We start from the raw sequence: 72089 nt of genomic DNA on the forward strand, positions 1-72089 counted from the left end.
CCTAATAATGTTAGGAATTTACTGTAAAAATTTTAGAGCCAACATTATCACTAATTTATCACAAAAATTCCTTCAAGTTTATATCTTAACAATATTAAGCATCTTAAATTAATTAGATCACTTCTAAAAATATTATAAAACTATATGAAAAAAAATATACTACCAGAGGAACCTAACAAAATTGGTTTCACAATTTTTGATTAACTACACAATTTTATATTTAATTTACAATTTTACCTTAGAAACTAAATTAGAAAATGCATTAGAAAAAGGAAAGGGCCGGCAGCGACCCTTTCAGGCCTGGCAGCCCAGCGTGGCGTGGTTGCGTGCTTGTCGCGGTGGCCTTGTATGGCCTAAGGCCGAGGGCGTCCGTGTGTGTGGCTATTTTGTAGAAAGACCCCCGAGCTTTTAGATAATAACATGACTACTATGCAACTATTCGTACCGTCAATAATCTTGCAACTATACCCTCGTATATTCTCACCTTTACCACCGAGAGGTCCTTGGGGATCCCCTCGCGCGCTAGCCAATGGCATAAGGTGGTTATGTCAGGCAACCTAGGCGTGCTACGATGGAAGTAAGGGGCCGACCATCATCTATAGCTAAACGCACAAGGATGGGTGGTGGTTAGGGACTCAAAGGCGCGCTGTCGTGGGCTGCAGCGGCGAGCTGCTATCCACGGCGGCGGCACGACTGTTCCGGTGTCCTAAGGTTCTATCGGGGTGGTGGGGATAGCAGGTAAGCACCAGTAGCTCACCGGAATTCATGCTGTGGTGACGGTTGAGGCGGAGGAGTGATGAGGTGGCCCGGCCATGTGCGAGCCGCCAGGGCGGCGGTGCTTCGAAATGGACACCCATGTGTCACCACGTCTTCGGTAAGCGCCCTAGCCAAATGGCGCGAGCACCAAATAGAGGAGGTCAAGGCGAGCTCATGGATACAAACAATTGAACTAATTAGGACCTTACCCCAATTTCACTGGCACGACGGCGCACCTGGCCGGCGGGGAGAAAAACCAGAAATTGGCCGCTAGTAGTGCTCGGTTGTGCCAAGGTGAGGGTCAAGCTGCTAGCTGGCTTTCTTGTCTAACTACTGGAACATCGAATTGAGGTGTGGTGTCCCGAACCGCACGTATAAGCTTGTGAAGCGGCGTGGCTCTGTTGGCGGCAAGTCGGACGGGGCAGCGGCCTCCAGGCTCGGACAACTTCGACCAAGGTTGTGTTAAATGAGTGGGAGCATCCACACGGTGAGGCTCAGATGGAGCGTGCCATGGGGTGCTGAGATGGGACCGCTCGATCTTAGTAGGGCGTGGAGGGCGGTAGTGGAACAGCGGTCGCACGGAAAGGCATTGACACCGTGACAAAGGGTAGCAACACGACGGACAACGGATCGAGCAGCAAGATGGGTGCCACATCAGTCTTGCGATGGCTATCGTGGCATCGTCTTGGCTCACAAATGGCCTGGCCGGCAATGCACACGCGACGGCCACGCCGCAGCAGCCCTGTGTAGCAGTCTGGGCCCACGGAGGCAGCCGAGGCCAAACTCAGCCCAACGCGCGGCCGATAGCCCGCAAGGCCATCCACGGGCATGGCCATGGCCAAGAATGGTTAGGTAGCGGCAGCGCGCACGAGGTGACTGTAGACACGTGCCACGCAACGATGAGCGGTGACGTGCACAAATTTTGAAGCACTGCAAAAGCTGCTAACAATCACGATCGAGGTTCAACTAATTCCCCTAACCTAAATTTGATACTAACACCCAACTGATGAAAGCAAACCTCACGTCCAAAGAGCGGCCAGAGAGGGACATAGGGAGGTGCCAACATGAGTTCGTCAAGCTGAACGTCGGTTCTCGAACCGAGCACCAAATCATGGTTTATTGCGCGTTCCAATGAAGTTTGGGGAATTTTTACGAGAGCAGCGTGACACCCAACACAACAACCATCTATGCCATGCTCAAGTACTCATTTTGATGCAATCAACAATACCAAAACATGCAGCTAGTGTTTAAACATTTTTGTTAGAAATTAAATGTCCAAATAACATTGTCTTACTACTTTTCCATACTTAGAAAAGTTAAGAATTTTAGTTGGGGCTAAGTAACCATTAACTCTTTTGTCATAATTTTTTTATAGGTCTAAACCTTGTTAAGTTCAACCAACAAATACTTCATGCAATAGTCCATACCTCATACTAACCCATAGAAGCAAAATATTTAAGCACCTTTTAACTATTTTGCTCAATATAATTCGCCAAAAATGACATTTTAACAAAAGTTCAAGTGTTTACCGACTTAACGAAAAGAGCTTATCTTAATGTCAAATTTGATTTTTGAGCTCCCCAAGAGCACTAGTTAACACTATTTATTTTGATTTTTCTCAACCACAAAAGTGAGTCACATAGGATTCACTTATCATTTCACGTTCGTTATAATTTTTTTAAAACCCGAAAACTTGTTTGGCTAATTCCTCTCGGACCTAAATCTCAGTGCTAACCAAGCTCGTAACACCAGGGGGGTTACATCCCTCTTTGTTGAGAGAAAACCTTTAGCTATCCAAGCACTTTAGCAAGGGGCATCTCCACCATAGACATTGCCTAAGGCACGTGTGAGCTCAGTCACCTCCTTGAGGGTCTCATTTTCCACCATTAGTGAGGCATCATAAGTGAAATCATCACTCAAAGATGAAGTAGAAGTGGAAGTGCTATAAGAGGGGTTAGTGGGAGCAACAATAATGGGCTTATAAAATGATTCATCAAGAATATCACATGTTAGTCCCACATCATAAGACACAATCACTTGCTCCTTCTTGGATTCCTCCTTCTTTACTTGCTCAAGGAGAGAGGAGTGAGCCTTTTTAAGCTTAGAGTGAGGTTTGCCAATCTTCTCATGGGCTTCCATTAGCCTCTCATGAGTGGCATTGAGCTCATCAAAGGATTGCTCAAGAAATTTGACTTTTTTGCGCAATTCTTTGCACTCCTTTCTCTTCATCTCAAAGCAAGTGTGTACTTGCTCACACATGTCCATGAGATCCTCTTTGGTGTACTCCTCATCATCATCACTCCTACAATCATCACTTTCACATTCATCATCATCACTCATATCATATTTTACCTTGGTGGGCTTTGCCATGAGGCATGTCGATAGAGTGTTGAAAATGGAAGGCTTGTTATTGATGGCGATGCTTGCTAGTGCTTTCTTGAAAGATTTCTTGTCATCATCACTAGAATCACCATCATCGGATGAGCCATCACAATCCCAAGTGACCACATAGCCTCCACCCTTCTTCTTCTTCTTTCGGAAGGTCATCTTCTTCTCCTTCTTCTCCTTTTCTTTCTTCTCCTTCTTATGCTTTTTCTTCTCATCCTCATCATTGTCACTATTGTAGGGACAATCCACTTCAATGTGATCCAGGCTCTTGCACTTGTAGCATCTTCTCACATACTCCTTGTTGTGATCTCTTCTCTTTCTTGCACCATAGCCCTTTTTCTTCATGAACTTGCCCATCTTGCGCACAAAGAGAGTCATGGCCTCATCATCAATGTCACTATCATCTTCATCATCACTTGATTCTTGCTTCTTGGACTTGCTCTTGTTCTTGGATGATGAGCTAGCCTGGAATGCTACACACTTCTTCTTCTTGTCTTCATCTTCCTTCTTCTCATCCTTGTCAACCCCTCCCTTTCCACACGGTATGTCTCTTGTGTCATGATATCACCTAGTACTTGGTTAGGGGTGATCTCCTTCAATCCTCCTCTTGTGATGAGCAATCTCAACATCTCAAATCTTGGAGGCAGGCACATCAAGAACCGATGAGAGACATCATCATCATTGATCTTCTCTCCTAAAGCCTTCAAGTCATTGATAATCCCTTGCAAATGATGGAATATCTCTGGAATGCTCTCATCATCTTTTATCTTGAAGCTTGTCAACTTGTCCTTGAGAATGTACAACTTGGCACTCTTCACCGCCGGTATGCCCTCATATGTTTCCTCCAATCTCTTCCACACCTCATTAGGTCTCTCATAATCCTTGATTTGCTCAAATACCTTGGAATCAATGGAATTGTAGATGGTGTTGAGAGCTATTGTATTGCATTGCTTGTTGGCCTTGTATTGGTTGGTGAGATTGTCAGGATCAATAATAGCATAGTCACTCTCGGTCACATCCCACACTTGATAATTGATTGAACCAAAATACATCTTCATCTTTCACTTCCAATAATTATAGCATGTGCCATCAAACTACGGTGGTTTGCCCACCACAGGTTGAACACAACTTGAGCCATAATTTAAAACCAAGGTTGTTAAGTCTTCAATCAAACGATGACCATAGCTCTGATACCACTTAAAAGGTCCTAATATGGCTAGAGGGGGGTGAATAGCCTATTTAAAAATCTACAAACCAACTAGCCGAGTAGAGGGGTGAACCAATCACAAGATGAATACCAATTCAATCACTGAGAGAATACCAATGGGCAAGAGACAAGCAATTTTTCTCCCGAGGTTCACATGCTTGTCGGCACGCTAGCCCCTGTTGTGTCGACCAACACTTGGTAGTTGGCGCTAAGAGGTGTTGCATGAACCTCATCCATATAATTGGACACTGCAAGAACCTACCCACAAGTGAGGTAACTCAATGACACAAGCAATCCACTAGAGCTACCTTGTGGCGCTTCGTCGGGGAAGGTGCAAGACTCCTCACAATCACTGAAGCCAGCCATGAACAATCAGCAACAAGTGCCAAAGCCCCTCCGCTGCTCCAAGCCATCTAGGTGGTGGCAACCACCAAGAGAAACAAGAAATCTGCAGCCACAACGATCTCCATGGGCCACTAGATGCATTTACTCAAGCAAATGCACTTGGAATCACTCTCAATCTCACTATGATGATGAATCAATGATGGAGATAAGTGGGAGGTGTTTGCCTAGGCTCACAAGGATGTCAAAATGTCAAGAGAGACACCTTGAGCCCACCAAACACTATTTATAGACATCCGCAAACGAATAGAGCCGTTTGGGTCAAGGGAGGGCACTCTGCATATTGACCGGACGCGTCCGCGCCAGCGTTCGATCAACGATCCTGCACTATGTGTCCTCACCTTTGAATTGTACACGTCGATCTCCAACGGTTAAAACACTTAGCTGCGCTGTTAAAGAGTGACCAGATGCACGGAAGGAAGAGACCTGATGCTGCGTCCTCTGAGTCCGGTCGCGACAAAATCTATGCAGAGAGATCCCTGAGCGCAAATTTCATGACCGGACGCATCAGGTCAAGTGTGACCGACGCTCCCCAGCGTTCGGTCCTTGCCCCTCTTCTCTACGCGCGCCCGCGAAGCCGACGTCATGCTACGTCAGTGCAGACCTGACGCAGCCCCTTGGCGTCCGTTCACGCCAAGTCGCCTCCTTTCAAAAGATGACCGGACGCGCCGGTGTGACACGACTAGCGTCTGGTCACTCCTTGCTCCTCTTGGCCATCAGCGCTGCCTCGCTATAAATGACCAGACGCGCCAGGGTGAGTCCGATCATCCCACGGCCAGCGTCCGGTCGCAGACTTCCTCTCCTTTTTTTTCTAAGTCCGCAACCACTTTACCCTTGCTTCCAACTTGCTAACCACAAAGTGTAGATCTTATGTGCACATATGTTAGCATTTTTCAAAGTATTTTACAAGGGTCAAAGTTAGCACACTAGGTTCCTAAATGCATATGCAAGAACAATGTAACCTAGCGGTACTCGATAACCATTTAGCCAAAGATTTCCCCTCTTTATAGTACGGCTATCGATCCTAAACGTGATCACACTCTCTATAGTGTCTTGATCACCAAAACAAAAACCTATTTGATACATTTGCCTGGATCAACCTTGTTTTGTTTTTCTCTTTCTTCTTTTCTAAGTTGAGCACTTGATCATCATCACATGTGACCAACTCATCATTTCATGTGATCATCACCATCTCTTGAGTGCCACCATGCTTCACACTTGGATTGCACCAACCTAGCTCATATCATAACTTATGACAAAGGTTAGTGCATAGGTTTTATCAATTATCCAAAATCCAACTAGGGCTTTCACCTTCTTCCCCAGACACCTCCTCCCCCACGCACCGGATCTGGTTATGGAGGCGAGGATCCGTTGGTGGTTCGACCAGATATACGTGGTGGGGGCACGGACATGGCGGCAGCGCAGACGCGGCGGCAGCGGGCTCGGTGGGCCACTGGGCTTGCCAGGCTTTTTTTTTAATTCGCAAAATTATTTACGGAGGCAGACGTTTTATTGTGCCCGTCTCGGTTAATCGATTAACCGAGGCAGTTGCCTTATGCCGTCTGCCTCGGTTAACCTATTAACCGGACCGGTTGCGTGACCTTTGGACGGAGGCGGACGGCTTGCCCGTCTCGGTTAAGCTCTTTTGTCTGCCTCGGGTAAAATTAGTGTAGTAGTGTGTGACACCCTAACTCTCATTTGTACGACTCTAATATTGTTATTATACCTAAATCTGAATTATAGACCTTGAATTAAATAAATAGCCGAAAAAATCAGGACTTCTGAACTAAAACACGTATACGATGGACGTGTCCATTCGCATCCTGTGCGTGCGGATCCATATATTCAGGAAGAGCGTCGTTAGCTAACTTGGCATTGCGCAGGGCAGCCATGATGGATGCACCTACCGAGCGATCCCAGTCATATGGGCTGCAGCGTTCGGCGACATGGCGAAGCTCATCTCCACTCTACCCCTCGAGACGAGATGCCCACCGTTCCCGCTACTTCATCTCAGCGGCTTCTGGCTCCCCGAGATGATCCTGCCCGGCGCGGCCTCCGTGAACGCGCGCTTCGAGCATCGCAAGCTTCCCTAAGTCTGGCACGACATAGCTCAAGGCGGCGCTCGCCTTCACCACGCTCAACAGAGCAGAGAACCTTTTTTCGTGAACACGTCAGTTGACACGTTTTTCATTAAGTTGAGAAGTCATTTACAACGGTAACCGCAATGGTAACGCGAGCACTACACTTGACAAGTCGAGGAAAAAACTGAACTGAAACAAAGCAGAGAACCCAAGCCACCATCCGACCTCCCGGCCACCCGCTCGATCCACCTTGAAAGCCTCCATGACTGTGTTAGCTTCTTCAAGCTGCCCTTCACGCTCGCCGAGAGCACCGGCGGAGCACGGGAGGACGTGTTCGTGGCGCCACGAAAAGTACTACGCTATCCGAAGTCTACTGATTGATGCAAATAAGTAGTCAAACAGAAAGTACTCGGGAAGATCTACCCATCGGTGGTCTCTGTTCATATATCTGAGGAATGGATCAAATATTTTAAGGGACACACTAGATAACTGTCGACAGATTTGTTGGCTTCAAATCTGTCAACTATTACACAAATCACATGATAACACGTGTACAAGGAAAAACTGACAGATGCAAAAAGCAAGAATCAGTCAGATTTATAAAACAGGTCAATAACAAATATATTAGATCCACAACCCGTTAAGAAAGCAGCGCGCGTTGACGGCAGACATACACGCACATGAAAGCTATTAGCAGCAACGGCTGCACAAAACAAACAAGGCAGCACCGCCTGAACACACACCTGTGCGCGCTGACGCACACACATACACACACAAGCACATGAAAACAGACAGCGACAAAAAAAAAACAAAAAAATGGTCAGCACAAACACTACCAGAAACTGAAGATTTTGTGAGGGACAGTTTTTCGTGAGAGTGGAAAACACACTCATAAAAATAATCGTTTTCATGAGGGTGATATAAATCCCGCCATGAAAACTTATTTTCATGAGAGTACTCCACACACCGTCATGATAATCAACTGTTTTCGTGAGAGTATTTAAACACTTCCATGAAAATGACTATCTCGCCACGAAATTGTTTATTTTCATGAGAGTCAAATTTCACCGCCACAAAATATGGGTTGCTGGTTTTCAGTAGAAAAATAACTGCTTAAATACTAGAAATTGAAGAACATGAACAAAAATTTTCTCCTTTTAATCTGCAGCGAAATTTTTTAACTAGTCTTTCTCCCTCATGCTAACTCAAAATATGGTAATTCTTTTTTCCAAATGTTTCTAAAATCATGCTCTACCAATTCATGGCGTTCTAGTTGCTTTTTTGTTGTTGTTTATTGGTTATTTTATTTCTCAAGCAAATGTAGAATGATCGTAAAAATTAAGTACTAAAATTTGAATTTTTTCAAATGACCTCGGATGGAGAAATGATCAAAGTAAAAGTTATAGATCTAAAAAAGTTATATAACTTTGTTGTTTAAAACTTTTCGATTTGAAATCATTTACTGCTTCAAAAAACTGTTTGAAATTTAATTTCTAAATTGTTAAAGAACTCTGATTTCTCTTTTTAATTTCTAGCTAAAACTTGTATCTAGTCTTAACTTCAAATTTGATTATTCTTTTTCCTAAAATTTTCTAAAATCATGCTCTATGGATTTATTGTGTTCTTATACCTATTATTTTTGTCTTTCATGTGACTTTGTTCTAGCAATTCAAAATTTGAATTTCAAAAAATAACAACTTCAAACAACATTTTGAAGCCGTAAATGATTTTAGCTGAAAAAGTCATGAACACAAAAGTTGTACAACTGATCAAGATCTACAACTTTTATTTTGGTCATTTGTTCATCCGACAAAGTGATAATAACATTATTCATAAATTTTACATCTCTCTTATAGTTTATCAAACTATATGAGTCATAGTTATATAAATATCTTAGTTAGTCATACATCTTAGTCATAGTTATTCATGGTAGGATGCTGAAACCTCGTAGTTAGTCATGGTAGGATACTGAAACCTACATGTTTCTATTTACATTGAGAATCGACAGGATATCTTACATGTATACATGTATATAGAGTGCTAGTGCCAGAGGTATGTAAACAGACTTACGGAGTGGTAGTGTATGATCTGAACTTGTTTTCTTCAACATGTTTTTATGTTGTCTTTACAGAACCTGTATACAGAGTGCTAGTGCCCGGTTATTCATAACATGCTCTGGCTAAGCACTTGGCCCTTATCATGTAATTTCAGCAATGCCATTTCTTTCAGTGTTTGTGTGAGTAGCACTATTGTTTCTGTTTCTTTTATTATTTGGATTGGAATATTTTCCTCTTTATTGAAGTAGTTCCTCCTGTGTAACTAAAATTTGTTTTTTTGCAGGCGCAACTGTCTGAAATTCAGAAATTCAATATTCAAGCTGACAAGTTAACTTAGGTTGGCCTTTATGTGTGGCATAGATTTCAGCATGTCGTCACTCTCCGGCGCCATCTCTTGAACAACTATGAGGTCCCACCATCCACAGCCGTGGTGAGTCTCCATGTCTGTTCAACTGCTGGTGTGGTTGTCTGTTCTCTCTAGGTCTCGATCTATTTTTGCAAAAACAAGACAACAGTATGTATGTGCTGCTCCAATGTTTCCATGGCTAATAATTTATTTATTAGTTTAAATCCTTGTATGATCTGAAGCTACTAGCATGCGTGTTCAGATAGCTTTTTGTTTTGTCCAACAATAGCCTGTTCAGATAGCTTTCAATTTGACAATTTTCAGAGTTGATTGATCAGAATGATCCCTGAACTTGGTAATTAGTTTATACTATTGCTGCAATAGAGCCAAGCTAACCTCTGATTCACTAGCTTGCATAATGCAGAATTAACACTTTGTCATTTGTGCCTAATCATTGGCTAGAGAATATATAAATGGGGTCCTTTTCCCTTCTTTTTATTTTGGAAATTGGGTTTAATTCCGAGAATTTGGGTTCCATAGTGTTGTTCTCATCATTCCAGGTTCATTTTTGGATGTCTGAATGCTGTGAGCATGAATTTCAGATCTGATGCATGCTACTAGTACTATAGGTTGCATGCTGTCTTTTTTTTTTTTTGGAATTTCTCTTGCCAAAAATTTCTACCTGTGATGTATATTGGTCCTCATTTATTGCTCTGAAATTGTTGTTGTTGAAATTGCACTATTTTAATTAAGTGATAAGGTCAAATGCCATTTTATGGTCCTCAGATGGGTACTCAAATGGTCTTCTTTCTATGTGTATGCTGTATATGCCTGATTGGAACTCAGATGGTCTTGTTTCTAGTGAACAGATACTTACGGCTGATTAGTGAGTCATGGTATATTCCCACTAATTTTCATCTATGACTGTGACTATGTGCAGATTTCTGTTAGAGAATCTTCACCGAGCTGCACTGTGTTTCTACTTAACAAGAAGGTCCGTTCTCTCTGCAACATACTCTTTCAGAAAATTGTTTTTTTTTTACAGATTTGATTTGATTTTTTCTATGCCTATTAGTACCTTTAAGGCTGGACGAAAAACTCGAAGCTCGTTAGCTCGCTCGGCTCGTGGCTGGCTCGACTCGGCTCGGCTCGGCTCGTTATGATAACGAGCCGAGCCGAGCCAAGATTTTAGCTCGTTAGCTATAACGAGCCAACTCGAGCCAGCTCGCGAGCCGCTCGCGAGCTAAATGAGCCAAGCTTCCAGAAAAAAAAAAGTATCAAAACTTGTATTAGTTTTTGTATTACTTCATGTCTTACACTTTATAATTGACTGGTAACTGGTCTAGACCCTATAAATTGACTGATAACTGGTCTAGATGCATTTCTTTTGTATTATTATTATTCTTAAACTTTAGATAAATGCAAATATTATATTTTGTGTATTTTTTATACCTGGCTCGTGAGCTTAACGAGCCAGCTCGAACTTTTAACGAGCCGAGCCGAGCTGGCTTTCTGGCTCGTTAGGATAACGAGCCGAGCCGAGCTAGCTCGTTATCTTAACGAGCCAGAACGAGCCGAGCCCAAACGAGCCGAGCTGGCTCGTTATCCAGCCTTAAGTACCTTCATATCAGTATGTTCTTTAGCTGGCATTAGCATGATAATTTGAACCTATTTTGTTTCAAGATAACTTTCAACATGTTGTAATTTAAATTACCTTGCAACCATGTTCTTAGCCTATTAACTTCGTTCATTTTGGCTCCGAGAAGGGTAGCGCTTTGAACACATATGCTGTAATGAAGTTTGGATCCAAATGGGATACAACAGAGATTTGAGAGGCAGTGAAGATGACAGCATAAATTGCAGCCATGAAGAGGATGACAACATAAGTATCTATATGTGCTATATATATGTATGTACTACGAGAACTTATGTTGAATGGCTAGGACTATGAGCCAATACTGTCTTTTAGTGCAATGGTTGGACACTTGGATGAAGCTAGAATATATTGGGATTGGAATCAGATGCATATATCCATGTATTGGAATTTATTGTATTTGTGTTCTGGATTGACATTTGAATCACATGTGTGCATTTTGAATTTGGATTGAGATACTCACGTTGGGTAATTTTCATGGTGGCTTATACTCTCACGAAGTAACTTGTTTTTGTGGTGGTGCTCTCACGAAATACTATATTCTCTGTGTTTGTGATACTCTCACGAAATCAATTTCATGAGGGTGACTCTCACAAAATTTATTTCATGACAGTGACTCTCACGAAATACCAAACTCTCATGAAATCAGTTCATGAAGGTGACCTCATGAAATACCACAAAAAGCCGTCATGAAAACACCGATGCAAACCTGGCGACAACCTTATTTTCATGAGGGTGGCCGCCACAGACTTCTCGTCATGAAAATAATTCATGGCGGTGAACTCTCACGAAAATGTGATTTTCGTGTGTCTATTATCGTGAGAGTTGATGCGTGATGGTGTACCCTCACGCATTATTTTCGTGAGAGTAAAACCATATTTCGTAACGTGTTTTGCACTCTCACAAAATCTCTGGATTCCGGTAGTGAAACAACAAAGTAACTTTGAAAAAATAAAACCAGTCAAAAACAAAAAAAAAACAAAAAACGGTCAACACAAACAACAAAATTAACTTTGAAAAAATAAAACCAATGAAAAACAAAAAAAAAAGTTCAAAACAAACAACAAAAGCACCTTTGAAGAAAAACCATTGAAAAACAAAAAATGGGTCAACAAAAGCAACTTGAAAAACAAAAAAAAAATAAAAAAAGGAAACAAAAAAAAACCCATACAGAGAAAAAGACACACAGAAAGAGAGAGAGAGAGAGAGTGCAGCTAGCAAACAAAGCAAAGCTACAAAAAACTAAACACAAAAAAAAAGAGCAACAAGCTCATACAAAAAAAAATCCCATAAAAGAGACATGAAAAGAAAAGGAAAACCAAAAAGAGCTCCAAATGGCCCAGGCTTGACAAAAGCAAAAAAGCAAACTTGCATCTAAAGAAAGCTCCCTACTCAGTTTTATTCCTAAACAAACAGATCTTCACATCTGGAGAGAGCACGAACAGGAGCATGAAGACTGCAGGGGAAAAACAAAAAGGAGCACGAGAAGGACATTTATAGGATGGCTAGGGTTCGTGAGAGAAAGATACGGGACTTCAACCAAGTTAAGTGCATTAAGGATGAAAGGGAGCATCTCTTGGTAAAGGGGGATGAGATCCGACATCGATGGCAAGAGTATTTTGACAAATTGTTCAATTGTGAGAATATGGACACAACCTTTCAGTTAGATGACTCTTTTGATGACACCAATAGGCGCTTTGTGCGGAGAATCCAAGAATCTGAGGTCAGAGAGGCGTTGAAAAGGATGAAAGGAGGTAAGGCGATGGGACCGGATGGTATCCCAATCGAGGTGTGGAGATGCCTCGGGGACATAGCTTAGTATGGTTAACCAAGCTGTTCAACCATATTTTTCGATTGAACAAGATGCCTAATGAGTTGAGGAAAAGTATATTGGTACCGATCTACAAGAATAAAGGGGATATTCAAAGTTGTACAAATTACCGGGGAATTAAGTTGATGAGCCATACTACGAAGCTATGGAAGAGAGTTATCGAGCATCGCTTAAGAGCAATAACGCGGGTCTCTATGAACCAATTTGGTTTTATGCCCGGAAGGTCAACCATGGAAGCCATTTTCTTAATAAGACAAGTTATGGAGCGGTATAGGGAGAAGAAGGACCTACACATGGTTTTTATTGACTTGGAGAAGGCTTATGATAAAATACCAAGGAATGTTATGTGGTGGGCTTTGGACAAACATAAAGTCCCAACGAAGTACGTTGGGCTCAATAAGGACATGTACAACAATGTTGTGACTAGAGTTCGAACAAGTGATGGAGACACGGATGATTTCCCGATTAGGATAGGACTACATCAAGGGTCAGCTTTGAGCCCTTATTTGTTTGCTTTAGTGATGGATGAGGTCACAAGGGACATACAAGGGGACATCCCTTGGCAATGATTTCAAGTCGTCCGATTAATCGTGATTAATCGTCCTAATCGGTCCTGGGTGCTCGATTAGGGACCTCGACCCGATTAGCTCGATTAGGGGCCTGGTCGTCCGACTAATCGTCGCCTAATCACGATTAGTCGTCCGATTAGGGGTGGGACGACTAGTTTTGGCTGTTTTTTTTTGCTACCGCGCGCGGGCCACTGGGCGAGCGCGCCAGAGCGCGAAAACGCAGCTGCGTGAGCGCGTGCGCGCGAGGTCACGGGCGCGCGGGTCACGGGCGCGCGCGAGCGTGGGAGGGATAAGGGGTTTTGGCTGGTAGCGACAAAAATTTCACGGGAAATTAACAGCCGCTGCCGGCCCTATGCTCGCGACTTGCGAGTCGCGCCCGCCCTCTGCTCCGCCGGTGGCCGGCGCCCCTGCAGCCTGCTCCTGCCGGCGGCCCTCTGCTCCGGCGGTCCTGCCCGCCCTCTGCTCCCGCGGTGGCCAGCCGCCCAGCCCTCTACTCCCGTGGTGGCCAGCCGCCCAGCCCTCTGCATCCTGCTCCCGCCGGCGGCCATCTGCGCCAGTCCGCTCGCCCTCTGCTCCGCGGTGGCTGGCCATCTGCGGCTCTGCGCCCGCCCGCCCTCTGTTCCTGCAGGTGCCTGGTCGCTCAGCCCTCTGCTCAGGTGTCTGCTCCCGCCGCCTGCCATCTCCTCTCGCCGCCCTCTGCTCCAGCAGGTGGCCGGCCCTCTGCTGATCTATTCCCGCCGCAGCTGCCTCCCTGCCGTTCAGGTCCTTCCCTCATCCCCTGCTCCTCTGCCCTCTCATCTCTACTCCTCTGATTTGGATGCTTCATGTTCTCTCAGGGGTCAGGGGCTCAGAGTTAGAGCTGCATTCCTCTGATTTGAAGGCCTGAAGGTGCCGGCCCTCTGCTCGTTGGTGATGAGCTGCTCTGACGACTGTATGTCCATTTTCCCTCCCCATCTACTCTCCTGACCTACATGGCTGCATCCTCTCTGGCTCTGCTAGTAATGCTGCTAACTATCAGCCTTGTGCTTGTACAGCTGTGGAGCGACGACGTGCAAACGTGGAAGTGATAATGCCGATGCCTGACCTTGACGGAGGTGTTCTACATTCATCATCTGGGTCAGGTGCAACTGCCACGGCTTCCTCAGCTAGTCCAGATGTTGCAACACTAGTTGAGAGGGCTATTGCAAAGCTACCTCCAGAGCTTGCTGCCCAAGCTGTTGACACCAAGAGGAAGGCAAAATCACAAGATCCAGGATGGAAGTATGGGTGGTGGCCAGATGCTTCGAAGAAGGATTTTGTGCAGTGCATATTTTGCAAAAAGATTGTCCCCTCTGGAATAAAAAGATTCAAGCAGCACCTTGCCGAGGGGTATGGAGATGCAGTTGGATGTCCTAGTGCTCCAGAAGTAGTTAAGAAGGAGATGGTTGATTACCTGAAAAAGAACTCAAGAACTATTCTAGCTTTGAATCCTACATTAGGTGAAGATGAAGAGCAACAAGATGATGCTACTGCTGCAGAAGAACCAGCAGCTGTACCAGAACCAAGCTCTGGAACAAAAGTCAAGCAAAAGAAGAGGATTGCTCAGGCTGCCATCTCTTCTTTCACTGTCACTGCTGCACCAAAACCAGCCACTCAAAAAAATGTCCAGATCAGTGAGCTCAATGCTTTGCAAGTCACTGGAAGAAGTAGTTGAAGAGAGGCACAGATCCAAGCATAGTCAACCTACACTTGAGCATTGCACAAAGAAAAGTAAGGAGGCCAAAGTAGTTGTTGATGATCATGTTGCAGATTTCTTCTATGAGAATCGCATTCCATTGAAAGTCATTAATTCTAGAAGCTGGGAAGTTTTGATTGAGTCAATTGGACAATACGGCCCTGGGTACCGCTCACCATCATATCATGATATAAGGGTACCACTGCTTGAAAAGGCTGTGAACAGGACATCAGAGTTGAGGAAGAAGCATGAGGAGGCTTGGAAGGAATATGGCTGCACCATAATGTCCGATGGGTGGACTGACACAAGCCATCGCCATCTCATCAATTTCCTTGCTAACAGTCCAGCAGGGACTTTCTTTCTAGGGTCTGTTGATGCTTCAAGTGAGATAGCAAATGGACCATTGTTGGCTGATTTGTTGGAGAAGCAAATAGATAAGGTTGGGAAGGAACATGTGGTACAGATTGTCACTGACAATGGAGCCAACTTCAAGGCTGCAGGGAGGCTTTTAATGGAGAGGATCCCACATCTATTTTGGACACCATGTGCTGCCCATTGCTTGGATTTGTTATTAGAGGACATTGGGAAGATCAAGGAATTCAACACTTGCATCAACATGGCAAAGAAGGTGTGTAGGTTCATGTACAAGCATGGGAGGATTCTAGATCTCATGCGAGATAAGATTAGAGGAGATCTTGTGAGGCCAGCTATAACTCGCTTTGCCACTTCATTTCTCACATTGGCAAGCATGCATAAGAACAAGACTGGATTGAGGAATTTAGTGGTTAGTGAGGAATGGCAAGCTACCAATTTCTCTAGCACTATAGAAGGCCGGCAAGTTGAGAACATTATCCTTTCAATGCCATTTTGGAATAAAGTGGAATTATGCATAAGAGCTACACAGCCACTTCTTGTTGCTCTTAGGATTGCAGATGGAGATGAGACACCTGCGGCTCCTGAGATTATGGCAGCCATGGATCATGCAAAGGCTGCAATCAAGGATTCTTTGAAAGACAAACCAAATTTACTCAAAGAGGTACTAGAATATTTTGACAAGAGATGGGAAAACCAAATGGAGCAGCAGTTGTATGGAGCAGCCCTATACTTGAATCCAAGCAAGTACTTTGCCATAAGGGAAAAAGATAGGAGACAAGCCACAAAGCTGAGAATTATGTTTAATCAAGTTATGTGGAAGATGGTGAGTGATGATGAGGACCAAAACAAGATAAGCAAGCAAGCAGATGACTATGAGAGGTCTGAAGGCCAATCCTTCTCAAAGCCAGGAGCAATAAGAGACAGAGATAGAAAAAATCCTAGTAAGTTCTCTAATCTGAAATTTTGTATAATTATTTCCTTACCTTTTCTAAAAGATATCAGCAATGAACTAATAATGGATTTCTATACTTTGGAATGGAATTTGCAGTTCTTTGGTGGGGTGCATATGGTGGCCTGACATATGAACTTCAATGTTTAGCAAAAAGGATTGTTAGCCTTTGTTGTTCTGCATCTGGATGCGAGCGTAATTGGAGTGAATTTTCTACTGTAAGTGCTATGCTACAGCTATTGTTGTGCTAAGTAATTGAGTATGGTATCTAATTCTGCAATCTTTTGTGTAGATCCATACAAAAAAGAGAAACCGGTTAGAGCACAAAAGGTTAAATAAGTTGGTATATGTCAACTACAACCGCAAGATGGAAAACAGATTTAAAAACATTAGAGAGCTGGGTTCCAAAGGAAAGCGATCAAATCCACTCTTGCTTGATGAATTTCATTGGGAAAATGAATGGGTCAATGACAATTGTGAACCAGTTCATGAAGGTGCTGCCAATGCTATTACTTGGGCTAATGTGGATGATGCTATTGGTGCAACTCAGGGTCTAGAGGGCCGTAACTTGCCTAGGGCTGCTGCTGCTCGTACTGCTATTCCTGCCCCTATGAGGCGTACTTATGCTAGGAAGCGTCCAAGGAACACAGTGGCTCAAGATCTTGATGAAATAGATGATGAAGAACAAGATCAGCAAGTAGAATCTGATTCAGCAACACCTATGGATGAGGATGAAGAATCTGCACCACCAACAGCAACTACAGATGGACATGGAGGCTTCCATTTCAATGATGATTTGCTTTATTAGATGGCTACTAGTTGCCTACTTTTGTTGGACTATTGTGTGTTGATGTTTGCGACTTTGTGTTGAACACTTTTGCTTATCTGTACTAAACTAATTTGCTTATCTGTACTAAACTAATTTGGTTATGTAATATGCTGCCCGTGTGGCTGCCATGGTCTGCTAAATGCTAGATATTTGCTACTGCAGCAGTGCTGCTATTGATATGTGTCAATAACTCAAGATCAAGACTACATTAGTGTTGCTAATTATGGTGTTCTTTGGTATTGCAGGCTTCCAGCAACAAGTCAGCAAAGGAATGGAGTTTGGGACAGTTGGACAGTGAAGAAAAGGCAAGAAAACAACTCCCACAAGTAAGTCACTTGCTAAACACTAATGTAGTCTTGATGCTTGCTATATTGTGTACACTATATAGTACATATAGGTATATATATAGTATGTATATGTCCTGATGCATAGGACGATTATATGGACGACCAGGGTCGACTAGGCTCGACTAATCGGCCTGGTCAACGACTAATCACGATTAGTCGCCTGGTCGGTCCTATAGCGACTAGGTTCGACTAGACGACCTGAAAACATTGTCCCTTGGTGTATGCTTTTCGCGGACGATGTAGTGCTAGTTGATAAAAGCCGGACAGGAGTGAATCAGAAACTGAAGTTATGGCGAGAGACTTTGGAGTCCAAAGGTTTTAGACTTAGTAGAACTAAAACTGAGTATATGAGATGTGACTTCGGCACTACTACTCGGGAGGAGGAAGATGTTAGTTTGAAATGTCAAGTAATGCCTAGGAAGGATACCTTTCGATATTTAGGATCAATGCTACAGAGGGACGGGGATATTGATGAAGATGTTAGCCATAGAATCAAAGCAGGGTGGATGAAGTGGCGGCAAGCGTCTGGTGTCCTATGTGACAAAAGGGTACCACAGAAGCTAAAAGGCAAGTTTTATAGGACGACGATTAGACCTGCTATGTTGTATGGTGCAGAATGTTGGCCTACGAAAAGACGACATATTCAACAGCTAAGTGTCGCGAAAATGCGTATGTTGCGTTGGATTTGCGGTCATACAAGAAGGGATCGAGTTCGGAACGATGATATACGTGAGATTAGGGGTAGCGCCAATTGAAGAAAAGCTTGTCCAACACCGGTTGAGATGGTTTGGACATGTGCAACGGAGACCTCCAGATGCACCGGTGCATAGTGGAATCCTAAGTCAGGATAGTAACGTGAAGAGAGGCAGAGGAAGACCGAAGTTGACTTGGGTGGAGGCAATAAAAGGAGACTTGAAAGGATGGAATATACCCAAAGACTTAGCCTTAGATAGGAGTGCTTGGAAGACAGCTATTCACGTGCATGAACCTTGATTGCTTCTGTTGGGTTTCAACTCTAGCCTACCCCAACTTGTTTGGGACTTAAAGGCTTTGTTGTTGTTGTTGTTGTTGAACCAGATGAAATCAGTGAAAAAGGTTAGTACCAAACCTAGATCTTTATACAGAAGCATCACTGCCCACTTCTCTCTAGCCCGCGCCCCCCAAACCCCCAAATGCTTTTCCAGTTTCAGATGAGATGAATCAACACTATAAGCAAGACCCTCGAAGCACGAAAGAAGACCTAAGATATCAAGCAAAGTCCAAGCACAAAGATAGGAATCAAGCCGGACGCAAGATCGCAAAGAAATGAGCTTCACAGAGGTGACCAAACGCGGTCCTTATAGCGACCGGACGCGTCCGATCAAGATGCCCGGTAACGGTAGGCGTCAGCAGCAGCGACCGAACGTTGAGGATTCAAGTGGCTAGACGCGACGATGACACTGTCCACTGTCGCGACAATAGCTCAGCACTGACCGGACGCTGGAGGGTAATCGACCGGACGCAGGAACTGCAACGCCTAATCGAGTCCAGAGAGGTTCTAGAGCAGCACCAGCGCGACCGGACACGTCCGATCGACAGTGACCAGACTCAGCGCCGAGTCCGATCAACGTGCTAGCTTCAACGATCGGGACGACCGGACGCGTCCGGTCAGGACGACAGCAGCGTCTAGTCAGTAGCAGAAAGGTGGGTTTTATCCCCAACGGCTACTTCGTCAGTGGGGCTTATAAATTGAACCCCCAACCGGCCATTTGAGTTGAATGAAGCTGAGAAAACATACCAAGGGTGTTAATACAACATTTTAGTGATCTCCACTTGCATAGTGCTTAGTGATTCATTAGGTGATTAGCGTAGATGCTTTGCGAAGTGTTTAGGTTGATTAGATCACCGCTTATGCGCTTGCTCTAGGTTTAGGCCTAGTGTTTAGTAAAATTTGCACACCTCTTACCACTTGGTGCTTGCGCGCACCATTGTTGTACATCGAATGGGCTTGTAATCTTGCGAGATCACACCAACCGCTTTTGTGGTGTGGCCACCACCGTGTACCGAAGAGAACAAGGCCCGCGACGGTTCGGCCGAAAGCTTGATAGTGAAGACGGCGGGGAGCGGTCCAGGAGAGGCTAGGCGGAAGGCACACCGGAGACCCACTTGCGTGTGGGAAAGACCCAGGGCTATCCACGGAGTTACCCGACCGGGAGCTTGGCCCTTGCGAGGGATTCCTTGCGTGGGGCTCCAACGAGGACTAGGGAAAAGCTTGCGCGCTTCTCGATACCTCGGTAAAAATACCGAAGTCGTCAACGAAAGTTTGCATATCTCTACCTTATTCTTTAGCCGTACAAGTGCACACATTAAAAAAATACTCTCTATCCAGTGCTAATCATAGCCGTGGAAAAACAAATGCTAAAGTTCAGTGTACAAATGTGTTTACAGCCAACTCACCTACTACTAGTAGTAGTTATACATATCTCTACAAACTAGCTAGACAGGGTAAATTATACAACAAAAAAAGGCAGCAGCAGATCGCAGGAAGGTAGATCTAAGCAGCCAAAATTGCTAGTCTGCGCTGACTAATGGTGGTGAACTACATCAGAGAACAAAACATCTTTGGTGTTGCCACACTATCTAATCAGCTATCAATATCATGAGGACCATAGTTGGCAGAGAAATGAATATCCAAATGCCCGGCAACCCAGCAAATAAATTCTAAAAAAAGTTTAAAAATATAATGAGGATCAATATAATAGTACCAATAAGCAGCTATATCTAATCATCTATCAATATAAAAAAACTGAAAACAATCTCTGCAATAGTTGCTTTCTACTAGTTGCTTTGGTAACTTAGATGTATTCTATTTGGATTTGGACAGTGTATGAAGCTAAAAAACTCAAAACAATCTCTGCAAATAGTTGCTCATGAACTGAACAAGTGAACTGAGCAATTTCTGCAAAACCATCTCATGGCTAACAAGCAAACAAGAAACCACAAAAACACACATTCACATGACTGAAGGAGCCTCAATTTCAGACCACCTACAATTAGCTATTCAGCTGCACTAGGCAATTCGAACCATCAATAAAAACTGAAACTCTTCAATCCTGCCTGCCAGCCTAATAATCCAATGCAGAGATAAAAAAAAATTCAGTGTCAGTTCTTGGAAACCTAGTTCAGACAACCAGATCCACAGAAAAGAAGAACAAACTGAAACAACAAACAACCTGAAACCAATGAGCAAGCACCATTGCTCTGAGGGCTTTGTTCTGCAGTAGGGTACAACAGAAAAGGAACAACAACTAAAAAAACTACTACATGTGCTTTGTCGCCAGATTCAACAGCAGCAGCAGCAACAACTAAAAACATGCTCCTCAGTGTCAGATTCAACAGCAGCAGCAGCATGCCACTTTGGTCAGACAAAAAAGGTCGCAGTCTCATGTGCTTTGTCGCCAAATGAACTACTCATCCAACCCACAAACCAATGAAATCCTAGACAATCAAACCCTAATTACCGGGAACAACTACTACATGAACCACATCTGGTTTTTGTTACATGGGATGCCTAACAGAAATCAACATCACAATTACAGCAGCGAACAAAAGAAACAAAAATAGCAACAAGGCAAAACAGAGCGTACGTGGGTGAGGCTGGGGCGCCCAATTTCCTGAGCACAGGGAAAACCACCGCGCGAAGCTCGGGTGACCAGTGGCGGAGGAGGTCGGCGGCGGCCCACGACCCGCGCGCCCGCGGCCGAGGAGGTCGTCGGCGCCCGGCAACAGCCGCGAGAAAAAGCGCTCCACCCCACACCGCCTGCGCGAGCCGCGGCGGACGAGACCCTAGGCGGCCCACCGCCCGCACAGCCGCAGCGGCAACAGCGTCAGGAGCGCGCTCCACCACACCGCCCGCGTGAGCCGCGGCGGGGAACGACAGGAGATTGGGGAAAAACCGAAAAAGGAAACGAAGCAGCAGAGGATAAGAACAGGCGCGGATTTCAAAAAAAAATGTTATCGGGTTTCGAGTGCCAGTTTTAGAATCCGCTAGGGAAGTCTGCAACCCAAAACGCCGCACCAATCTTGAAGCAGAACAAACGGCCTACAATTCGACAGATTCACAGCCAGAAAAACAGGCCACAGATAAATAGCAAAACACATATTTTAATCTTTGTTTCAAGTATCCAGTGAACCTTAAAAAAATTTATTCCATATAAAAATCTGTATTTGTGACTTATGTATTCCTGGGTGTTACACTCAACTTACATCTAGGCATTGAACATGTTGAATTTGTTATATCACATGATCATACGTGTAGTATTGTTTTATATCTCATAGAGTGCTTAAAATTAAGTTAGACATGATGTTTCAGTCAAAATGTATGAACTTATTTACAATAACAACTTATGAAATTGATTATCATAGAGTATTAATATAATTTAAAGTGGGTTGTCGGTGTTGTTATTGCTATGTGGTTTGTTAAGTAAACATATATTCCATGCTTCATAAGTTATATTAAACTAAGTATTTAATGTATACATGTTTACTTGGTATACATGGTGAAAAATAGCATTATTGTGATTTGATTTTATGGTTGTAGAAGTTCATAATTTAGAAATATATGTGTCACGTACTTTATGGATATTGCTTGGTTTTTTTATAACATATATTAGTATTTACATATAGTTTGAGATATAATTTTGTATATTATTTGGTTGAGGTAGATACAAATATAAAGGTATTACTTTATATTATCTTTGTAAAGACATATATGGGTAGGTTGAGTGCAAAGGAGGTTACTTTGCATTATCTTTCATAATGACAAATGTAGGTCATCTATAAAAGTATTATTGGTGTATTTTAAGTTATCTTTCAGATATGGGTAATTTAGATACAAGGTTAAATGGTTAATTTGAATTATATTTCATAACAGTAAAGCTCGGTAACTTATATGTAATGTTAGAGAGTTATTTTGAATTGTGACATGGTAATTTAGATTCAAATTTAGGGGATTATTTTAAATTATTTTTTATAATGATATATGTGGGCAATTTATATGGTTATTTGAATTATTTTTCGTAATGACAGAGATGGATAATTTAGATGTAAAATTAAGGGGTTAATTTATGTATTTTCATAATGTTAGAGGTGAGTAACTTTTTTACAAATTACAATAGGTTGAATGGTTATTATCGGTGATGACGATTAGAGTCACCAAATGTTTTTGATTATTTTGAGGATGTTTACATTTATGTTTTTTTCCTAAGGCGTTAGGTGATAATTAACCTGGTGCCCCTATTATCTATTGAGATGTCTAGTAGTAATAGTAAGAGCGAGAGTTTCTAGAATTTATCTTTTTTATCATATCTGATCAAAATTAACAACAGCAAGATGAGCAGCCTGGAGGCTTAGGACGGTGGTGCCCCAACACCAGTCACCTAATCTCCATTATTATAGATCTTGAAAGGATTTTGGAAAAACTTGTAAAACACTAAAAGTGATCCAGGAAAATGGCGGACCATTCATATCCTGTGCGCGCGCATGCATATGTTCGCGCAGGCCCAGCGTCGCTAGCTAACTTAGCATTATTTCACTACTGGAAAACTGTACTTTGCCGAGTGGCTGAGACTTTGCCGAGTGCTTTTTATCGGGACACTCGGCAAAGAAAAATTTTGCCGAGTGCCGCACTCGGCAAAATCAAGCACTCGGCAAAGGTGGCTTTGCCGAGCGCCATGCACTCGGCAAAGCCTGGCTCTCGGCAAATCTAGGCTTTGCCGAGTGCCGCGGCACTCGGCAAAAGTCCCCCTCGGCAAAAGGTGGCCGTCCCGTGACGGTGGGCATCTGCCGTCAGACTTTGCCGAGTGCCTAACGGATGGCACTCGGCAAATTTTTTTTTTATTATTTTTAAAAACTTATTTTGCCGAGTGTAAACCTTAGGCACTCGGCAAAAATTTTTTTTAATTTTTTAAAACTTATTTTGCCGAGTGCCAGCGTCAGGCACTCGGCAAAAAAAAAAATTTATTTTCGAAAATCAGCTTTGCCGAGTGCCTTCTGGGCCGGCAGTGCCCCCCCATGGCACTCGGCAAAATTTTTTTTTTTTGATTTTGGGCCCAAATTTTTTTCTGTGGCCTTGTGACAGTATTTAAAACTCTATTTTAAAATTTGGGGCAATTTTGACTTTTTTTGATATATTTCATAAGTTTATTTCGTTTCGTCTAATTGTTTGGGATATTTCAAATTTAAACTGCAGGTACATGGAATAATGGACTTTGGTCATCCAAAAATTGATACTCATGATATTTAGGGTATGTTTAGGCCGTATCCAGAAAGTCACATGAAATCTCGAGTATCTCGTTGACGTAACATGTCGAGGTACTTGCCGGAAATGTGATTTTAAATTATATAAAATGCAAACGAAGTCCGAAAATCATGAAACTTGTCGAGGCGTCGTGTTATCACATGTGGAGGCTGTGGTAAAAAATTTTAAAGGTTTCGAGCAAATTGTGACGTCGGATGCCAAAAACCCAGACATCTCCACATGACATGTGGAGATGTCTGGGTTTTTGGCATCCGACGTCACAATTTGCTCGAAACCTTTAAAATTTTTTACCACAGCCTCCACATGTGATAACACGACGCCTCGACAAGTTTCATGATTTTCGGACTTCGTTTGCATTTTATATAATTTAAAATCACATTTCCGGCAAGTACCTCGACATGTTATGTCAACGAGATACTCGAGATTTCATGTGACTTTCTGGATACGGCCTAAACATACCCTAAATATCATGAGTATCAATTTTTGGATGACCAAAGTCCATTATTCCATGTACCTGCAGTTTAAATTTGAAATATCCCAAACAATTAGACGAAACGAAATAAACTTATGAAATATATCAAAAAAAGTCAAAATTGCCCCAAATTTTAAAATAGAGTTTTAAATACTGTCACAAGGCCACAGAAAAAAATTTGGGCCCAAAATCAAAAAAAAAAAAATTTTGCCGAGTGCCATGGGGGGCACTCGGCAAAGTGGGCTTTGCCGAGTGCCGGCCCAGAAGGCACTCGGCAAAGCTGATTTTCGAAAATAAAATTTTTTTTTGCCGAGTGCCTGACGCTGGCACTCGGCAAAATAAGTTTTAAAAATTAAAAAAAATTTTGCCGAGTGCTCAAGGGGCTTACACTCGGCAAATTTTTTTTTAAATAAAAACGCCGGCCCAAAATCCCCCCACCCCTAGTACCCTAGCCGCCTGCTCTGTCCCGACGCCCGCCGCGCCTCCCCTGCCGGCCAGCGCCGCCCGCGCCGCTCCGCCGCGCCGGCGCGCCCACGCCGGCGAGCCCCCGCCCCCGCGCGCCCCCCGCCCCCGCGCAGCCCCCAGCCCGGCCGCGCGGCTCCCCAGCGCGCCCACGTCGGCGAGACCGCGCCCCCGAGCACCCCGTCCCCCTCCTCCTCTCCCCATCCTGCCCCCCCCCCCCGTCTTTCCCCCTCCCCCTCTCACCCCCCCCCCCTTCCACTCTTCTCCCCTCGCTCCCCCGTCCTTCTCTCCCCTCCCCCTCTCCACCCCCCTCCACCTCTCTCTTCTGCCCCCTCTCGCCCCTCGCCCCGGCCCAACCCCCCCATCCCCCTCCAGTCTCCTCCCTTGCCTCTCTTCTCCCCTTCTCTCCCCCTCCTCTCTCCCCCTCCCTCTCCCCTCCCCATCCCCCTCCCCCCCCCCTCCTCCCTCTCTCTTTCCCCTTCTCTCCCCTCCTTCTCTCCCCTTCCCGCACCCTAACCATCGCTCAGTCCCCCCCCCCTCCCCCCCCCCTCCCTTCCATCTCCTCCTCCTCTCTCCTTGCCTCCCAGTCCTTCCTCCGACGTCTTTTCTTCCCCCCCAGCGATCCGCTGCTCTGTCCCGCCGCCCGCCGCGCCTCCCCTGCCGGCCAGCGCCGCCCGCGCCGCTCCGCCGCGCCGGCGCGCCCACGCCGGCGAGCCCCCGCCCCCGCGCGCCCCCGCCCCGAGCAGCCCCCAGCCGGCCGCGCGGATCCCCAGCGCGCCACGTCGGCGGAGACCGCGCCCCCGAGCACCCCGACGCCCGCTCCGCCGCGCCACCGGCTAGCCCCCGCCACCGCGTGCCCCCTCCCCGAGCACCCCCCCAGCCCGGCCACGCGGCTCCCCGGCGCGCCCACGACGGCGCGACCCCGCCCCCGAGCACCCCCAGCCCCGCCGCGCGGCTCCCCGGCGCGCCCCCGCCCCCGAGGACCCCCCAAGCGCGCCGCCCGGCCGCGCGGCTCCCCGGCGCGCCCACGCCGGCGAGCCCCCGCCAGAGCACGCCCCCGCCCCCGCACCACCCCCAGCCCAGCCGAGGCGGCTCCCCGGCGCGCCCACGCCGGCGAGCCCCTGCCACCGCGCGCCCCACCCCGAGTACCCCCCAGCCCGGCCGCGCCGCCGCCGTCAGCGCTGCCCGCCGCCGCCGTCCGCGCGTGCTGCCACCGCCGGCGCGCGCGGCTGTCCTCCCCCTGCACGCGTCGGCCCCGTGCGCCCCTGCTCTTGCCGCCGGCTTGGAAGAAGGAGGAGGAAGCAGCAGTAAGGAGAAGAAGGAAGAAGAAGGAAGAAAAAAGAAGAGAAAGAAAGAAAAGGAAAAGGAAGAAAGGAGAAGGAAAAAAGAGAAGAAAAAGGAAGAAGGAGGAGGAGAGGAAGGAGGAGGAGAAGGGGAGAGGGGGAGGAAGCCGAGGTAGAGGGGAGGAGGAGGTGCCTCGGCCGTCTTCTCCGTGTGCCCGTCCCGTCGACGCCCCTACCGTCACCGAACCGCCTACGAGCGTGGGCAAGGTATATCCACCCTTTCTCCGTTTGTCGGCCTTCGTGCCGTTGTGATGTCGGCCTTCGTGCCGCTGTTCTTATCGGCCTTCGTGCCGTTTGTGATTGTCGGCCTTCGTGCCGTTGTTTTTTTGCAGGTTTTGGAAACCTCCCCGTGCAAGGGAGGTGCTGCCGAAATTTTGAACTTATAGTGTCGTGTTTCTTCTTTCGTAGAGCAGGACCTATCGGAGGTGACCCGGAGGTCCCCGATCGTTTTTGTCGGCGTCGCGGGTCTGCCTACACTACGTCGCCTCGCCACTGCGTCGACTCGCCACTGCCTCGCTAGCCTGACTTCACCGACACCCTAGGTATAAATCATCTCTTTTTCCGCTTGTCTGTCGTCGTAGATCGGTGTAGCCTAGTTAGGCGTCTCCCGTCCGAAAGAGATATCTTTGGAGGTATGCAGATCTTTGCATATCTGCGAGCATTTCTGTTTCGGATTGTCCACGTTTTTTGGACAGCCCGCGGATGCGTAGATGGGTTAGTTTTCATGGTCCGCTCCGGTCCGAGACGGTGTTTCGGCATCACCCCCTGTTGTTCTCCGGATACACACTCTCCCTTGCAGGACGTGTATCGGGAGAACAGCAGGGAGGTGCTGCCGAAATTCCGTCTCAGATAGGAGCGGAGCATGGAAACTAACCTCATCTACGGATCCACGGGTGGGATTAGGACCTATCCTCACCTATTAGAGAGTAGGGACACCGCGTAGATGCAATTGATGGTGACTCATATGTGCTGATACGTCTGTTAAAGGATGGAGGACCGTGAGTGGATGTACACGCTCCGGAGAGACGAGCACGATTACGACTTGCTGTTTATAGTCAAGGTCGAAGAATTCTTACAGCATGCATTTGGTGAGAGTGCCGGAGGCCATTCTCTAGTGGTTTGTCCGTGCAGCGGTTGTGACAACAGAAGAAGGAAAGATAGGTTAACCATGGGTAAACATATTGTGAAGTTTGGATTTACTCCGGGCTACCACCGGTGGATCCACCATGGTGAAGCCGATCGTATCAGGGAGGAGGTGGTGAGACCACGGCTCGAGGCTTTCGATGATGATGCCGGGGTAGCAGACATGCTGGATGACACGCACCAAGCTCAGTTCGCTGAAGGACGTGACAAGGAGGAGATGGAGGCTGCCGCAGATGCCTTCTACCTGATGTTGGACTCGGCACAGAGACCCCTTCATGATCATACTAATGTTTCTCAGTTGGACGCCATTGGTCGCGTAATGGGGTTGAAGGCCGAGTTAAACCTAAGTCGAGAAGGCTTCGACAAGATGGTGGCCGTGTGGAGCGATATGCTACCGAAGACACACATTATGCCAAAGAACTTGTATGAGTCAGAGAAGCTTCTTCTTGCACTTAAGATGCCGTATGACAAGATACATGTGTGTCCGAAGGGGTGCGTCCTATTTAGGAAAGAACACGCGGATGCAAAGTACTGCCCGAAGTGTAAATCCTCCAGGTACGTGGAGGTAGACTCAGGCGATGGCCAGAGGAGGCAGCTTAAGATCCCCATGAGAGTCCTACGACACCTTCCGTTCCTGCCGAGGCTCCAACGGCTATTCATGACCGAGGAATCCGCGAAACAGATGACATGGCACAAAAACGGCACACGATACAATCCTGAGAAGATGGTACATCCATCCGAAATTTTCAATTTTTAGTCTAACACATGCAATCTCTTCTCTTTTGTGCAGCCTCCGTCGGCGGGTTCAAACAATCCCGCTAGCGTGTCACCGACGGCTGATCACATCAACCCTTCGCTGCAGTCCGGTCCTTCACCGCTGTCCAGGGGGCCACACCTGCAGTTTCCGTCGCCGCAGTAGAGATGTTGAACTTTGTGATGTCGAACTTGTAATAATAAACTTGTGATGTTGAACTTTGGTGAATTTGTGATGGATTTATTAAATATGCGTGTGCTTGTGATATATAATGCATGTTGGTGATATAGATGTGATGATTGATGTATATATATATATATATATATATATATATATATATATATTGTCTGTTACAATGGAATGTAAAAAAAAATTACAATTCTCGGGGTCTTTGCCGAGTGCCATGGACAAGGCACTCGGCAAAGTTTTTTCCAAAAAAATTCCAGAAATTCTTTGCCGAGTGCCCGGGCAGGGGCACTCGGCAAAGTATTTTTTAAAAAAAATCCAGAAATTCTTTGCCGAGTGCCTGGGCTGGGGCACTCGGCAAAGTAATTTTTTAAATAAATAAAAAAAAAACTTTGCCGAGTGCCCGGGCAGGGGCACTCGGCAAAGTATTTTTTTAAAAAAAATCCAGAAATTCTTTGCCGAGTGCCTGGGCTGGGGCACTCGGCAAAGTATTTTTTTAAAAAAATAATTAAAAAACTTTGCCGAGTGCCTAGACTTGGGCACTCGGCAAAGTAATTTTTAAAAAAAATAATTTTTTTTTTGCCGAGTGCTGGGTCAGCCCCTCGGCAAAACAACCGTTAACGGTCAATGTGGAACGGCCGAAAATATTTTGCCGAGTGCCGCCCCAAGCACTCGGTAAAATTGTTTTTTATTTTGCCGAGTGCCCCGATAAAAAGCACTCGGCAAAGACCCTTTGCCGAGAAAAAATTTGCTGAGCGGACTTTGCCGAGTGCTACACTCGGCAAAGCCTTTGCCGAGTGCAAAGGGCTCTTTGCCGAGTGTAAAAACACTCGGCAAAGCCGCGGCCTCCAGTAGTGTTTGCCCGGGGCACGCACAATGGATGCGCCTACCGAGGGACGCCGGTCATGGGCTGCAGCGTTCGGCGACATGGCGAAGCTCATCCCCACTCTACCCCTCGAGACGAGATGCCCACCGGTCCCGCTCCATCAGCTCAGCGGCTTCTGGCTCCCGGAGATGATCCTGTCCGGCGTGGCCGCCGTGCACACGTGCTTCGAGCCGAGGCCCGACGACATCTTCCTCGCGAGCTTCCCCAAGTCCGGCACGACGTGGCTCAAGGCGCTCGCCTTCGCCACGCTCAACAGGGCGGAGCACCCGCCGTCGGACCCCGGCCACCCGCTCCGCCTTCGAAACCCCCATGACTGCGTCAGCTTCTTCGAGCTGCCCTCCGCGCTTTCCGAGAGCACCGGCGGAGCACGGGAGGATGTGTTCGAGGCGCTCCCTTCGCCATGGGTGCTCGCCACCCACCTGCCTCCTGCCGGAGCACGTCGTGGCGGACAGCTGCAGCTGCCGCGTCGTGTACGTCTGCCGGGACCCCAAGGACGCGCTCGTCTCCGGGTGGCTCTTCACGAAGAAGCACACGGCCGCCACCGCCAAGGGAGCCGGTGGCGAAGACGACGACGTTCCGCCGACGTACCCGCTCCAAGACGCGTTCGAGATGTTCTGTGCAGGCCGCAGTGGCTCCACGTCCTCGGGTACTGGGAGGAGAGCAGGAGGCGGCTGGACAAGGTGCTCTTCCTCCAGTACGAGGAGATGCTCCAGGACCTCACGACCAACATGAAGAGACTGCCCGAGTTCATGGGCTGCCCGATTACCGTGGAGGAGGAAACGGCGGCGTTGAGCTCTGCAGCCTGGACAGTCTCAAACGGTCGAAGGGGAACCGGAGCGGCACGACGATCCTTGGCATCGAGAATGCGTCCTTCTTCTGGAAAGGCGCGGCCGGGGATTGGCGCAACCACCTGACACCGGAGATGGCGGTGCGCCTGGATGAGATCGTCGACGGTGTGCTGCAAGGCTCGGGGCTCACGTTTGGTGGCGCCGCCAACGACTCCGTCTCCGTGTGAAGCCGACCACTGCTCGTGCGCGACGTACGTGCAGGTGTGCACCAATGCTTGTGCTAATAATTGGCGTGTCGATCACTGGTATAAGATATTAGTTAGTTGGATGATCTTCAACCGTGAATCCACGTGGCCTCGACGAATGTCGTGTTTACGGCCTACCGACAGTTACTTTGATGAATGAGTACCGGCTTATTCGCCCTTGGGACCACCAGTCCGCCATCGACAGATCGACCAGCTCAGGCTTCTCCACGTCGTCATCTCTCCCTTGCTCCCTCCGTCACCTCTTCCTCGCTCCCTCCGTCGCCTCGCCCTTTATCCGCGCTAGCGCCGCCGCCTCCGCCACCCTCAACCGCTGGGAACGTGGCCCCCTTCCTTCCTGATGCAGTCGCAGGGCCTGCCGGCGCTTGCATGCCTGGATGCAGTGATTGTCCTTGGCGGCTGCGTGCAAGGATCGAGTATGCAGACGTGGCCATGGCGTCCTCTCCAGTACTTGCCTGCAACCTGTTCGATGGAATGCACATGAGCAGTATATCGCTGGAACACCAGGTCGGGTCATCGTGTGGTATGTTTTGGGGCAAATAGTTTCATTTTTCAGTTCAAAATTGTTGTTCCATCGAGTCTGAGTGCATTCATGTGCTTAGTCCGAAATAAATACGATCTTAACTGTCACCAAGGAACAAAGGAAAGTGACATTTCAGGTTGTTCTTTTTAACTGTCATGCTATTTTGTTGAGGCTCCGCTATACAGATTCATGTCTTATAGTGATTTGCAACATTGGTCTACTATGAGACAGAGATTAGGTAGTAAAGGTGAATTAGCAATTTTAGCTGTCTTACACCGCTACTGCTGCCACCTTTTTATGCAAGTATTGCTTGACACAATTTCTGACGCAGGTTGTCTTCCTTCATCTTACTTATTTATACTTTCAGATTCCAAGAAAATCATCTGACCATGGATGCCGTGGGTGGCGTGCGCAGAGCCGGCGGTTCAGGGCCAGCTACTCACGGCCAATCTCCCCGTTGTCGTCCCTTCCGCCACCTGGTCTCTGCATCCAGCGTCGTACAATCAGGGTACAACCTCTCCCTCCCTCCTCTCTCTTTCTTTAGTTTCACCATACTGAGGTTCTTATCTAGAGTTCCACACCTCATTGTTTTTTTCCCAACCGAGAAACCTTCCCATTCCCATTACTTTCATAATGGAAATACAGAGTTTGGAGGGAAAACAGACAGATAACAGGAAGAAGCAAGAAAGTGCGCAACTACTCTGGCTCAGAGCCAACGACAACCATCACAAAGCGAACCTAAGACCACCAACGGTCAGTATAATATCACCCTTACAAGTTTGTAAAACACATCCAGGAATCTGGCTGCTTCAACACCAGACCAAAACAAGTCCCAGATGTTAGTTGATCTCCACCAATAGGCCCAACGGCCTATTGGGCCCTTATTTCTGCTCCCTGATCGGGGGAGCCCAACCCTAATCCGGTTGGTTGGCCCCTGTCGCACAGCACACATAAAAGGAAGGTGGGGGTGAGGGCTCGGACGACGAGGTTCACTAGAGCCGCCTCACCCACCTAAAGAAAACCCTAATCCGATCTAAAGGCCGTGCTGCCAGCGACGGGATGTGCCCCCAACAACCTCCGTCGTTCCCCTGCAGGTCCACACCGGACCGCTGTCCCACCACCGCCATCGCCCCACTGTATCGCCTCCTCACCACCACGCCAAGCACTGGCGTCCACGAGGCTACATCCAGGGCGGCATCGGCGTCCACGCTACCGCTGCGGTGAAGCTCTGCAAGGTCGAGGAGCCTAACTATGGATCTACGGGTTACACAGAGAGGTTGAAAGGTCCTTGTTTGGTTTTGGTAATTAAGTGACAACTTAGGTGGACTAATTGTGTTTATGTGAGATACACAGGTAATTAGTCCATAGGTACATGTGTGTGAGCAACATATGCCATGAAGGTGGAAATGGCTTGGAGATGTTGCAAAGCTCACACATGTGGTGATGAAGGAGCTTATTGCACATGAGACATGACATTGAGTCATGTGATCAAGGTGGAGAAGATCAAGATAAGACTTGGCTTGATGGACCGGTTGCAAGCGTGAAGGGCAAGTCGGAGGCTTTGGAGCGATGGACCGCGTGGCGGTGAAGCTTGAGCAAGACTTGGCGTCGATGGACGATGGCAACGGTGAAGGGCAAGTGAAGTCAAGATCGATGAACCAATATGATCACGTGATGATATGAAGTGGATCATATCATTGTTGATCATGTTGGTGCATGTGTTGCATCGACGTTGGAGGAGATGGAATGGAATGCGCAAGGCAAAGGTATAACCTAGGGCATTTCATTTCACCGGTCATAGGTGTGTAGAGAAGTTTATGACCGGGTTTAGGATAGATGGTCGTACTATCAAGAGGAGCAAACTTGTTTGCATATCGGTCATCTAGTGCCACTTGAGTGATCTAACTTTGCATCGTCGCTAGGATCGAGTGGCGTGGCAAGTTGAGTGGCTAACATCCTTTGGGAAATGATTGGAAAAATGCTAACACACATACACATGATGGTGTACACTTGGTGGTGTTGGCACATTTACAAAGGAAGTGGTGTTTGCAGGGTTGAGATGGGTTTGGGTCCCTCTCTCTCTCCCGTCGAGCTTGCGAGGCGGGATTCGGCGCTTTCGGGAAAATGGAATGCCTATTTTCTATTGCGCTGGATGCAAATTCTTGTGGTTGGTACATTGGAGCAAGGGTGAAGAAGTTAGAAGTGAAAACGAGTTGATCGCGAAGACGCTGGCGTCGGTCAACTGACCGGACGCTGGGTCTGAAAGCACCGGACGCTGGTAGGGTGCGTCCGGTCAGGCTGACGTACGGTGATGTAGAAGCTGGAGTATGACCGGACGCTGGGCTACGTCCGATCACGTGCGATCGGACGCGTCCGGTCGAAGAAATATACCTCGAGGAGCTTACTGGAAACGACCAGACGCTGAGGCTTTTGCGTCCGGTCTGTTGAAGCTGCTGCGTCCGGTCAAGTCAAGTGACCATTGGGATTGGGACACGTGGCCGTCTGCGGGCGACCGGACGCTGAGGTCCAGCGTCCGGTCAACACGACCGGAGCGTCCGGTCGGCCCGATTTTTGCCCAGTGAAGGGGTAACAGCTAGTTTAGCCCTTGGGGCTATAAATAGAAGTGGCCTTCGGCCATGGCTAGTGTTGAGCACCTCAGGGGACTTAGTGTCCATGCTTGTGAGTGCTTGGGAGCCCTCTATCACACATATACTTGATAGTGATCATTCGATTGTGTGAGTGAGCGATTCTAGTGCGATTGTATCGTGAGGTTGCATTGAGTGGCACTAGGTGATCGAGTTGCAAGCCGGTGGTGCTTGTTACTCTTGGAGGTTGCCACCTCCTAGACAGCTTGGTGGTGGTCTCCATCGAAGCCCGCAAGAAGCTTGTGCGGCGCTCCTGAGAAGTGCTTGTGAGGGGTACTTGTGCTCACCCCGCGGGAGCCACGAAGAGCAACTCTAGTAAAGCGTGTCATTGAGCTACCCTCACTCAAGGGGTAGGTTCTTGCGGCGCCTGACATGCGGGCTTAGCGGGTGATGCTAATTAGCCGCCGAACCACCAAGTGAGCGGTCGACACAATGGGGACTAGCGTGTTGGTAAACACGTGAACCTCGGAAGAAAAATCATCGTGTCAACCTTGTTCTTCCCGTTGGTTTGTTTCCCATTACACAAGCTTTCATTTACTTTCACATATATTAAGCTTGTGTAGTTGCTCTTGTAATTAGATAGCTTGTGTAGCTTGCTAATTACCTTCTTGCTTGTGTAGCATAGAAGTAGCTCCCTTGCGTGGCTAATTTGGTTGTAGTAACCTTGTTAGTCACATTGCTTAGTTTGTGTAGCTAAGTATTTGCGCTCTCTAATTAGGCATTGGTTGCCTTGTTATTGAGCATTGCTAGTGAGCTTAGTTAGCTTTGTGCTTTTGCTTACTAGCATGTGTAGGAGCTCCCCATTGCTTAAAGTACTAGTGGCATAGGTTCGTGTGACCTTGCTCCTAGAATTGATTAAGAGAGCTCTAGCTAGCCTGGCACCTTTGTTGCATAATTGTTATCTTTGCAAGGTGCTAGTGAACATATTTATAGTGGGGTATAGTCTTGGCTAGACCGATAGTTTTAATTCCGCATTTGTATCGGTTAGCCGACGCGATTAAGTTTTAGAAAAGATTATTCACCCCCCCCCTCTAGTTGCCATCTCAACCTTACAGAGGTACACTCATCGATCCTAACAATGGTACCAGAGACAGGTTCACTCTATGTATCCCTAACCCTAACCGGGTAAAAGCAAAAGAAAGAGAGACCGGCTCACGGTCTACCGGTCATCACCGCCACCGCGCGTGGGGGAAAGGAGCCGCACCGTTCGACGGCGCACGGCAAAAGTAAAGAACCGAATAGATCCAGTTTGGATCTAAGGAATGAAGAAGGATGGGTTCAGTTTTGGCCAAACCCTAAGACCTAACCCTAATTTTAACCCCAATCCCAAATCGGGTTAATCCCAAAAGAAAAAGGGGAAGGGGGAAGAAGGGGAAAGAATCCGGGTTCAACTGAACCTAACCCTAACTCGCATGGAGAAAGGAAAAGGGGAAAGCCATTCGGATGAACTCCAAAAGAGAAAAGAAATCAAAGAAAAGAAAGAAAATCCAAAGAAGAGAAAAAGAACAGGGTCGGCACACGAACCCTAACCCTAGAAAGAATCCCCATCACTAATCGGTTCAATCCGAGAAGAAAGAAAAGGAACCCTAGCATCTCGATCTCGAATCAAACAAAAGAAAACACGGTTCGGGTTCAACCGAACCCTAACTCTAGATCTCCTTTTCGGGTGAACAAGCGAAAAGAGAAGAAAGAAGATACAAATCAAATCCGAAAGGGAAAAAGAAAAGGAAAAGAATGGAAAGAGACCTCGCCATGAACCGAGCAAATCTGTTTCACTGGCGAGGGAGAAGACCGAGCCGGGAAAAAATTTTCGCCGGGCTCGGCCAAGGGGTCACCACGGCTAGGCCGCTCGACGGCGGCGCACTCACCCGCTGGGGAGCGCGCATGCCGGTGAGGGGGCCGGTGGCGGTGCCATGGATGCCCGCCTCGCTCCACCACTCGCTCTTGTCGCTGGCTCGGTTGTGCTCGGCTGAGAAGAGAGAGCGAGGAAGAGAGAGGAGAGAGCGGCGCTGAGAGAGAAAGAAGAGAGAGAAGCAGAGAGTGCGAATGGCCTAGGGTTTCCGGTCGGAGGACGTGGCCGCGGTTTTGTTCGCGTGAAATCGACGCGCAATCGTCGATCTTCATCGGACGGCCGAGATTGCACGGGCCAGCGATCAGCCCACGGGGGCGCGCGCGGCCGCGCAGCTTTGGCAGCCCAGGCCCAGGTTGCGGCCTGGGAGCTATAGTACTCGTGTCAAAGGAGTTGGGCCGGGCACAGTGCTCGCGTCAAAGCAGTTGGGCCGGGCTGTTTTGGCGGCGGGGCCGAAAGAACAGTGAAACTTTTGAGTCATATTTTTTTCGTTTTTTCATTTTCCAGTAAAGGTTTCATTTCTGGGAAAATGGATAAAAGGCTTAAAGAAAATATGAAAAGGTATTTTATCCTGTGGGTAAAATTCAAGAAATTGAGTATACGTTTTCCGCTGCGAAAGAAAAGTACATTCTCCAGTGATTTTGAATTGACATGATATTTAACTGGAGAAAAGAAAAGTTTTTCCATAAAATGTTTATTTCCTAGAAATTGATTAATGGATTAAAGGAAATAGAAAAAGAAATTTTCCCTGTGGGTAAAATTCAAGAAAAGGTGAGTTTTTCCATAGCCAAAGAAAAGTTGTTTATACTCCAGTTATTTTGAACCAATGTGGTATTTAATTGGAGAAAAAGATATTTTTCCGCTGCTAGAGAAGTTGTTGATTCTCCAGTTATTTTGAACCAATGTGGTATTTAATTGGAGAAAAAGAGATTTGACATCATTATGATGTTGTTATTTTCTGACCAACGTTGTTAATAACAATATCGTAACTTTAATGTTTTATGCATTAATTCTATTTCTGCCCAACGGTGATGTAGAATTAGTGTGTAAGAACAATTGTGAACGTTAATGATTTATGCATTAATTCTATTTCTGCCCAACGGTGATGTAGAATTAGTGTATAAGAATAGTTGTATGTTTTGATTTTGACCAACGTTGGAATCAAGGCATGCAAATGGTGTTATTTTTATGTTAAGAAAAGTTTTGACCTGGTTTTTATCTTGTCTAAGGTGGACTGGGTAGTCACCTCACCGTGTTCCACTGAGATTGTGGCACCGGTGAGGGAGACAAAAAGAGAATGATGCCACTTGGGCAACTAAAGAAAGGGATTTTGAATCCCAAAATATATCCTATGGCTTTTGAGCATAGAAAGTGGGTCACTGCCAACAAGAAAGTTTGGCTATGATAAAGAACATGATTGAGCTTGCAATTATGGGCTCAATCTCAGAGTGTGACACGGTCACCGAGTACCTCGATAGAATAAAGAGTCAGTTCACTGGCTCTTCAAAGACATGTGTCATCCAGCTGATAAAGCAGCTGGTGACAGATAGTCACTCTGATTATGGTGGCATAAGAGAGCTCACAATGCATCGTCGAAATCATGGCACTATCGTTCAGGCCATATTTCGAGGGGGAGAATAGAAAGACTAGTTAAGAATGATATTCTTCCTCCATTAGAGCTCTCAGATTAAGAACAATGCAGAGAATGCATAAAATGAAAGTATGTAAAGAAAGATGACAAACGAAGCACAAGAATTTTACAGATTATCCACACTGACATCTGTGGTCGGTTTTCCTGTAAAGAGTGTGGATGGTTGTGATTCGTTCATAACATTCATAGATAATTACTCCCATTATGGCTATATTTATCCAATCAAAGAAAGAAAAGATGTATTGGATAAATTCAAGATATTAAAGATTAAGATAGTCAGGTCTGACCGTGGGGGAGTACTACGGTCGGCATACCCTAAAAGAATGGCATAGTAGCCCAGTATTCTACACTGGGCAAACCTCAGCAGAATAGAGTAGCTAAAAGAATCAATCGTACCCTGATAGATATGGTGGACAGTATGATAAGTTACTCCACCTTATAGTTGAGCCATTGGATGGAGACATTGAAAACGACCATTCATATTCTCTATAAAGTATCAAGAAAGTTGGTGCCCAAAACACCGTATGAGTTGTGGACAGAAAGAGTACCCTCACTAAACACTTGAGTGTGTGGGGGAGCCCTGCTGAGGCTAAAGTATTTAACACAAACATTGGGAAGTTAGATCCCAAAACAGTAAGGTGCCATTTCATTGGCAACACAAAAAAAAAGTCAAAAGGTTTTTGTTTTCCACTGTCCAGAGAGACATACAAAGTTTGTGGAAACGAGACAAGCTATTTTCCTAGAGGATGAAAAGATGAGGGGCAGCATGGTAGCTCGAGAAATTGACCTTGAAGTGAAGCGGATGTATGCGCCCACTCTAATGATTCATGAGCCAATTTTCTCACTACCTACTGTCGCTGCGCCGACAGTGCTAAGTACTGTGGTGCCAGCACCTGTTGTTATCCCACCTGTGGCAACAATGAATGACGATGAGGAACCTGTTCTTCAGGATTCTATAGAACCTATTGCCACACATGAGGGGGAGCAACAACAGCCTCAAATAAAAGATGTGCCAAAAGGTGAAGGCCCCAGTAGGTCTCAAAGAGTTAGAAAATCAGCTATTTCTGCTGATTATGAAGTGTATAACACTAAGGAATTTTTAAATGGAGGATGATCCCACCTCATTTGAAGAAGTCATGAGAAGTGATCATTCATCAAAGTGGCTTGAGGCCATGGAAGATGAAATAAAATCGATGAATGTCAATAAAGTTTGGGATTTGGAAATAATTTCTAAATGGGTCTATAGAACAAAACTTGGCTCTCAAGGGAATATAGAGAAATATAAAGCGCGACTTGTGGTAAAAGACTATATGCAAAGAGAAATGATTGATTACAATGAGACCTTTTCTCCAGTCTCATGTAAAGTTTCCTTCAGAATCATAATGGCATTAGTGGCACATTACGATTGAGAATTACATCAGATGGATGTAAAGACGACATTTCTCAACGGAGACTTGGAGGAAAATTTTTACATGGCACAACCGAAAGGTTTTATCATGGAAGGAAAAGAACGAATGGGATGCCGCCTAAAGAAATCCATTTATGAATTAAAACAAGCTTCAAGACAGTGGTACTTGAAGTTTGATCAGACAATAAAGAATTTTGGGTTTTAAAAGAGAATGTAGAGGACAATTGTGTCTATGCAAAGTTTAAGAATAGGAAGTTTATCTTCCTTGTCCTGTATGTAGATGATATCTTACTTGCTAGTAGTGATGTCAGTCTACTACTAGAGACAAAGAAATTTGATATGAAAGATCTTGGCGAAGCCTCGTTCGTTCTAGGGATCGAGATTCACCAAGATAGAAGGAAAAGGGTATAAGGACTGTCACAAAAGGCATACATGGAAAAGATCTTAAAGAAATTCAGTATGCATAAATGTAGTCCCTCACCTGCTCCTATAGTCAAGGGAGACATATATAGGGATTTTAAATGCCCCAGGAACCAATATGAGCTCAATCGATAAAGTGAAAGTGGTTCCATATGCTTCAGCTGTCGGAAGCTTGCAACATGCTCAAGTATGTACGCGCCTTGACTTGGCATTTGTTATCGGGTTTTACTTGGCAGATTCTAGAGCAATTCTGGAATAGAACACTAAAATTAGTAAAGAAAGTCTTGCATTATTTGCAAGGAACGAAAGGCCTCATGATGACATATAGAAGATCTGATTCACTCCACATGGTGGGATATTCAGATTCTGATTATGCGAGAGTGAATGCATATCCAGACGTGGATTTTCTATCATCTCGCAAAGGAGAGCTATTTCATGGAAAAGCTCAAAGCAAACTGTCACTACATCGTCCACAATGTATGACAGTTTGTAGCGTGTTATGAGGCAACAGGCAGGTGAACTAACTAACGAAGTTTATACCCGGTTTGAAGGTGGTTGACGACATCTATAGACCACTAAAGTAATACTGCGATTATAATCTGGCAGTACAAGATGCTCACAACATAAGTCAAGTGGTGCTACCAAACACATTGACATAGAGTATTATGTTGTGAAAGATAAAGTCCGGGATCAAGTCATAAGTCTTGAGCATATAAGTACAGAAAGGATGCTCGCGGATCCGCTTACAAAAGGCTTACCACCCAACATGTTTAGAGGATATGGTGTTCAGAGAACATGTAGCTAGCATGGGTTTAAGGGAAAGCCTATAAAATTTTTGGACAAAAGAAGGCCCAAAGATAAGTATCTATTTCAGAACAGAGTAGTGAGTTGTAGCTGTTAAGTCTATCGGCAATGGACCGTGACGATGAGACATGCTCTATGAGCTAATCTGTAATGGAATGAACAAAAGCAAATGATATGAAAGTGAAAGATGGAATGAGATCAAGGGGGAGAATATTAGTTGATCTCCACCAATAGGCCCAACGGCCTATTGGGCCCTTATCTCTGCTCCCTGATCAGGGGAGCCCAACCCTAATCCGGTTGGTGGGCCCCTGTCGCACAGCACACATAAAAGGAAGGTGGGGGTGAGGGCTCGGTCGACGAGGTTCACTGGAGCCACCTCACCCACCTAAAGAAAACCCTAATCCGATCTAAAGGCCGTGCTGCCAGCGATGGGATGTGCCCCCAACAACCTCCGTCGTTCCCCTGCAGGTCTACACCGGACCGCTGTCCCACCACCGCCGTCGCCCCACTGTATCGCCTCCTCACCACCACGCCCAGCACTGGCGTCCACGAGGCTGCATCCAGGGCGGCATCGACGTCCACGCTGCCGCTGCGGTGAAGCTCCGCAAGGTCGAGGAGCCTAACTACGGATCTACGGGTTACACAGAGAGAGGTACACTCATCGATCCTAACACCAGAGACCAAAAGTGAAGGAGCCGGCGTCCAACACCACGAAGCAGCATTCCATCCTGAAGAAGCCTTCTAAGCTGGAGTATCATCTTGCCCATCCTGATCTCCACCGAGGATGCGTCCTGCATCATCTGGCGCTTCAAGATCCTGTTTGCCAAGCGCAGCATCGTGTTGATACCTTCGATCAGTTGCTCTCTGTTCGGCTCAGCAAAGAGACCTGCCTAGTATTTCATAAGCGCACACATATGACAGATAATATCTAGAGGACTCTTGATAATGATTTTGTCAAAACATGCTTTATTACGTGACTTCCAAATTGCCCAACAAATAGCTGAAACTCCTAGAACATGATACTCTTTACCAAGAGGTAACCATCTGTCACACCATCTCCAGCTTTGCTCTAGGTTCCCAGGAACAGTATCAGCTCCAAAACACTTAGCCACAATTGCCCATACTGATTTTGCAACATGGCAATGGAAAAAAAAGATGCGAAACACTTTCAGGTTCATCATAAAAGTAGCATGTCGGATCTCCTTGCCATTTTCTTTTAAGAAGATTGTCTTTTGTCAGTATAGCATCATTCATAAGTAACCACATAAAAATCTTAATTTTAGCAGGGATCTTTCCCTTCCACAGTGTCTTATGATAAATCCCAGCATCACTCCTAGTTAAGGCATTATACATTGATTTCACAGAAAATTTATTGTTCTTTTCTAAAGACCACAAAACCATGTCAGAGCCATTACCAAAGTTAAAGGTTGAGATATCAGACAAAATTTTCTCCCGTTGCAATCTAAGATCTTCAGGTAACCATCTATGAAAAGTGATTATAGAGACCTCATTCCTAACCTGATCAACCATAACATCTTTAAGATCACACAGGGCAAAAAGTACAGGAGCAATCTCACACAAAGGTTGCTGGTACAACCATGCATCTTTCCAGAAACGAGTATAACAGCCATTCTTAATGCTAACGTCCCTGCCTAGCAAATAAACCTCCTTGACTTTGAGTAAATCACTCCAGATATGAGAGTCATTCAGTTTATGTGAAACATTATGGATTGAGTTATTCCTTAAATATTTATATCTGACTATCCTTTGCCACAACCCATCTTCTTTTTCCAACTTCCACCACCACTTACAGAGTAAGCTAACATTCATTTTCCTCAAATTTTTGATTCCCAAACCACCTTTTTTCTTGTTCTTGCATATTTTTTCCCACTTCAACAAATGATGTTTTCTTTTCGTCCCCCTCCTTGCCAAAAAAAGGATCTCCTGATCTTGTCCATTTTGTTCACTATGGTTTTAGGCAACAGGTAAACTGACATGTGGTATATAGGAGAATTGTTGAGACTAGAACTGATCAGTGTGGACCTACCCGCGATGGACATACAGCTACCTTTCCCAACATTTCAAGCTTTTATCAACAAGTGGTAACCAATCCCTTACATGTAAATGACTTGGACTAACCGGTACTCCCAGGTACTTAATAGGGAAGAGTCCAACTTGGCAGTTGAATAATTCAGCATAGGTCTGTCCTAGATTCTCTTCATCATTGATTGTAATAACTTCACTTTTGTTAAAATTTATTTTGAGATCAGCTATCATTTCATACAAATATAGCAAAAACTTCATGTTATTTGCCCCTTCCATATCATGTTTTAGGAAAATTATTGTATCATACCTCATTGTTGTTGCTGCTGGAGCGCTGCTCCCATCCTGGTTTGGGATTTTCCCTTTTGTTGCTGACAGATCCAACGAGATTGGAATGAATATCATATGCAAGGTAAATTTCCTACAGAAAGAATACCATATGCAAGGTAAATCATGCTTCCACAATGCTTCAATTTTATTCACATCCATCCATTTATTGCTAAAATTTCTGTTTAACAATTTATAAGATGGAAGATATACTGTGATCTCTATTCTATCTATTGATTCCTTATGCCCGTTTGTAGGATAGACACCTTTCCTTGGATACACATTGATGATAGCATCTACAAATCACATTGATGGTGCATCAGTTTGCTACAGACATATGTTCCAGAGTGTAAATCATAGTTGCAGCATTTTTTTAATGGATGCCAGCCTTTAAACATATGTTTATACTGTCAACTTCAAAATGTTACAGACATAGGCACGCTGGCTTCTATGATAGCGGTTATCCACAAAACTGAGGTGCTCAGTTATTACAGTTAGGTAGTTAACAGAAGATGCATCTATCACACCCTCAAAGGTGATCTTTTGTTGGTGCATATGCTCTCTGAAGAAACCAAAAGGGGCACCCTTAGTGCTCGGATTGCTTGCAATTTGCTTCACCTTGAGAAATCGGTATCAGACAATCCACCCTCTATTTAGGTATCCTTTACAGATCATCTTGATAACACGTATACAGGCTTTTTATCAACAACAAATAATATGAGATGCTAACATCAGTCTCTGCCGCTTCAGCAACAGGTGGGCGCGCTCCGCTGCGCCGGTTCTTGTGGGATGCAGTGAAGAATTGGGATTACAAATGGTAAAATGCCATACCTTATATTATATAAGAACAGGCGATTAGAAATGCTAAAACTGTGGCGGATTGGATGGCGCCGATGTTGTGTGCTGATTCATTTGGGATTTCTTTATCAGCACGCAAATGGGATTTCTGATTAATTTGCATATCCCATTTGTGTGCTGATAAAAAATCTATGCTCATTTTCTTTAGGTGATTTCTGATTCATTTATGTGTATAAACAACGTTAACAGTCTTCGTAAATGTTGTTCGGGCACATGTGTACAATTGCAGTTCTTGCTGTCTTCGTGGAGGATATATATTTATATCCTAACATCCCCAAATGAAAATGCTTCCCCTGTCTCAGTTTTTTTCCTTTTCAAATTTCTTCTGATTCCATTAGATTCTGTAAGGCTGGGTTCAATTATTCTCTTTGGCAGATCTTTGTTTACATGTACACATGTGCCTGCCGGCCATTAGCCACTGTCTTTTAGATCTTGTGATGTGCATTTATGGGTTATCGGTGAAAGGAATTTCTGTTCCTTTAAATTTGTTGATGAGATAGGTCGTGGGTCAATTCCTGTTTGCACAAATGAATTGGTCTACTGATTTCGGATACAGATGTCTGCAAAATTCTAATCAACTTTTGGACGTGCAAATATTCTTATGCATGATATTAGATGCTTTTACTGTGGATGATCTAGATATGTGTGACTGCCTCTATCAAAATGTCTCTTCTGCCTCCAGGTATGTTTTGTACCTACCGTTCAGAAAATAATACCAGATCTTGGAAGTTCATACAGATCTCTTAGGTTTAGTGATCTATTTTTTAGTGCAATTTACTTATATTGATAAATGTGCCTTAGATATTCTACCTCTGTGGGTACTAGCCCTACTAAAATAAGTGATTGCTTCTGTAGGTATTATTTTTGTTGATTCTTCTAAAGTAATCATGTCCTTACCCACATGGTAGCATGTAAATTACAGTACGCTGCAAAAAGATAATGGTAGCCTCTCTAGCTACAAGTTAGACGCTTGCTTCAGTTTGTATCTATATATGAAATATCTGATTTCAGTTTTAGTATTTGGTTATACATTATCCTTTTCTAAATTTCAGTTTGCTTCTTCAGTACCTGTAAGTAAGGACATAGCGAGCAGAGTGCTGTTTGTGGCCAGGCTGAAAAGGTAGATGACCATCACTTCCTTCCTACTGTAGATAAATATCTTATTTTCAAATCCCTTCCTATTCTTGCATTGGAGTGTATATGACCAGAACGTAATGAAATCATGGCCATAATGACATAATGATATGAAAGTGCTTCACCAGATTTTTTTTGCCGATTGGTTAGGCATGACTAAAAGTTTTGCCAATGCTGCAGTATTTGTCATGTTTGGCTGCAACCTCTCTGCAGCATGATTTGGTTGAGTTAATTTACATGGCTAATGTATTTAGTAATCATTTAGTTCCCCTTTAAAAATATCATGTGAACGTCTTAAAAATCAACCATCAGGTTTATGTAAAACAAAGTGTGCCTGGAGCCAAAGCTGCATTCTTCACAGGCTGTAACATTAGTACCATATATATCTGTGTCCATAATCTCAGATTTTTTTTACATATATATTAGGTTGCTGCCGTTGGGTATATCTAACATTTGCTCAATTGTATAATTAGATTTTCAGCTAACAGATTACAATGTTGCAGCAGTATTTTCTTTCCTGAAATCTCCTTCGTAGTATTAACAATTCTATTGATTCAAATCTGTTTGTTGGCCAAAGTGCCTCCTTTTGTTGTACCAAGAACATGTGCGTCACTCCATAAAAAGAATGTCCAAGTCAATTGAACTTGAGTTCTGACTCCTGAGCTTCATCTTACTCTTGCAGAAAACCATCAGGTGCTGATAAGTTCATGTTATCTATTCTGGGAGATGGCAGAAGAAGCTGGGTCCTAATTTTGTATTGTTTCGTTTAATGTCTGCAGGCGCACCAATTTAGATATTCTATATGTTTACTGCCGTTTAACCTCTTGCGTTGCATACCCCTAAAATAGAACTTTTGTGTTACAAATGACGAGTGAAATGGTTTGATGTTTTTCACACCAAAGATCGGTTTCCTTTCTCCGTCGTGTAAATATGTTTGCTCGGTTGCTCCTTCATGGGTTAATTTTGGTGTTTTTATTAGGTTTTAAACTTCCATATTGCTAATTTTCCTCCACGCCTTATTTTCTTTAGGATCGGTTACTCCTTCAACTGGAATCTATTTTCTTTGTAGTACTCTTTGAAAACATTTCTACCTGGTCTGAAAACTTCATCCACGCCGTGTCTTTGTTTTGACATAACAACACAATTTCTATTGTTGCACATTATTATTTTTTGTGTATTTATGTTTTCAAGGTCTCGACTACTCATTGGTAACATAAGGCAAATGATCAAATAGTTCAGTTGTGGCTTTAGAATGCAATCTGTAACTGGTAGTCTATACTTTATCTAAAAAAACCAGCAGTCTATTACTGTTTGTCCACAAGCAGCAAAAGCCGGCGCAGCGTAGCGCGCTCACTGTGCTAGCATATTCACTCCCGTGAATCCTGAACATTTCTATCTTTTTTTTTTTCCTCCCGAGTGATGAATCCTGAACAATTAATTAATGGATTTTGTGTGCGTCGTCAATTCCCCTGTTGCAGCGTGTGAAGTGGAATATATGTTATTGCACTTGCTTGTTTTAATTTAATCTCTTATTGCACGCTTCCGATCAGTCAAGCATCGACTTCAAGTGACCGCTAAGACCAGTCTCACTGCGAGTTTCATGTTCCTGATCTAAGACTCGGTGATGGAACACAGTATGCACAAGTTTTATCTCCATAAAACTCATCTTATCCCATAAAGCTTTTATCATCTCTCTTCATTTATACTACTCTCTCCGTTCCAAATTATAATTCGTTTGACTTTTTTTTTTGACCTCCACTCGTCTTATCCAAAATATTTGTGCAAACATAGTCAAATTTAAGTCATTCTTGAAGAATTTTTTTTTAATAAAGCAAGCCACAGCGAAAGAAGTGATATTTTACATAAAATTTTGAATAAGACGAGTGGTCAAATTTGAGATCAAAAAAGTCAAATGAATTATAATTTGGAACGGATTTAGTATGTCATATCAACTTATTTAATATCCATAAAATTTTCATAAAACATCCACCGAGACTGGTTTAATCAATGCTACTGCCCAAGCTCCCAACTGCCGGCACGCCCTGTAGCCACTCCACCCGATTTAGAAAAAAAAAAACATTCCGTTATAAATTAACTTATAATAGTATGTCTATAGAGGTCTTTGGTGATTCATGCACTTTGATCATCACACAAATAATAAAATCCAAGCAATTCAGGTGATTGGGCTCCTTTGCTCAGGATGGACAGATGGTGTATGTCAAATCATATTTTTATTTAAAGGAACGGGAGGTATGATTAAATAAGATTAAAGAGTCTTACAATTCTTGAGTAAAAAAAATTAAGAAACAAAGAAAAGACAGATTTCAAAATAGCAAATATGTACAGGAACAAAGCTTATGTAGTTGTCAAAATAAAATAAAATAAAATAAAAAGCAAATTTAGTTTATTGGCCTTGCGCAACAAGGCCAATTTGACAACCAAATAAATTTATTTTGTTACTAAGATTTGTGATAAAATTTTCACTCTCACACCACAGTTTTAGTTACTTTAGTTTATATTGGATCTACAGTGTACTTGTACAATAGTTACAATGATAATTTTAGTGTAAGCACCAGGTAGAATTGGTGTAATTAAAGATGATGTGCATGGATACTACACAAAAGATAGTCTCTTGCTTCAGCAAAAAAAATTGAAAAATAACTATTCCATTAACTGCAAGTACACAAAGTTATAGGGCCTTGAATAACCACACGGTTTGAAATTCTTAGATTTTGAAATTCAATTTTCATAATTTCCAAATAACCTTGAATGTTGTCTTGGTCAATACAAATTTGTAGTGATGCTCATCATGATCTATAACTTTGTGGTTGATAAGTTTTGACTCGAACTCATTTAGAATTTCAAATATTTGTTTTAAGTTCTCATATTTTGATATTCAAATTTTTGTTTTCAATTAATGTTGAACGGAAACTTACTTGTACCAAAATTGCGCTAGACAAATTTAAACCTTTTTATTGAATTTTTTTTGTTTATAAGATTATTTAGCGGTCAATATTCAATAGAAAATTATGAAATGTTAATATGAAAAATAATATCCTATAGTCACTTGTAAGTGAGTTCGTAGCAGCGACAGAGATGTGCTATGCGAGATTAGAGATAGTATTTTAAAATGCTAGAAAGTGCTCCTTTTGTTTTCAAATGTACAAAATTTTATGAACAAAAATCATGTAAACAAAAAAAATTATGTCAAACACATATCATTTTTTTTTGTAAAAAACATGTTGTGGTGTTATTTACACACAACTCATATAAAAAGCATTATGTAACACAAATTAATACAAAAAAATATAACATAAATTCAGAAAAAAATAGCAAATACTGAGAACCTGTATGCGAATACAAATTATATATCTACATAAAATTATCTGCAAAAGTCATAAATTTCTACACATAATGTATGGACAAAATTTATACGCATAAATTAGTGTATACACAATTGCGTATAACAATTTTCCACAACAAATTTATACACACAAAAGACAAAACTGTAAGCCGTGGAAATAAAAAAAAATCTGGCACATGCTCACTGCGGCTTGCTTAGAAGGAAGTGAGAGAGGTCCGATGGAGCGGATCAGCCTACGGATATTTTTCAACTATATTCAACATCGAATCCATTTAGAGGGGTTCAGATCTGTTCGTATCCAAATCTGGATATTCAACATCCGATATCGTATTCGTATCCGAATACTCAAATCGCATATTTATGATGTCGATATCCAATCGTATCATATCTGGTATGGTTGACACTATCCGTATTCGAATCCGAATCCGGACAAAAATATGAAAACAAATATAATATTAGTGATATCCATCCGTATCCGATCTGTTTTCATCCCAAGTCGTATGGACCGAGGGATCGAGATGCCCTCTAGCCACCATACAATGGCCTCCGTTGTAAAGGCTTTGGGGAATTTGGCCCAGGCCAAAACGCCAGTCTGGCTTCGGCCTAGACTTATACAGTATAAAGGGACAAAACAAAAGTTTTCGATTTGGGAAAAGCAAACGGCAGCGTGGACCGCACGACGTGGGCTGGCCCACCCTCTACCTCTCCCTCTCCAACGCCACCACGCCCAGCGCCTGCGCCCACGCCCCGCCAGAGAGGAGGAAGACGGCAGCGGCGTTAGGGTTGGGGTTCCGACGGGTTCGGGAAACTCATCTCCGGCGGCTCTAGAAGGGGCTTGTAGCACCCGATTTTAAGGACAAAACCAGATATACACCATATGTGAGCCCAGGAAGTCAAATCTCACATATAGCTACAAATAAAGGTAATATCAATAGACAATGCTTAATATATAACATAGTTAGTATAAAGGATATAACCTTAGACAACAAACAGCGAAAAGACAACTCCGATCTTTCGGTGAAGACTTTAATTCCACAGAGACAACTGACTGGTTGATCACAAGCCTAATTCCTCTAAACTCTAGCAATCTGGTACCCATCCTGTCGGTGCAGAAAGTGACCAACTAGTGAATATTTGTAGTTTTGCTGTACGTTGTGATCGGAGGTGGCCTAGCACTCAATGACACAGGATTTATACTAGTTTAGGCAACGTGCCCTACGTCCAGTCAGGGTCGGTCGATGACTTTATTTCTGAGCCCAGGTGCTCGAAGTCTACAGTGGGGTTACAAACAAGAGGGAGAAAGATAGGGTGTACAGGAGGTCCGGTCAGCTCCGATCGGAAGGTCCAAGAGTGACAGGAACTTCGCTATGAGCTAAGTGTTCAAACGAGTGCTTTGAGGTCCGAACCTGGTGGTTCTGTGGTTGTGAACTATCGATCTAAGGAACTCTGGCCTACTGGAGTCGGTCTCTCCTTTGTTGGAGGAAGCGCACCCCCTTTTATAGATGAAGGGGATGGCTTTACAAGTGAGAGGGTGAGGGTACATATGCTGCCGAGCCTTGTTGCCCACGCCTACCGAGCCTTGTTGCCCACACCGGCGGGTACAAGATAGTGGTAGGCGCCTACAATACTGTTGCTGTCGCTGTAGAATGTTAGATGCACATCGGAGGTCGCGCTGCCTTTTTCAGGGACAGTGGACGTTGGTACCTGCAGATACTGTTTGATGCCTAGAGGCATGTGAGGAGTCTCGCTATGTTCACCCGATACGGTAAATCCTGGTGCCCATACCGCTATCGATATCCAGAGACACGCGGGGGGTCTTACCGTATGGGAGTTTTAGCGGCCCCTACAATACTATAGAGGGAGATGTCGGCGCCTATAATACTGTTTGTGTCAGGGTGGCTGCAGAGTACTGTTTCGTGCAGGGTATGGTCCCTGGTACAATGGTTTTGACTTGTGAGCCTTGCCTTGCCTTTCTCCGCACATCTTCTGGTTCCTACTGAACGGGGCGTCCCCGGTCGGATGGCTCTAGTCGGCTCTGAGTGCGCCGGTCAGAGAAGAGTGGTGAGCAGGGTTCCTATGAGCCCCGGTCGGAGGGACGCGGGCTCGGGGCAGGCCTTCCGATCGGAGGCCATCCGGAGACAGCTGGAGCCCGAATCGAGTGCTCCGGTCGGATAGGTGGGCCAAAGTAGTCGACGAGCAGGCGTTGCTCTTCTTGGACCTGGCCTTCTGATCGGTTGCTGGACCACCCCTTTGGCCCATTGTTTTTAGACTCTTGGGCCGAGCCTTGGCGCAGAAGCCAGTCCCCGAGGGACCCCGGATTTATAAACCCGACACATCCGATATTTTTTCAAAGATTTAAAAAGTAAAGCAAGCGTAAGTACATGTCGTACTCAACAAATATAACATGAGGTTCATGAGGCTCAAAAGGCTGACACTAGTTTAACTGTAATTAGCTTTTAATGAGTCATCTTTTAGCAATTGGGTGGCAACAAGTTTACTCATAAGCCCATATAAACACATGATCAAGTAAACATGAATAATAAATAGCATAAACAGTAATCATTAATGAGCATCTTTATCATCAGTATCACTAGTGTTTATCATCTATTCTGTAAGGATCCAAGTCCGCTCGTGATCGTGAGCACGACTGATATACTAGTTTTACACTCTACAGAGGTTGTACACTTTCACTGTGAGTCGTGATTTACCCTTTCACCCGAGGCGGTCAACCCCTTGACCCACTACTAAGGAAGGTCGACAGGGTACACTATGAAGCCTTTCAAAGGTTTGTCTAACAAGTTAGGACCATTAGATTCACTCGGCAAACAGATATAGGAACCTCCTATTGAATGGCATAATGACACACAACCTATACACATAAGAGTAGAGGTTGTCCTATACCCAATTCGTCAAGCCATTCTTATGCCAATAAAGGTAACCTCTAACAAGCTAGAAAAGGTCCTCATACTGAGCTAAAGCCAGAGTCATGTAGCCCTCACAGTTGTACTATAAGTCTTGGATGTTCGCTTACAGATAAGTCCTTAGGGAGAGGAATCTAGAGCACCATAAAAATAGCCCAATGTTCTAGCCCCCTTGTTCTATGTTGCTAAAAAGCATCTTTTAGTGTTTATTGCATATACCATTAGTTAAGTTACAAGATCATGGTTGTAGTTGAGCACTAGCATCATACTACCCAATGCAATAACCCAAAGGTGACAAGGAATCCAAGATATCAATTAGCTAGGAAAATTACTATGGTTGACAAGGTAGACACATGCAACATGAATAAAATGATTAAAGGTGTATAGGACAATAAGGAAGATGCCATGCTATACTTGCCTTAAAACTCTGATCCTTCTTCAATTCCAAAACTTTAAAGGAACTCCTTCTTGATCAACACGTAAAGCTCACCTACTGGATAAGATCATACAGCACCACACAAGCATCTGAACAAACATGCATAGCATTCAAACATAACTATATTAGAACAATACACCAATTAGTGAAAAAGAATTTGAAATCAAATCTACGTGTTGCTACGATCACACAGACGCGAAAAGCACGCTAATCGGAGCTACGGTGAAAAAGATACATCTACCGATAGATTTGCATCAAAAAGAAACTATAGGCTTTATTTATTTTATCTATATAAAACATGTATAAGATATAACAGAACTAACCAAATCATAAGAACGTAAGTACAAAAATAATCACCGAAGCGATCAAATTCCTGTACTTAAGCTCCCATAATCCCGGTAGTCCGGAAATCACGAAGGATTTCAACCAACTCTCGACATACAAACCAAGATCGTAGTGATTCAACACAACACATCATCCACTACAACATTTCATAATAAGCATTCGGATTACATCCATCAGAGTTTAAATAGAATATTACAAACCAAGTTTGAGTGTGCGGAAGCAACATAGTTTAGTACAAAACATCATAGTTTTCAATTACATTGCCAAGTCTGAGTCATGTCCCACGAAAGCATTATCAGGTACGAGAACTAGTAGAGACCGTGCCCAACGGTCTAGTCTTCATCCCTAGCTGGGAGAAGGCAGTACTTGCAGCAACCAAAGTAGAACTGGTCATCTGCAACAGGTGGGAGATAAACCCTGAGTACGAGAAGGTACTCAGCTAGACTTACCCGTCAAAACCAGAAATAAAAGACACCAAGGGTCATGCAAGGCTTATGAGGTGGGCTAGCTGGACACAGTTGCATAAAAGAGCTTATGAACATAGTAACCAATTTAAACTTAGCATCAAGTTATCATCATTTACCTGTCCACTAGATTTGCACCTGTACTAGAGCACTCACTTATTAGGAGCAAACAATATTAACCATAGCAGGTATAATAAGGCTATCATCATCATATCATCATTTCCGAACCATTATGTTATTTAGTGTATCTACATTGGAGATAAGCCCGTCAAGTTCTCACTAACCAGGAGAGACGGCGACTCGAATCGAATTACAACTTAGCTGAGGGGGTATTCCTAACTCTCACCCTGGCATACTTAGCAAGGGTAGCCGTGGGTTACCTTTGGTACAACTCAGGAACCAAATTCGTGGGTTCGATCAGCGCTAGCACTCTCAGGGATTACCCTTCTGCCAGGACGATTAGGACTTTTAAATCACCTACCCTTGGACTCACGCCTACGGCTCCCTTCCGAGGCGCACTTTATACTTATCGACTCTCAGCCTGAGGTGAGCTACTCGGCTTCGTGGTCAGTCTCCAGACCTAGCCAACTAAGAGAGAGGCATGCGTTCAACATGAATAGGAAAGGCTCCAAGATTCAGTCCTTAATCGACACAGACGGAGTCACTACAAACCGGCAAGCCTCTGCCCGGTCTCCATTTCAAATTAAGACTGGTTCTTTTCCACGATAGCAAATATAGCCAACCGTGCCATACGTATCTTCCTATATCTCGCAGGTGACAGGAAATCACCTGACTTCTACCGCGTTTAAGCAGGGCTAAGCACTACATGAGCCTGAGCTACATAGGATTCAGGGTAACAATATCTGGACTAGGATTGGGTAACCAATGCAGCAAGTGTTTGCATCCAATACCTAAACTTAATGCAACAATATATGTAATAATAATACTGTAACTGCATTTCGGAAATTAGGAGGCTTAATATGCTCTGGGGCTTGCCTTTCACAAAGTTGCAAGGACGGTGATCTGGGCACTCAACGGCGACCTCGTCTGGCACTTCTCTTGAAGGCTGCACCTCCTGAACCTCCGGTGTCGGCTGCTGCTGCTCGCTCGGTTTCTCGAATTCCAGCAGTGTTACTCCCTCCGGTACACCTATTGCAAGCCGATGCACAACTTAAATATCATGGATGCATAAGGAATGACATGATGCTCATGATGAATGAATCACAGTAAATGTTTAACGAAAACATCACTGGACACCCGTTTACCGAGTAAAATAGCTCTATTCATATCACTTTAAGCATGTATCTAACTTAACTTAAAGAACAAGATCAACTTACCTAACTTGCATAATCTAAGATAAAGATGCTCATCTTTAGTTAAAGGCCTAACACCTAGGAACATTACCACAAACTTAGAAATAGTAAAGGTATACATAATTTAACATTTAAAGTTTCATATGCATACAAGTAGTCCCTTAATTCAATCACAACCAGAGTTCTACAATTCCAAATAACTTGTATGAGGACATTCTGGAAAGCTTATGAAATTTTCTACAAATCAATGGTAAAAAGCAAAGCATAATTCTTATGTTAACCAAATCAATTTCCAGTAAACCTAGAATCTATCCAGAAATGACAGGGTTACTAGCTTAATCATTTAATGATGATGCAAAAGCATAATTTGACCAAGCTAAGTTAACCAACTTGTTGCACATACCAGAGAAACACTAGAAAGTATAGTGCCAACTTCTAAATAAATTATTTAATATCCTTTTCAAATTTATTTAGTTAATTAAGTGATTAAAGCAATATATAGTAACACTATTCATAAAAATCTACAAAAATTACAGTAGCTATCTCATGCTTCACATAGACTACCATAAAAATTTCAAAGCCATTAAGCAAGCAGAACTTGCTGTATCCAAAACAACAAGTGGCATGTCCATTTTTAGCATAATTAGGAAACCCTAATGAAAAGTGTCAAATAACAGATTTCTCATTTTTACTAGCATCATTCTAGCATAAGAACCTTACTCACCAAATTTTACCTATACTGGATCTATAGAAAAATTATGAAAATTCACACAAGATCCATCCATTGATAAAAAGAAATTCTATAACTCAAAAACTATACATGCACTAGCTCTGAAATTTTAACCAGACCTTCTACTAAGTAATAATAGATTACCCACAAAATTTCATAATTTTTGGACCACAGAAACTCAAGATAAAATTCAAACAATTTTGCATGCATCTAAAAACACATTTCAAAGCCCTATTTCATTCATCCAAAATTTCTAAAACATGTGCTCATATAATATTTTTATTAAATACTAGGCATTACTAGGAACTCAACAAAATTGGAACCATAGCATTTGGAGCTACCAATTAGGAGATACACATTTTTGAATCATGCACACAATTCTGTGAAAAACAAAATAAACAAAACCAAAAACAAGAAAATCAACTTCGCAACTGGGCCGGCCCGGACAGATCCGGTGGCCCACAACTAGCGCAAACGCATCCCAGCACTCGGCGCGACCTAGGCTGGCTACATCCTCAGCAGCGGCGACTGACAAAGGGGACCCGCGCGTTAGTGAGAGAAACAGGGGAGGAGGAACGGACGGTGGCGTAGTTCGTCGCTGGTGGCTTCTCCGACGAAGGCAACGGTGCCAGCGTGTTTGCCTCACCGAAGCACACCTAGGGGAACCATTTATTGCAGCTAATGACTCAGCTAGAGGGGGTGGTGACGAGCATGGCGGCGCACGGCCGCGGCATGGCCGGCTCCAACGAGATGACGGCGCTACGTCTCGAATGTGAGACCCTACGAGCTTCAGCAGTGCTCCTATGACCTAGCGCGAGACAGAGGAGGGATGGCAAGGGTGCAAGGATAGCTAGCCATGTGGAGCGTCATCTCCGGCGAGAACAGCCACGGCGGTGGTGGAAGAAAACAACGCAGTCGTCCTTACCAAGACTTGATTGGACTGACGGTGAGGTGGAGAAGGTAGAGAAGACCACGGTGAGGCTACTAACGGACTGGGCAACTCTTTTTCATGGTGGCGAGCATGCACGACGATGGCGACGTGCGGTCGGCAATGGCGGACGGCTTGAGCTCGCTTGCAGCACGTGGTGGAGGCGAAGAAATGAGAACTGGAGCGGGCGAGTGCGTCGGGCAGGCGTGCGGGGTGCTCAAGACGCGGCCGGCAGTGCCAGGATGCCCGTGGCGTGTGGCCTGCGCGAGCAGAAGGCCAGCGATGGGTGGCGCCACGCAGCCAGTGAACTCTGAACCGGTCAGCCATGACGTTACTGAACGTTTTCTGAAAAATCGCGATTCAGTGATCACCGACGATGACTGACAGAGCAGGTTTGATGGTGATTAGCTCCTAATCCATGACGATCTAGACTATGCCATAGTTAACAAAGTTGATCATCTATATGTGAACTACAACTCTTGTTATTGGAGCTCGAGCTGGTTTGGCTCTGTTAGGGAGATACAAGGTGAAAAAGTTGGGTACACGAAACTGCAAAACACTTAAGGACTTAGAAAATTTCTAAGTATGAAATTAGCATGAAATTCTGACTTGTGGGCCATGTTTGAGCTTGTTCTACCCATTTTCATGAAATGATCATAAAACAACTTTTGTTCCTTAATAAATTAGCTACAACTTTGGTAAAGAGTGCACAGCCATGCAAAGTTTCTAAGCTAGTCTTTTGAAACAGTCAAACAGTGACACTCCAAGGGTTATTAAAAGTCAAACCTTCACTTGAGGGCATTTTGGTCATTTTGATCTACATGAACAATGTCCCAACAAGTAACCTAAGTGTAGTTAAGGTGTAATAGACCATAATCAACCACTTTACAAAATTGTTATACCAACTTCTAATGATCACATGTGATAAAGCAACTAAAACAAGCAATTCACTCATATGTTGCAATGCAATGTTTCACACGTTGCATGACTTTGTTGTTATTCTATACTTGTCACATTACTACCATGTTGCCATGTTTCAAGGTATGAGAAATTCATGTTGCATTCATATGTTGCACTACCGCCATTCATAAGCAATAAAGTACGAAACAAACAGAATATGCGAATGTTGCATAGGTATGTTTCAATGATAATGGCATGATGACATAGATGATGCATATGTTTATGAAATGACATGCAATTTAGTGGAAGCCAAACACCTAGGGTGTTACAGCCCTCCCCCCTTAGAAAAATCTCGTCTCGAGATTTGGAAAGCGTACCATTTAGTATAGAAAGTTGGATGATTTTCTTTTAAATAATCTTCCCGCTCCCATGTTGCATCCTGTTCACTATGATTACTCCAAACTACCTTGTATAACTTAACCACTCATGTACGAGTCACTCTTTCTTGAGTATCCAGAACTTGCATGGGCTTTTCCTCATAAGAAAGATCAGATTTCAAGTTGACTTTCCTTGTTGCTATTCTTTCCTCGGGAATACGAAGACACTTCTTCAGCTGGGACACATGGAATACTAGGAATATAGCTCCCATCTCACGTGGTAGATCAAGCTTATATGCTACTCTTCCACTTTTCTCGATAATGCGGTAAGGTCCAACATATCGAGGCTCAAGCTTCCTTTTGATTCCAAAACGCTTGACTCCTTTCATAGGGGATACCTTCAGATAAACATGATCACCTACTTCGAACTCAATAGGTTTTCTTCTCTTGTCAGCATAGCTCTTTTGTCTAGCCTGAGCGGCAGTCATATTCTTCTGTATAGTTCGGACTTGCTCTTCGGCTTCTTTTACAAAATCAATCCCATAGAATCTTCTTTCTCCGGGTTCCACCCAGTTCAACGGAGTTCTACACTTGCGGCCATAAAGAGCTTCAAAAGGAGCCATTTTGATACTCTCTTGATAACTGTTGTTATAAGAGAATTCAGCGAGAGGTAACCAGTCCTCTCAAGAGCCTTTGCAAGAGATAAGACAAGCTCTAAGCATGTCCTCAAGAATTTGATTAACACGCTCAGTCTGTCCTGATGTTTGTGGATGATAGGCAGAACTACGGATTAAATGAGTGCTAAGATTCTGATGTAAGCACTCCCAAAAGCAAGCCATGAATTGCGGTCCTCTATCAGAAATAATGGATTTGGGTACACCATGGAGACGTACCACTTGTTGAAAGTAAATCTCAGCATAATTGTGTGGGTGATAGGTAGACTTGACCAGAATAAAGTGAGCGGATTTAGTTAGACGATCTACGATAACCCAGATAGAATCACAACCCTTTTTGGTAGTGGGTAGTCCAACAATGAAATCCATGCTAATTTCTTCCCACTTCCAGCCAGAAATAGAGTGGCTGCAATAATCTGGGCCTTATGTGAATAGCCTTGACTCTGCAACAGTTATCACACCTTGCCACGTAAGTTGCGATTTCTTTCTTCATCTTGGTCCACCAATAATACAGCTTGAGATCTTGATACATTTTACTGCTACCAGGATGGATGGACAATTTAGAAGAATGGGCTTCAGCCATAATTTGATTTCTAAGTTCTTTGTCTTTGGGTACCACAAGCCTATCATTAAACCAGAGAATTCCCTTGTCATCGACCCTAAAGTGCTTGGTTTCTTTCTCCTTCATCTTTTGCTTGATGTGAAACACACCCACATCAGTCTTCTGGAGTTCGATAATTCAACTTCTAAGAGAGCAATCCATAGTGATATTGTGGAGTACCATAGGATGAAGGAGGTGTGCCAGATGAAAGTCTTCACTAACTAAGGAATTGCAATGGGCCTTTCTACTTAAGGCATCAGCAACCACATTTGCCTTACCAGGATGGTAGTGCACTTGAAGGTTGTAGTCTTTGATTAATTCTAACCATCGTCGTTGACGCATGTTCAACTCGGGTTGAGTAAAGATATACTTGAGGCTTTTATGGTCAGTATAGATGTTGCACACATTACCCAGCAAGTAATGTCTCCAAATCTTCAGGGCATGAGCAACCGTGGCTAGCTCTAAGTCATGGGTAGGATAGTTGACTTCATGCTTTCGAAGCTGGCGTGAAGCATAAGCAATTACTCGGCCCTCCTGCATAAGAACACACCCCAAACCGGTGCCACATGCGTCACAGTAGACATCAAAAGGCTTCTCGATGTCAGGTTGTGCCAATACAGGAGTAGAGGTTAGTAAGGTCTGCAAAGTGTGGAAAGCCTCTTCACACTTCAGAGTCCACACAAACTTCTCATCCTTTTGAAGTAGTCGAGTCATGGGCTTGGCGATTTTAGAGAAATCTGGGATAAAGCGATGATAATAGCCCGCCAATCCTAGGAAACTTCAAACTTCTATGACCGTAGTAGGTGCCTTCCACTCAAGGACTTCTTGCACCTTAGTAGGGTCAACCGAAATTCCATCTCTAGATAACACATGACCTAGAAAAGGTATCTTGTTTAACCAGAATTCGCACTTGCTGAACTTAGCATAAAGCTGGTTGTCACGTAACCGAGTTAAAACAATTCTCAGATGTTCAGTATGCTCTTCTTCATTCTGAGAATATACAAGGATATCATCAATAAACACGACGACAAACTTGTCCAATTCCGGCATGAATACAGAATTCATCAGGTACATAAAGTGTGCCGGAGCATTTGTCAACCCAAAGGACATGACAAGGTATTCGAGCAAGCCATAACGAGTAGAGAAAGTTGTCTTAGGTATATCTTCAGGATGGATTTTGATCTGATGGTAGCCAGACCTCAAATCGATCTTGGAGAATACCTTAGCTTTGGAGAGCTGATCAAACAGAATATTGATGCGAGGAAGAGGGTATTTGTTCTTGATAGTCACAGCATTTAGGGGGCGATAATCCACGCACATGCACAAAGATTCGTCCTTCTTCTTCACAAATATAGCCGGACAACCCCAAGGAGAAGAACTAGGCCGAATCAAACCTTTCTTCAATAGCTCATTCAACTGACTCTTCAGCTCAGCCAACTCATTGAGCGGCATTCTATAGGGCCTTCGAGAAATAGGAGCCATACCTGGAATGAGTTCTATCTTGAATTCTACATCACGGTCCGGAGGTAATCCAGGCAAGTCATCAGGGAAGACATCTGGAAACTCACAGACAACCGGTAGATCCTCAATGGCTTTAGCTAGGGTGGCATTGACTGTATTGTGGATAGAGATATCATGAGGTAACTGCACTAGAAAACCCTTCTTATCCACAGGATCCCTCAATATTACCATACGGGTTGATGTGTCGATCAACACTCCATTCCCACTCATCCACTTCATTCCTAGAATTACATCGATTCCTACCCCTGGTAGAACTACAAGATCCGTAAGGAACTCTCGATCCCCAATCTCAATCTTTACATCTTTAACTACTTGGTTAGTCAGGATATTATTTCCAGCAGCACTAATACAATAACCACACTTAACAATTGTAATCACATTCATATTATGCTCAGATGCAAAAGTAGAACTCACAAAGGAGTGTGAAGCACCCAAATCAAAGAGCACTACTGCAGGGTGATCATTAACAAGGAACTTACCAGTGGTGACCACTTCTCCAGTAGGAATTTCCTCCACAGTCGTGTAGTGAACACGCCCCTGATGGACGTTTCCTTGAGCATTCTTGGGAGGATAGGGACACTTATTTGCCCAATGACCCGACTGGTTACAGTTCTAGCATGGCCTATTGGCTGGTGGGGCATTGGAGCTGCCCTGCCTAGAGGTATTCTTTGGCAAGGAAATTGTGTACCCTTTGCAGAAACCGGTTTTAGCTTGATTCTTTTTCTGAGGTGGGCGGTACCGGACATTAGCATTGGGTGGACAATATGGGGTCTTGGATACCATTGGAGCCTTAGACTGAGAAGCACTAGCCTCAAAATTTCTTTTACGGTTCTTGGAAGCAGCATATATCTTGTCATTATTCTCCTGAGTCAGGGTGTCACTAATAAACTCATTGAAGGTGACACACTTGCAGTTGCCCATAGACTTCATCAGTTTAGGGGAAAGTCCCCTCTTGAAGCTAGCTATTCTCTTGGCGTTAGTATCGATGAACTCGGGAGCATACCTCGCCAGTTGTTGAATGCCTGGAGGTATTCATTAAGACTCTTGTTGTCTTGGGTTAGCTTCATAAACTCGGTATGCTTAATGGCCATGAGACCAGGAGGGATAAAGTGTCCCCTGAAAGCTGTCTGGAACTGGTCCCAAACTATCTCAACGTTAGCAGGGAAGGTGGTCCTGTGATGGGTCCACCAGATGCCTGCAGGGCCTTGGAGCTGGTGTCCTGCATACGAAGCCTTCATGCCTTCTGTCAAACGGAGCAATCCAAACCTTTTCTCTATCGTGCTCAACCATTCATCTGCTTGTAATGGTTCCTCTACCTCACGAAAGATAGGAGGCTTTGTGTCCATGAAGTCCTTAAAGTTGCTGTACTGGTTCGGCTCGGGTCCCTGGTGGACATGCCAATCCTCATGGTTAGCCATATGGCGCATAGCCTCAGCTAGCATGCGCTGACTTTCCATGACTGTCTGCATTAGCTCAGCTGGTGTGGGCGGTGGAGGAGGTGGTTGTTCCTCATCTCCCATGCTACGACCGTGACGAAGGTTATAAGTCATCTGCAAAAGGTATAGCCAATGAGCACTGACGATGTGGAAACTTTTATAGATGAATTGTATAATTATGCCAAACTGATTCCATTAGAGAGAATGCATTTATAATCAATAGAGGCACAATCATTCATCACAATCACACAACTCATCAAGCGTGTCAATTGACACATAAATGCGATGAATTTAACCAACAATCGAGATCCATAGACCGCAAAGACGAAATTCATCAAAAGCTCACATACATGGGGCATAACATGTTCGATAGGTTACATCGAAGCCATAGAGATTCCAAACTTACATCAAGGGTAACATAGGGTTTGATATTACATCCCAACAATTAACTTGATACAAAGCTACTCGTTCATGCATGAGGATCAACAAAAGACTAGTTCTGGCGTATTGGCTAAGTAGTAAGCTAAACTACGCATCGTCCTCGGAGTCAGTGTCGAAGATCTCTCCTCCATCTTCATCACTAGCAGGCTCTAACTCCTCATCTTCCTCCTCATTAGGTGGAACATCCTCAGGTCCATTGACCTCAATGCCATCATCACCTTCAGCCATGATGACACCAGAGCCCATCTCATCCTCATCATCAGGTGGCAGGAGAGGGTGAAGTTGATTGTGTAACAGGTGAACCTCCTCATGGAGATGGTCATTGTACTCTTCGGCAACTGCCACTTGCTGCTCTAGCTCCACCTATCGTGCTCTCAACACATTCTCTTCGTGCCAGGCTTCATTCCATTGGTTCATCACGTGAATCAACATACGTTCACAGTTGCGGTGAGCAACTGTCAACCTCTGAACCTCAAGGGTCTCTTGGTCCCGTTCCTGTGTTACTTGCTCCAAACGGTGATGAGCCGCATTCCTCTTAGCAGTCACCCGAGCTAGCTTTGTCCTCAGCCTTTCCGCCTCAGTAGGCTCAGGACGGGGCTCACGAGGAGCTAACCAGTGACGAGGCACCCTGCCTCCAGCAGACTTGCGAGCAGTGAGTTTCATGCGCGCCATCTATAGCAAAAAGTTGCAACGTAAGGGGAGAATCATTTAAGGGATACGAAATTTAATTAGTTGGGACAATCATATTTTAAGGGAGGGAGTAATGCAAGAAATGCCATGTATGCTTGAACATGATGCATGCACGATCTGTATGTCCTCATAAACCTAGAAAAATTTAAAGGCTAGTGAAATATACAGTGGCATACATACGTTCTCTCGTATACGGTAGCTAGTCGATCTACAACGATACGTTGTTAGTGTACCTGCAGAAAATTTCATTTTAGCCTAGTAATTTTCCAAAATGCATAAATGCAAGCAGTAAACTAAATACTTTCATACATACATCCCCCGATGCATATACTCTAGTATCATAGCTACCCGTCAGAGATACCCACATTTAAGTACTCTCATAGATACATGATTGAACATGTAAGTATGCGAGCAACCACAACTACTCTCCCCTAGACCGACGGTTGGACGGTCATGCTCTCACAACTCCCACTTACCAGAGCGTAGAGGTATTTTGATCCATACATTACCACCCAAGCGGATGGCATCCATACAATAGCACGCCGTATGGACGATGAAACAGAAACAAGCAAGAACCCCCAAGTTAGTACTTTAATAAGCCACCTAAGAGTCCTTATTTGGGCATAAAGGATATGACCACTGGCAATACATAGTATTCAATTTAGGGTTTTCACAAATACTTTTGTTTTAAATACACAAATGACATGTTTAGTGTCGAATCTTGCTCTAATGCCAGCTGTAACAGAACCGACCAAATCATAAGAACGTAAGTATAAAAATAATCACCGAAGCGATCAAATTCCTGTACTTAAGCTCCCATAATCCCGGTAGTCCAGAAATCACGAAGGATTTCAACCAACTCTCGACATACAAACCAAGATCATAGTGATTCAACACAACACATCATCCATTACAACATTTCACAATAAGCACTCGGATTACATCCATCAGAGTTTAAATAGAATATTACAAACTAAGTTTGAGTGTGCGGAAGCAACATAGTTTAGTACAAAACATCATAGTTTTCAATTACATTGCCAAGTCTGAGTCATGTCCCACAAAAGCATTATCAGGTACGAGAACTAGTAGAGACCGCGCCCAATGGTCTAGTCTTCATCCCCAGCTGGGAGAAGGCAGTACTTGTAGCAACCAAAGTAGAACTGGTCATATGCAACAGGTGGGAGATAAACCCTGAGTACGAGAAGGTACTCAGCTAGACTTACCCGTCAAAACCAGAAATAAAAGACACCAAGGGTCATGCAAGGCTTATGAGGTGGGCTAGCTGGACACAGTTGCATAAAAGAGCTTATGAACATAGTAACCAATTTAAACTTAGCATCAAGTTATCATCATTTACCTGTCCACTAGATTTGCACCTGTACTAGAGCACTCACTTATTAGGAGCAAACAATATTAACCATAGCAGGTATAATAAGGCTGTCATCATCATATCATCATTTCCAAACCATTATGTTATTTAGTGTATCTATATTGGAGATAAGCCCATCAAGTTCTCACTAACCGGGAGAGACGGCGACTCGAATCGAATTACAACTCAGCTAAGGGGGTATTCCTAACTCTCACCCTGGCATACTTAGCAAGGGTAGCCGTGGGTTACCTTTGGTACAACTCAGGAACCAAATTCGCGGGTTCGATCAGTGCCAGCACTCTCAGGGATTACCCTTCTGCCAGGACGATCAGGACTTTTAAATCACCTACCCTTGGACTCACACCTACGGCTCCCTTTCGAGGCGCACTTTATACTTATCGACTCCCGGCCTGAGGTGAGCTACTCGGCTTCGTGGTCGGTCTCCAGACCCGGCCAACTAAGAGAGAGGCATGCGTTCAACATGAACAGGAAAGGCTCCAAGATTCAGTCCTTAATCGACACAGACGGAGTCACTACAAACCAGCAAGCCTCCGCCCGGTCTCCATTTCAAATTAAGACTGGTTCTTTTCCACGATAGCAAATATAGCCAACCGTGCCATATGTATCTTCCTATATCTCGCAGGTGACAGGAAATCACCTGACTTCTATCGCGTTTAAGTAGGGCTAAGCACTACACGAGCCTGAGCTACATAGGATTTAGGGTAACAATATCTGGACAAGGATTGGGTAACCAATGCAGCAAGTGTTTGCATCCAATACCTAAACTTAATGCAACAATATATGTAATAATAATACTGTAACTGCATTTCGGAAATTAGGAGGCTTAATATGCTCTGGGGCTTGCCTTTCACAAAGTTGCAAGGACAGTGATCTAGGCACTCAACGGCGACCTCGTCTGGCACTTCTCCTGAAGGCTGCACCTCCTGAACCTCCGGTGTCGGCTGCTGCTGCTCGCTCGGTTTCTCGAATTCCAGCAGTGTTACTCCCTCTGGTACACCTATTGCAAGCCGATGCACAACTTAAATATCATGGATGCATAAGGAATGACATAATGCTCATGATGAATGAATCACAGTAAATGTTTAACGAAAACATCACTGGACACCCGTTTACCGAGTAAAATAGCTCTATTCAGATCACTTTAAGCATGTACCTAACTTAACTTAAAGAACAAGATCAACTCACCTAACTTGCATAACCTAAGATAAAGATGCTCATCTTCAGTTAAAGGCCTAACACCTAGGAACATTACCACAAACTTAGAAATAGTAAAGGTATACATAATTTAACATTTAAAGTTTCATATGCATACAAGTAGTCCCTTAATTCAATCACAACCAGAGTTCTACAATTCCAAATGACTTGTATGAGGACATTCTGGAAAGCGTATAAAATTTTCTACAAATCAATGGTAAACAGCAAAGCATAATTCTTATGTTAACCAAATCAATTTCCAGTAAACCTAGAATCTATCTAGAAATGACAGGGTTACTAGCTTAATCATTTAATGATGATGCAAAAGCATAATTTGACCAAGCTAAGTTAACCAACTTGTTGCACATACCAGAGAAACACTAGAAAGTATAGTGCCAACTTCTAAATAAATTATTTAATATCCTTTTCAAATTTATTTAGTTAATTAAGTGATTAAAGCAATATATAGCAACACTATTCATAAAAATCTACAAAAATTACAGTAGCTATCTCATGCTTCACATAGACTACTATAAAAATTTTAAAGCCATTGAGCAAGCAGAACTTGCTGTATCCAAAATAACAAGTGGCATGTCCATTTTTAGCATAATTAGGAAACCCTAATGAAAAGTGTCAAGTAACAGATTTCTCATTTTTACTAGCATCATTCTAGCATAAGAACCTTACTCACCAAATTTTACCTATACTGGATCTATAGAAAAATTATGAAAATTCACACAAGATCCATCCATTGATAAAAAGAAATTCTATAACTCAAAAACTATACATGCACTAGCTCTGAAATTTTAACCAGAGCTTCTACTAAGCAATAATAGATTACCCACAAAATTTCATAATTTTTGGACCACAGAAACTCAAGATAAAATTCAAACAAATTTGCATGCATCTAAAAACACATTTCAAAGCCCTATTTCATTCATCCAAAATTTCTAAAACATGTGCTCATATAATATTTTTATTAAATACTAGGCATTACTAGGAACTCAAAAAAATTGAAACCATAGCATTTGGAGCTACCAATTAGGAGATACACATTTTTGAATCATGCACACAATTCTGTGAAAAACAAAATAAACAAAACCAAAAACAAGAAAATCAACTTCGCAACTGGGCCTGCCCGGACAGATCCGGTGGCCCACAACTCGTGCAAATGTAGCCTAGCACTCGGCGCGACCTAGGCTAGCTACGTCCTCAGCAGCGGCGACTGACAAAGGGGACCCGCGCGTTAGTGAGAGAAACAGGGGAGGAGGAACGGACGGTGGCGTAGTTCGTCGCCGGTGGCTTCTCCGACGAAGGCAACGGTGCCAGCGTGTTCGCCTCACCCAAGCACACCTAGGGGAACCATTTATTGCAGCTAATGACTCAGCTAGAGGGGGTGGTGACGAGCATGGCGGCGCATGGCCGCGGCATGGCCGGCTCCAGCGAGATGACGGCGCTACGTCTTGAATGTGAGACCCTACGAGCTTCAGCAGTGCTCCTATGACCTAGCGCGAGACAGAGGAGGGATGGCAAGGGTGTGAGGACAGCTGGCCGCATGGAGCATCATCTCCAGCGAGAACAGCCACGGCGGCGGTGGAAGAAAACGACGCAATCGTCCTTACCAAGACTCGATTGGACCGACGGTGAGGTGGAGAAGGTAGAGAAGACCACGGCGAGGCTACTGATGGACTGGGCAACTCTTTTTCGCGGTGGCGAGCACGCACGACGATGACAACGCGCGGTCGGCAATGGCGGATGGCTTGAGCTCACTTGCAGCGCGTGGTGGAGGCAAAGAAATGAGAACTGGAGCGGGCGAGTGCGTCGGGCAGGCGCACGGGGTGCTCAAGACGTGGCCAATAGTGCCAGGATGCCCATGGCGCGTGGCCTACACGAGCAGAAGGCCGGCGATGGGTGGTGCCACGTGGCCAGCGAACTCTGAACCGGTCGGCCACGACGTTACTGAACGTTTTCTGAAAAATCGTGATTCAGTGATCATCGACGATGACTGACAGAGCAGGTTTGATGGTGATTAGCTCCTAATCCATGATGATCTAGACTATGCCATAGTTAACAAAGTTGATCATCTATATGTGAACTACAACTCTTGTTATTGGAGCTCAAGCTGGTTTGGCTCTGTTAGGGAGATACAAGGTGAAAAAGTTGGGTACACGAAACTGCAAAACACTTAAGGACTTAGAAAATTTCTAAGTATGAAATTAGCATGAAATTCTGACTTGTGGGCCATGTTTGAGCTTGTTCTACCCATTTTCATGAAATGATCATAAAACAACTTTTGTTCCTTAATAAATTAGCTACAACTTTGGTAAAGAGTGCACAGCCATGCAAAGTTTCTAAGCTGGCCTTTTGAAACAGTCAAACAGTGACACTCCAAGGGTTATTAAAAGTCAAACCTTCACTTGAGGGCATTTTGGTCATTTTGATCTACATGAACAATGTCCCAACAAGTAACCTAAGTGTAGTTAAGGTGTAATAGACCATAATCAACCACTTTACAAAATTGTTATACCAACTTCTAATGATCACATGTGATAAAGCAACTAAAACAAGCAATTCACTCATATGTTGCAATGCAATGTTTCACACGTTGCATGACTTTGTTGTTATTCTATACTTGTCACATTACTACCATGTTGCCATGTTTCAAGGTATGAGAAATTCATGTTGCATTCATATGTTGCACTACCGCCATTCATAAGCAATAAAGTACGAAACAAACAGAATATGCGAATGTTGCATAGGTATGTTTCAATGATAATGGCATGATGACATAGATGATGCATATGTTTATGAAATGACATGCAATTTAGTGGAAGCCAAACACCTAGGGTGTTACATAAGATACTTCAAAGAAATACCTTAATTGAGTGAAGTCAAATTATAGTCGATTTAGAAAAACAAGGTAAACCTAATCATATAATTGACCAAGATGAAAAGGCTAAGTTACTTTTAATTAGAAAAATCCAATTATATAATCATTATTCAAGTTAGGCGTTAAACCATAAAATTCTAGAGCTCTTGACATGGAAAACATTGATACTAATGCATAGATTATGTCATTACGAATGTAACGCAACTTGAACGGGTCAAATCGGAGTTAAAACGGAGAAGATGTGGCCTAATGAAGATAGTGGCAATTTTGTAAATAGATGAAACTTGATTTTCCAAATTTAAATAAATAAAATCAGATTTTGAAATAGACCAGGGACTGCAGGTACTAATTTAAGAAAAGGCAGGGGCTCTCAAGCAAAAGTGTAGGGACGATGAGTTCTATATTGAAAGTCCGAGGGTTTTTTTGGCAAAAAGGGAAGGCGAAGGGGTACCATGCAATCTCGATCATCGGATTGAATCTGGGCGGTCGGGATTAGAAGAGGGGAGGGGAAGATGTGGCCGACCAACCAAAATAGGGCCGAGCATGGTGGTGCCATGGCCGGGATTGCGTGAGCTCACCGGTGATCTTGAAGAAGGGCCTACGAGTCATGGGAAGACCAACCAAGGACATGGGAGATAGAGGAGGGAACAGAGATCATGGCTAGGTAGCTTACCATGGTGTGGAACGACAGAGGCTGGCATTGTGCATGGCAAAGTGGGCGGTGATGGTGGTGCCGCTAGGGTTTGCGTGGCGCGGCGTCTCGGCGAGACGTCTATGGCTTAGGAACTCAGGATAGAAGGCGGCTTGGTCGGTGGCTGCTATTGAAGAGAGTAGGTGGCTTGGGAGGCATGGCAAGGAGGAGGCGGGGCAGATGCGGATTCTGTACCGACGATGGAGTCTGACACGGCCACGAGGAAGAAGATGATGCCGACTGACTGGTGGGCTAGGCACATCAGCGGGAGAGGGTAGGGCCCGGTCATCAGCCAAACCAAGAGAGAGGGTGCGGCGTCCGCATGTAGCTAGGCCACGGGCGCGCTGGGCCTACGGGCCTCAGCGGGGAGAAGAAGTGGTGCTCGACCGCTACGGAGAGGAAAGGTAAAACAGGCCGCATAGGAGGAAAAAGGCCGAGCGGGCTAGAAAGCCAGGAAGGGAGAGGGAGGAAAAAGAAATTCCATTTTATTTTCTTAAACACATTTTCAAATCCAAATTCAATTCAAATTTAAATCCTTTTGAAATTTTGATCAAACCCATTCATCACAAATAACTATGCAGCAGCATGTATGCACAAACATGTAACTAGACCTTATAGTTGGTTTTAACTTTAACAAAGTTATTACTTTTCTAAATTTAAATGCTCACAAAAAGGCATAATAATTCAAATTATCTTATTTTAAAATCATGCAAATTTTAGGGTGTTACAGGGGTTTGGGGAGGCGGCCATGACATGGCGTTGGTGGCGGGAGAGATGACGACAAAGCGAGGTGGCGGCGACGCTGCCTGCCAGGGTGATGGGAGAAGGCGAGTAGGCGTGGCCAACGGTGGGGGCATCACGGCAGAGCTCACCAGTGCCCTACCCTGAGATTTGGGTGGGCGGGCTGAGGATGGCACATGCGGTGGTGGGGGCGAGGACGAGGACATGGCTAGCGTGCCACCTTGTGGTTAGGGGAGGGTGGGCAGAGTGATAGAGGCAGGAGGTGGGCGGCGAGGCTGCTGCTTGCTAGGGTGGTGGGGGTGGGGGGGGGACCAAGGGTGATGAGGGAGGAAGGATGTCCGGAGGTTATAGACGGGTTAGGCGCTCCATGAACACATGACTGGTGACGGCATAACCGTGGTGTTCCGATTTTTTAGTTAGTTATTATTATTGTAGATATAAATTTTTACTATAAGTGTCAAGCATATTGGATGAATCTACTATAGTGCTTACCCTGCACGTGTCATGTATGTTTTTTTCTCGAATATGCAAAAGATATGCATATCATTGTATTTAAGAAGAAGAGTTTAACTATACAAACGACACGTTTCTGATGAGTACGCTAGGTGTTCTTACACCTATGACTAGGCCTTCCTAGCATACTATTACTATAACAACCTAGGTTTTCCAAATAAACAAAAATCTGAACTTAAAATTTTTTCTAACAAGACCCATGCATGGTGAGTGTGCATACTAGAAAACCACCCATGTAGTTGCACAAGTATATCCCAAGCTAGCTTGTTTGAGCATTTTGCATTTTAATTCAACTTGTGAGTTGTTTCTTCATGATTTTATGTGATGTAATAAAATCAACTAAACCTTTTTAATAAACTCGTGTGTGTGTTGCCAACCCTTGGCATTGACCCTAATACCCTAGTTGACCCCTAGTGGACCCCATAAGGATGTGTATATGCTTGGCAACACATGTATACATGCATAAAAGTCCAAGGAATAGCATAGAATGGAAATAGAAATAGGACAGGATTTAGGAAAGGGGAGAACCTGTAAAAGGGCAAAGCAGCCCAGCAGTTGCCGCCGGCCCAAGCCGCACCCGTGCTTGCGCAAGCCGCCACGGCCCAGTGCTAACTGCCCGCACCCACGCCCACACGACCGCAAGGCCCAGTAGTGGCCCACACCCATGCCGCATCATGATGCGCCTTCCCCATCACCTCCCACTGTCGCTGATGGGTGGAGCCCCCATGTCATCCCCCTCGCTCTCCCCCTCCTCTGCTTTTCCCCTCGCCGAGCAGAGCACCTCGTTGGTAAGAGCATCTAAGGCCATGTCCTTGCATCCTCGCCATTCACCCTCGAGCCATTGGACACACACCCATGGATGGATGCCATGTCAGTTATCCATGGCACCCCAGACCCCTCCCCCAGCAATGGCCATGCCAAGCTGATGTCGCCACCGAGGCCCCAATGGCTAACGCCACCCTATCCACCTTTTTGATCGGACACCACTTGAATTCAGAGCGCCAGCGCCCATGTGACCACCCCGCGCTCCCAAAACCCTAGCCAAGAGGCCGTATCTACCCTCCACGTACCCCCTTCACCTCCATCCACCGTCCGTTGCCCACCATGGCCGAGCTCAGGCTATAAAATCCCTGAGCCGGTGCCCTTGCGCCCTTCCATCACCCCCGCTACCACTCTGTGGCAACCCATGAACCACACCAAACCAAGGAGGAGAAGGGAGAAGGGAGGAGAAGGAAGAAGGAGCTGAGCCCAATGGAGTTGCCTGAGCTCATCGAAGAAGAAGACGGCGCCCTGATTGTCTTCCTTGCTGTAGCGGTTTGGCACTGCACTGCTACCTCTCGCCATGGCCTCGACTCACCACCGCACCACCATCCTACCTACCCTGCCACCACAGTGAGCCCTCAATGTCACTCTCTTGTGCTCACCGCTGTGGACATGCCATGGCCGCGCTGCCGTGTTCTCCCCCTTGGAAGGGACAAAGGCCGACCTTTTTGCCATCGTGATGCACCACACACACAAACACACACACACGAGCCAAGGACTGGCCTTGCCGAGCTACTGGTGCTCAGGAATACCAGCGCCTACACATCGTACCCACCGTAGTCGCCATGGCTAGCATCCTCCGCATTGCCACCCTGTTCCGGCCACCTCAAGCCGGTAGAGGTAAAACAACCACCCTGGTGAGATTCGCCTTGCCGAGGGACATGATGTGCGCTAGGTAGAAGGGGAAGGAGACCCTCGAGAGCCACTGGACATGTCCGCCTTGTCGGGCCACCACGTGCCCATGCTGCCACTATGCTGGGGATGATCCAGCCAACTCTAGCCGCCTCATGTGATGAGAGCTGGCCGTCGAGCTTCGCTGTGACCCCGCGCACATCACCATGTAGCTAGTTGAATGGAAAGCCCCTGCCTTGCCTTGTTTCATCATAGCTCCACCACGCACCTTGCCATAGTGCGGACTCTAGCGCACCCTTTTTGGTCATAGCCAGTGCATTGAATGGATTCCCAGTGATCCCAATTGAGGGAAAGAAGCCACCTTTGGCTTCGATCATGGCCATAGCTGATGAGGACATCAACACCAATGATACATACATGCCGACACAAGCACTAGTTTCTGTCCTATTACTCGCACCCATGCTCGTCAACTTAATCATCAAGTAAGTTCACCCTTGAGTTCCTATCCATCATATTTAGGCCATGGAGACGTGTGCACTCTTGTTTTGATTAGGAACCAGGGAGAGGACCGAAAGGGAAAAGGATTCGTGCAGGCTAGATTCGGACTCCAGGGCAACTCCAACTTGTGATGGTCACCACGGTCGCATATGGACTTGGATTGGGGCGTTCAAGTACTTCATGGAATCCTTATGAAGTATATTTTCACATGGATCTAGAATCATGTCCATATCTATTCTGACGTGGCCGCAATGACTGAATTACTACTGAGAGGTTTTCTGTCCAAAGGTGTTGCATCGCCTTAGTTTGGCCAATGGGCCATGTATCAAGTCAGGTCCATTAGGGACGTGTCCTTGGGTTGGAGCATGACCCCAACACCCTGGTGGTCATCCTTCCACCTTCATATACCCGTTAGCCGCCACCAGGAACAGTTGGGTTTTGTTTAGATCAAGTTTAGCTCTTGCTACTTGCTTGTAAGCGCGCGTGCTGGATCAGCCGCCCGACTTCTTGTCTCTAGAACCCCACCTTATTTGAGATTGAGTTTGAAACCTTCATCTTCATCTAGTAAATTCAGTACTTGTTATACTTGTTTTTGCTAGTTCTTTGATTGTTTGCAAGATGAGTGCCTAGTGGCCGGGTGATGTGCTCCACAAGATCACAACAGCCATTGGAGGTGGTATATCGGTCGCTAAGGCATAGTTTGGAAGGCTATAGTCAGGCCATGAATGTTGTCTCCATCCACCAATCAAGTTATCCCATGCCCTCTCATCGAAAGATTAGGATTCAACCCTAGCGGGTTCATACCAGTAGCCACCTCGCCATAGTCCACTGCCACCGCTCAGCCACTGCCGCCATGGCCAACCTCACCAGAGCCCTTAGAGCTTCGCCTGGTACCCTAGCCACGCTCGCTAGAGCACCAAGAAGCTGAAGGACCCCGCCGAAGCCCTACCAAGGCCTCGAGTGTCAGCCCCTCAATTTGAGAGTCCTTAGTGCATCCGTATTTGAGCCAAGATGACGCACAAATACGCACTAATCACATGGATGGTACACAGATATATAATAAAAGGTTTCAAGCTTTATTGATATCTAAAATAAGGTCTACAATAGTGGCCCAAGGGGCATAGTCATAGGCTACATAGCTAGCGGAAGGCTACGGCCGTGAAATGACATTATTGGTGGTCTCAAAAGTGGGATTATAACACAATGAAATGACATCCTATTCCACAGGCAACTTGAGCGTGGACGAAACCCTAGCCTTGATGTCACATTCCTATGATCGTATCTCCTTATGGGAAACCTAATCCTCATGGTATGCTTCATCTTCAAAGTCATAGTCTTCTTTTGTGCTGAGGTCTGTGAGTCAACAATGGGTGAGTACATATGTACTCAGAAATTCCCAACCATAGGATGTAAATAGAAGTGTAGTGGTGGTTATAATTATGGGTTGGGTCCTAGCGGAGTATTAGCAATCCCACTAGTACCAAGGTTAGCATCAATTCCATTACCAGTTTCATTACATATAAAAGTAAAGCTAATCATAGTATCCCATCCTAGCATTTGCCCATTTCAAGGACGTGGCTATTCGAATAGATTTA

At 44.6% G+C, this 72089-nt stretch overlaps 2 pseudogenes; both read left to right on the top strand.

Annotated features, from left to right (window-relative positions):
* The first annotated feature begins 13797 nt into the window (after positions 1–13797).
* Positions 13798–17137, top strand: LOC136489011 (uncharacterized; annotated as a pseudogene).
* An 11899-nt stretch (positions 17138–29036) lies between these two features.
* Positions 29037–30064, top strand: LOC136489013 (cytosolic sulfotransferase 5-like; annotated as a pseudogene).
* The last annotated feature ends 42025 nt before the right edge of the window (positions 30065–72089 follow it).

Source organism: Miscanthus floridulus, chromosome 10, assembly GCF_019320115.1.
Source record: "Miscanthus floridulus cultivar M001 chromosome 10, ASM1932011v1, whole genome shotgun sequence".
Lineage (NCBI taxonomy): Eukaryota > Viridiplantae > Streptophyta > Magnoliopsida > Poales > Poaceae > Miscanthus > Miscanthus floridulus.